At 44.1% G+C, this 71,791-nt stretch overlaps 1 protein-coding gene and 1 pseudogene across 2 annotated transcripts; both read left to right on the top strand.

Annotated features, from left to right (window-relative positions):
* Positions 1 to 15,377: 15,377 nt before the first annotated feature.
* Positions 15,378 to 18,319, top strand: LOC308631363 (zinc finger protein 367-like; the record flags this gene model as incomplete). Its single annotated transcript, XM_081262529.1, has 2 exons — positions 15,378 to 15,589; positions 18,097 to 18,319. 2 exons carry the CDS (start codon positions 15,378 to 15,380, stop codon positions 18,317 to 18,319), a joined length of 435 nt encoding a protein of 144 aa, XP_081118655.1.
* Positions 18,320 to 21,074: 2,755 nt separating this feature from the next.
* On the top strand, positions 21,075 to 70,948 carry LOC308631827 (nucleotide sugar transporter SLC35D2-like; annotated as a pseudogene). Its single transcript, XR_014024311.1, has 12 exons — positions 21,075 to 22,017; positions 32,429 to 32,462; positions 34,301 to 34,387; positions 40,452 to 40,519; positions 43,513 to 43,584; positions 44,334 to 44,402; positions 47,860 to 47,962; positions 49,117 to 49,209; positions 56,734 to 56,801; positions 68,156 to 68,234; positions 69,321 to 69,403; positions 70,370 to 70,948. The product of XR_014024311.1 is annotated as a nucleotide sugar transporter SLC35D2-like (transcript).
* Positions 70,949 to 71,791: the final 843 nt, after the last annotated feature.

The following is a 71,791-nucleotide window of genomic DNA, read 5'->3' as shown; positions in this document are numbered from 1 at the left end:
AACATAGTATGGCCCACCAGTCAGACGACACTCTGGGTAGTCACAGGCCAACTTGGAAGAAGGAGGTGCCTTTGTGGGTGTGGGTGTGAGTTTGTGGTTTGGTCTCATGTTCTGAGAATAGGTAGGAAAGGCGGTTTGTTTGGTTTGGAGTGGACTGTTTCTAGTAAGTCTTTTGACGAGGCGAGTGTTTCTATGTTTGTGTATCCCACTGTGTCCCTGGTTGTAGACATTAGAAAAGAGAATGCATCAATGGATGTGTCCTGTCTAGTAGAAAGCTTCCCAGCATTCATCCTGCCCCATTTATGAATGGACTGCGGCTTGCCTTATGGATGGGCAACACCTACTATCTTCCTCCCCCATGCCAGGCACTCCCTAAAGCGGTCCATGCACCTTGTATCCTTACTCTCCACCACAACCCCACGAGGCCAGCCCTGTCATGATTCCCACGTCACAGGCGAGGAAGGCAAGACCTGGGAGGGCGAGGCGGAGGGGCCAAGGTCAAGAAGGCTGCACCAAAGCTCATTTATCTGATTCCACAAACCTCGGTCCTCAGCTTGTCCTGATGATAAACTCCTGAGGGACACTTGTGAAACTCACCCATTGCCAGGCTCCACCTGGACTTGGGACCCTAGGATCTGTATGGCCTTGTCACCTGGCCACTTGGGGAAGCACTGACCTTTGCTGCTTGGGACGTGGCTGCAGGAGGGGTCTCAGGCCACACTGCCACCCTCAGTGGATCCTGGGAGCTGTTTCTTCCTACCCCTTGGATTTCCTCATGAGTCTTATCCCTCATTCACAGAACTTACCACAACCTGATGTTTTGTTGTATCACGATTGAGTCGTTGTCCTTTGGACCCCATAGAATGTAAGTCACCAGCAGATTTGACCCACCCCTGGAAATCACCTGGACTAATAGCTGTCCTCTCCATGTCCGTTCTTCTTTCCACAGAGAACCAGGGGGACACCCAGGCCAGGCTCCCTGCTTCTGTTCTTGCTCCTCCTTCCTCCGGCCTCCAGGCTGAGGCCCAAGGGATCCTCATGACACATATATCAATGCCTTACCCACTGTCTTTGCAGCAAGTCAGGTCAGCATGTCCTGCCTGCCCTCTCCTCTCCCTGTCCCTTGGCTCCAGGCAGCCAGGCAGGCCTCCCGGGTGTTTTCCTGTTACTCCAAGGGACCTTTAGTTCCCAGGACACCCTTCCTGGGGATGCCAGCACTGCTCAGCACACTCAGTGGCCACCCTCTGCCTGCTTCTTCTCTGGGCTTCCCAGGGCCCTTCCGGGGAGATCCCCCCACTTGCTGGCTGGGAGAGAGCGTGGGAGGGGTGTGCACCATGAGCCTGGGGAGGAGGGCATGAGAAGGTGCCCTGGGCAGGAGGGCAGGAGGCTGAACAGCCTCCTCGGTGGCGGGGCAGGAGAGAGGAGACTGTAGGGAGGTCCTCCCACATGGGAATCCGGCTGCTCCCTGGGTGGCCCAGCCAGCACAACCTCTGTGCAGTTGAAAGAAAGCTGCAGGGTGGAGGGAACCTTGCTCCCAGGGCCTCAGCCACGGGTTACACCACACATGGGCTAAAGTACACAGACTATTAGCAATCAAGGAAGGACCTCCCTGCAAGGGAAAGTGACACAGGGGTTACTTCTCTGTAAACATCTTGAGCAAAAGTACCCGTCTCTTTTAAGGGCTGTCTTTACTTCCTTTGAGAAGTTGCAAATGCACCCATGGAGCGAGCTGGTTCTCAGCTCCCACGTGGGGGAGGAGGGACCCACGTAAACACACTGGCTTCCAAACAGAAGAAAACCGAAACACCAGGAGGCTGTGCGGGCTGCTGCAGCAGGGTGTGCCCTGAAATGGATTCGGTGGGACAAGTAGGACCAATAGCGCCTGCCGTAGGAGAAGGCAGGGGGTTCTTTTTGGTGGTACTGTCCTAGCCCATTTGTTCTTAAGAGAAGAAAATATACTATTTGTATGTTGCATGCATTTAAGTCACAGAGGTGATCTGAAGAAAGGAGGGAGACAAGGAGAGACTCACGGGTTTTAGGAGCCTCCAACCCTACCCAGGTGTGTGACCAGAGCCCCTGGGGTCTGTCTTTTCACTAGAGCTGTGGCAAGCTGTCCCTCTGTGCCTGGGAGCCCGGTGGGAATGCTCTAGGGGGCAATGATTTCTAGGCTGTATGAATGACCGATAAACTTGAAAGCAACAGGAAGCCCAGCCTCCACAGCTAAGGGAATTTCTGGGCTTCTGTAGCTGGGAAGTTCCTAAAGGGACAGGGTTAAAGGTGACAGTAGTATGCACTGAGCCCTGAGCCCAGATCACACAGACTCACGCATCTGACCTCAGCGGACCTCAGGGGAGGTTCCAGCCTCCTCCATTGTGCAGAAGGAGAAGCCGAGGAGAAGGACCCAGTGCTGGGGACCACAGAACCGTGTGTTGCTCTGTGTCACCCTCACTTCTGATGCCTTTGGGGTTTGCTCTTCCTGCTTCTTGGGTCTGCCACCCTCAGCATCAGTCCTGGTCTCTCCCACTGGGCACCAGTTTCCTCCCTGCTTGGCCTCCTTGCCTGGGGACCAGGTGAGGGCAGCCTGCCCATGGCCCTGCGGAGCAGGCAGCAGGACCAGGCAGGAATGTGACGTGTGCCGGGCGCTGTGACAAGTGGGGATTCCGAGACAGTCGCTGGAGGGACACAGTCCAGAACTGGTAGATCCTCCCATTTTCCAGAAAAGTCAGAAATCTGGAATATATGTATCGGCTTTTGGAAATGCCACTCAGAGCTGACAAAATACATCATGGAGTCACCTGTGCCAACCCCTGCTTTCCAGAAGCCAGGGGAATGAGCCTGAGCTGCCCACCTATCCCCAGAGCAGACCAGGGCCTGAGGGCTCTGGCCAGTCTGAGACTCCATCAGCCCCTGGTGGAGGAGGGGCAGTGACTGACAGCCCCGAGGAGCCAAAGTCCTGTGTGGATGGAAAGTCCTCCAAGGAGAGTGATTGAGAACCCTCTAGGACTTCGGAAGAGCTGCTCCTGTCAGGCTCTAGCCAGGGAGACCACCTCAGCCGAGAGGAAACACGAATGTTACAGTTGCTTATTTTTTGCAACAGTGTCAAAGGAGAGATTAAGACTCTGGGCTGGTGGGAAGAGGAGTGACCCTCCTCCGTCTCCTCTGTTGAATGCACCCTGCTCAAAAATTAGGGGACCCCTGAGGTGGAGCCTTCTCCTTTCCCCCAGTGCCCCGAGTCTGTTTTGATGGGTTTTACTTCTGTTTGTTTCACTTACTGTGATAAGTACCTACTTCCTGGGACTTTGCCACCCAGAGACTTCGTTCCTTGTGTTCTGGGAAATTCTCTCTCTCTCTTTTTTAATCCTTTGATAATTTTCTTCCTTTAGAGTGAACAAAGTTTAGCTCTCAAATTTGGTGATGAATCTTCTAATTTTCTCAAATTTTCAAATCCCATTTTTTATGTCCTTCATTTAAAAAATTTCTTCAATTTTAATCTTTCTTTTATAAGGAAGTCTTAAAAATTCATGGTGTCATTTTTATGTGTCCCTTTTTATATGGTATTGTGATCTTACTTTATGCATGCAATTTCTCACTTAAAAGTGAGGTTTTTTTCTTTTCAAATTTTATTCTCTACATCATCCCCCCACCCCCTCTGTATGTGTGTCTCTGTCTTTTTTTTTTTTTTTTTTTTGGTACCGGGGTTTGACTCAGGGGTGTTTACCACTGAGCTACACCCCCTAGTCTTTTTTATTTTTTGGTAGCAGGGATGGAACCCAGGGGCACTTAACCATCGAGACACATCCCCAGCCATTTTGGGTATTTAACTTAGAAACAGGGTTTCCCTGAGTTGCTTAGGGAACTAAATTACAGAGGCTAGCTTTGAACTCATGAGCCTCCTGCTTTGGCCTCCTGAGCTGCTGGGATTACAGGTGTGCTCCTCCAAGTCTGGCTTTTATTTTTTTTTTATTTTGAGGCAGGGTCTTGCTAAGTTGCTTAAGGCCTCACTAAATTGCTGAGGCTGGCCTCAAACTTGTGATCCTCCTGCCTCATCTTCCCCAGTCTCTGGGGTTACAGGCCTGTGCCACTGGGCCCAGATGTCCTAACTTTGTCTTTCTTCATAAAGATGTTTCTCAATTCTCTATTAATATTGGAGTTCATTTATACTTAAGATCAAAAAACTGGAAAAGTGATTGGAAACTCTGTGTGCAAGACTTTTTGTCAGCTATTTTGCTGATAAACTTTCAAGTGTCATTACTGCAATTCATGTCTTTGGGGTTGATCAGGGTCTTATCCTGTTTTCTGCTCCTTTAACAGAATTTGGAGCAGTGGATAAGCGATAGGAGTCCATTTCTTCTCGTCCTGGAGCCCAAGGTCCCGGGGAGGACCTTCTCGCGGCCTCCCAGCATGGTGGAGGCTGGCTTTTACACACAGCCTGGTGGGCAGACTAACCCTGAGATGGTGAGATGGGGCATCAATACATCCATCCATAAAGGTCCTACCTCCCAACACCAGCACACTGGCGATTCAATTTCAACACGAGTTTTGGAGGAGACGTTCACACCACAGCAGTCGGTTTCCCCAGAGAGGAATTCTCCCATCTTCCACTGTGGGTGGGGGTGAGGAGGGCCCGGGAGCCTGGCTTTGAGAGCTCATGACTGCTGAGCTTCTGCTGCATTCTGGGGTCACCCTATCACCTACAGAGTGACCCCAACCCATCTTCCCTGGTTGAGGGAGGCGAGGTCCAGTGCCGGTGGACCACAGATCTGGAACTTCTTCTATAGGTTTGCAGTGTGCCCTCCTATTGGCAGTCCCCAGGACCCTCTGCCTGTTCCCAGAACTCCTGTCTGTTCCCGGGAGTTCCCCGGCTCTCTGCTGTGCCCAGCCTGCCGCCTGCCCAGTGTCTGCGTCTGTCTGGGGCCTGCTCAGGTAATGCCCTCTGGGTCTGATTTCACTTCCAGCTGACCTCTCTGTGCCTTTGATACCTTATCATCTCCTTATTGTCACTTTAATTGGGAACTTTACTGGGGGACATCTGACATATTAATTGACAAACGTGTTGATTTGTCATGATTTCCATGAATCCACATGTGCGTCTCTCCTCCACCCTCACCCCACAGCTGGGATGACCCCGTCTCCTCCTGGCTGACCCATACACTTCCAGGGACACAGCCTTTCATTTGGGGTTGAGAGGCAGAGGGAGGGAGCTCCGGCTCAGGGCAGAATCACTTAGGGGATGAAGCCGTGCCTGTGGGGTTCTGGAATATTGGATGCCACTCTGTGTCTAAGTAACGGAATATGCCAGATGTTGGTCAGTTAGCTAAGACTTTGCCAGATCTCCCAGTTTAAATTCTGCCATAGGAAGGAAGGGTCTAACAAGAAACAACTCTAGACACACACCCATCTGCAGGGCCACCATTGCTCTCTCCAAGCCTTTGCTCCAAAGCCTGTTCTCTGGCTCTGGTGGGGGAAAAGGTGGGTTGGAGGTGGGAGTGTGGAGATCGGAAAGCCCCACCCTTCCTTCTGGAAAAGGAGGACACGTGGGCAGCCATGGGGACCAGGGCTTGTGGCCCTCCCAGCCTGAGCCCAGCGTTGCGCTGACTGGTCTGGGAGCTGGGCCCGTTCCTCCCTAGATAGGGGAGGTTTCCATTTGCGGTCACCCCTCGGAAGAAAGTGATCAGGGGCTCAGTGCAGAAGCCATTGGCCCCTGGACTACTGGGGCTGAGTTTGAGTCTTGTAACTGGGTGCCCGTCAGATCGCGTGGGCGCTGTTTGGAGGACACTGTGCCAAGTGGCTCTCAGGAGGCCAGTGGGCATGGGGAAGGGACCAGAGGGAATGGACTCACTCTGGATACAGAATATTTTTTACAGTGGGCAAAAGAAGGGCAGGAGCATACGAAAAATTTTGTGTAAAGGGTTATTTAAACTTGTCCGTCTTCCTGGTACTCTGAACACAGCCGAAAGCGCTTGGAATTTGGCCCACACTGATCATATCATAGGTGACAGTGGAATCCGGGCCACCCGAAGTCAGTGAATTCCTAACAAGGCACAGCTGACTGTTGGAACTTGTCTCCAGAACTGTGACATTGCCAGCTGGGTAAGTCTTTGAATGCACCCTTCCCAACGTGCAAAGCATCTCCTTCCCACAGAGAGGCTCTGTTCACACTGGAGGCTGAAAATGCACCCCCTAAATCTTGAGGGTCTTGATGCGGGGACCTGAGGCAAGGTCTGAGCATCCTACCCTAGTTCCAGGCCAGCCCCAGGTTCTGTGGTCAAGGGATAAGGACAGAGCACAGGGCTGTGGGGGGGGGGCCCAGGCTGGGTGGGGGGAGAGGAGGGGTGTGTAGATGTGGGCAGAAAAGCGGCCCTGAAGAGAAACGTCCTTGTCACGTCCCCATCACGTCCACATCCTAAACCCCACACCTGTAAATGTGTTGGAAATAATCTCTGCAGTGCGACGAGGTTGAAGATCATCCTGGACCCAGGGTGTGACCTGAATTCAATGGCACCTCTTCTTACGAAGTCACCAATCCCATATTTATCTCCTGGAGGCTCCCTCTCCAAACACCATCATCTGGGAGTTAGGCCTCCAACATATGAACTGGGGGAGGGACAGGAACCCGGTTTAGTCTGCAGTGGAACCCACTACCTAGGTAGCCCAGCATAAGTCTGGCAAATTAGTGACCCGCCCTGGACAGAGCCCACTAAAGCAGGTGAGTCCACTGTTGACTGTAATTTGCCTGGAGAGAGAGATAAAGGGGACCAAAGAGAGACACCTTCACCTCAGGTTTAACCAGGCTCATCATAAAGCAGACCGGGCAGTCCAGCCGAGGAGGAGACAGTTAGGGCAGCTGCGCATCCGACCTGTGAAGTGGGTGGTGGGGCTGCTCGGGCCCCACCCCCTGCATCTTCTAACATGTTCCTGCCAAGAGAGATTCCCTGGCTGGTCACCTTGTGGCTTGGGGCTGATTTTTGTCACTGGACAGGGAATGAGAAGGTCCTCCAAAATGGAGAAGGGGATCTCAATTCAACCTTGGAAAGTCCTTGACTTACACCACAGAGAGAAATTTCAAGGCACCTCAAAGAGGCACAAAGACTTATTTAGGAAAGCAAGGGTTTTTTTTCAGGAGAGCAGCCTTGGGGCAGGGTCCACTCAAAGAGAGAAGGAGCACGGTGGGCCACAGTGTTCTGGTTCTTTCGGGATCTCTAGGGTGACATCTTCTAGTTAATAGCATTTGTAATATACCCATATAGAAGCCTCTAACAACATTTTCCCTTGGCTTTATTTAGCCTAAAGAAAATACATTGTGTAAGCTAGCAATGGACCTAGGTGCTAATTGACTGGACTCCCAAGAAGAGTCAAGACTTTAGATTTCAAGTCTGGAGGAAAACAGGCTTGGGGAGGAGAGGGGAGGGTGCCCATGAAGCTTCTCAGATGTAAAATCAAGTTTCTTTTTCCTTCCCTGTTAGTCTCTTTTCCATACGTGCCTTATTTCTTCTGTCTTAAGTCAGATTCCCCATCCCTCCTTTCCCCAAGTCGTAAGTTGGAATCCTAACCCTTAGTACCTTAGAGAAAGACTGTGGAGACAGAGTCTTGAAAGAGGCAATTAAGTCAATTAGGTCACGAGGGGGGCCCTAATCCAACATGACTGACATCCTTACAAGAAGACAGAATTAGAACCCAGGCACGTGCAGAGAACGACCCCGGGCAGCAGGCGGCCTCAGAACCAATCAGCCTCCATCCCTGACTTGCATACTCCAGGCCTGTGGGAGGACAGGCTTTCTTGCCTAGGTCATCTGCTCTGTGGGACTTTGTTATGTCACCTGTAAAGTGGATACCTTCCTCCCAGGCCAGCTCTGAGCAGAAGCCTTGCCCTGCAGAGGCCTGACGCCCAGTCCACACCCCCTCCCCCAGTCCTCCTCCTCACTTGGCAGGTCAGACTTCAGGGGAGGCCACTTGGAAGCAGCATGAGCTCTGTCACCACCAGGTCACGCTGAAGTCCCCGTTGGTGTCCTTCTAACTCTCAGCAACCTCTCTGAGTCTTGGCCATCCAGAAAACTGGAGGAAATGAATTCTTTCTGCACCTTAAGTGAACCAACATAAGTAAAAGTTTTAACAAGTCCACGGCCCAGCCCCCAGTGCGTTCTCCAATTCTGTTACAGGGGACATTGGCCATTTTCAGGTGCACACAGAGCAGCCTGTCCTACTGTGTGCAGATAAATCTTCTAACCACTCCTTTTCTGGAAGTGGGGCAGGCAATGTGACTGGTTCAGCTAGACTCTCCCTCAGGCCTTGGGTTCTTCAAGGAGTGACATAAAGAATTTGTGATGTGACAACAGAGACCAGAGGTGTGGCACCCAGGGCCAGTGTCCTGGTGGTGCTCATCCACGGCATGGAGCCCTTGGTGGTCCCCGGAGCAGCGAGCCCTGTGGGTGGGTTACTGTACTGGGGGCTGTAGCCCATCTCTGTTCCTGCCCATTCCCAGCCCTGGTCTTCTTGACCTCCCATTCATTCCACGTTGTGCCTTCCAATAATTTAGATCTTAAGTCTTTTCAGTAAATTCCTTCTCTGTTAGATTTGTTGGCCACCAAGCGCTGTGAGTGGTACATCTTTGTTTGTATCTCTTCTTCTTGTCAATTTCCTTGTTCTTTGTCCTCTCCTCTCACGGCCAGTTCTCAGCCAGAATCATATTGGAAAGTTTTCTACAAGTTATTTCACACTAAGGGGGGAAAGATTTGCATTCAGTAGCAACTTTTCCAAAGGCACTTGCCTTTAAAAACAAGAAAAGGGATAGGAAAACAGGCAGACTAAGTCATTAGCCTTTCATTGAACTGGCAATGGGAAAGTTATCCTTTGGGGCTCAATATGTGGGTACAGCGGGTCTGTCTTGCCTCTGGAATCCTGTTGATCCAGGCATTGCCTGGTCCCTCATGTCTGAGACCCACTTATCTGAGTGGACGCCTCCCATGTTGGCTCTTCTGTGGCCTAGGTGGAGAACTTAGCTGGTGTCCAGGTTTGCCATGTGTTTGGATTTTACTGGTTTAACCAGAAGGCTCTGGATTTCTTACTTGAATATCCATTCAGTTGCCTGGTTGACCAGTCCTGGCAGGTGAAGGTGACATGTTGGTCAAACAAGGAAGGGGGGGTAGGGAGAGGACAAAGGGATATCATTCCGAATGTCTTAAGTCTGTGTTCCATTTCCATGATGTGTGGCATGACCCAGGAAAGAACTTCTGGAAGGTCTGGTGGGTTGGGGTGAGCTGGGCTGGTGAACTGGTGTACATCGGAGATTCCAAATTCACATTCAAATGCAGATCTGGCCAATTCTTTTTCCCAGCCCATTACTACTGTCTCCCTACCCACAAATTATTTCCCCTGTGAAATTAGTTCTTAATTGATCCATGAGGGCTTGGATTCAGGAGAAAGAAAGGTAATCAAGGACAGAAGGTAGGAAAAGAGCAGGATCAAACAGTGGTCAGGAAAGGGACATTCTCCATTAATTCATAACTTCTAAGAAGGGCCTAAGCATGCCTAAGGACAAATTGTCACATGCAGCAGAGTCAGGACTGAAGTCTGGCCAATGGTACAATCCCCATGGCTAGGCTCCTTGTGACAATGCTGTGATGCTCCAGTCCGTGAAGCATGGGGACTGTGTTTGTCAGCTTTCTGTGATGGTCAGCCCCATTGCTTTGGGCCAATGGCAAGATAGCCACTCTGGGGAGAGTGAGTGGAGGAGAAAATCTGCTCACTTCACACCCAAGAAACAAGAGTGAGAGGAAGGGCTTCCACTGTCCCTTCAAGGTCACTTCCCCAGGGACCTTCAGTCCCACTTTTCAGTGGTTCTACCACCTCCCAAAAGACCCCTTGGGGACCACGCCTTTAATATATGGGCCTTGGAGGACATTCAAAATGCAAATGATCGTGGCCTGCCTGCCTGGGTCCGTCTGAGAGAAAAGATGGACGATTTGCTCTACTTGGAAAAGCGAGGGCACTCTGAGTTTCTGTTCACGGGACAAGAGCCTCCAAGAAGCAAAAGCAAAAGTCAGCCTCTTCCCAACAAATATGGTGACTCTCTTGTGCCTAAGGAGAGGGTTAGATGCCAAGGGAATAAAGGAGTCATCTTTGAGCATTCTCAAAGTAGAGTCAACGGGTTGTGCTTGAAAATCTTCCCAGGGCTTTGAAATGGACTCTGGATTCTGTGACATTTATGCAGGTCAAAGGCAATTCTAGCTTTGAGGCTGGGGGGCTCTTAGAGGCACTTTTCTATCACAGACCCATGTCCCTGACAGGAGCATTTCTGGACTTGCCATCTCTCATCCCCAAGCTCCTCCCTCTGTGCTCCCCAGGTCTGTCAGTCACAGACTGACAGATGGGTGTCCTGCAGAGTCACCTCCCCGTTCGGCTTCCACCGGCCCGACTTTGTCCTGCTCTGATATGTTCAGCGGCTCCTTGTGTAACTTCTCGCTCTACTTTATTCTCAGCTCAATCCATCTGGTCTATACCAGATTAATAATTTTTTAAGAATTCAAGCTTCCACATTATATACAAAGCATTAAGTCTGAGAGTCAATATCTTATTCAATCTGGGCCCTTCTTTTGTCTTTTAGGAAGGAGAGAAGAATTTCAACCAGCTGTGGTTTGAGAAGAAGTAGTATCCTGGAAGAAGGATAAAATTGGAAAAGTCGCCACTGGCGGGGTGTCTTGGTTCCACACAGATGTCCAAGGAAACTCAAACAATGCTACAACTCAGAAAACTAAGGCAATCCCCTGGAGACATATTGTAGCATGTTTTCTTCCTTCGATTCGTAAGCCATAGAACCACAATGATGTGTCTGATTGGCGTCAGAAGGACAGTCTGGTAGGCTTCTAACTAAAGGGTGGTATATTGTAGCAGAGGAGATGGAAAAGAAAAGCCAGGGTGGTGATCCCAAGATAGAAGCCGGATGAGGAGACTGTGTGCACTCAGGCCCACGCTCCAACACCAGCACCAACACACACACACCGAGTTACCCACGGGCACACACAGACATGCAGAACCCTTAGACACACCAACTCACACACACACACAGATTTCTAGAGCAATCATATCATGTCTGATTGCCTTGTTCTTTGGATTCCTGTTCTCTTTGTTTGGAGGTTGTCTCTTCCTTGGAGAAGTACAACAGACATGGGCCAGACACACAGACTGTCCCCTCAGTGGTCATTCTTTTTGATGTCCTCCTTTCTTTCTTTCTATGTTTTTTCTTTCACTTCTCCTTGTGGTCCAGTATCCTTAAGTGCAAGGTGATGCAAAAGTTCTTCACACCTTGGAGCACCCAGCCTTATGTAAGTCATCGCTTTCAATACTATTGGGAGATACCTTTACCCAAAGATACAAAAATTGCCAACATGGTAGTTCTCCCCCCCCATTTGGTTTTAGTTATATGGGTTCAACTGCCGTTCAAACATATTAAATGAAAAATTCCATACGTAAACAAGTCATATATCTTAACTTGCATGCCGTTCTGAGCAGCATAATGAAACATAGCACCAATCCACTCTGTTCTGCCCAGGGTGTGAATCATCCATCCGTTTGTCCAGTGTATCTGTGCTGTATATGCTACCCACCCATTCATTCCTCACTTCGTATCTGTTTAGATGATCACATCCACTATTGTGATATCAGTGTTGGGGTTTAAGTAAGCCTTATTCTCCTGTCCCCAAAGCACAAAAGTAGCGAACAAAGAGGCATCAGGCATAAAACATGAAAGGACAGATTAACTCTGATGCTGTGCAGCCATGATGCAGAGCATGTAGGAAAAAAATATGGTCTATGTAGGATCTAGTACTATCTGTGGATAGAGGCCAACACTGGGCATCTTGGAATATACGCTTAGCTGTTGTTGGATGAAATATTCTAAGATGTCTCTTAGGTCCATTTGAATTTATAGTATTATTTAGGTCAGAAGTGTCTATTTTATGCCTGGATGACTTGTCTATTGGTGAGAGGGATGTATTGCCGTCCTCTGTTATTATTGTTTTGGGGTTTATCTGAAACCTAATGTCAAGAGGTGTTAGATTGTTCCTTTTACCAGTATTTAGTGGCCTTTCTTGCTGCTTCTGATTTTCGCTTGAAATCACTTTGTTGAATATGACAATAGCTATTCCTGCTTGTTTTTGGAATCAATTTGCTTGGAATGTCTCTTTCTACTTATTTTCATGCTGTGGATGCCTGCCTACAAGTCTCTTACAAACAGCATGGTGTTTTTTTTTTAAGTATTTTTAGTTTTAGATAGATACATGCCTTTATTTATTTATTTTTATGAGCTGCTACGGATGGAACCCAGAGCCTCACATGTGCTAGGCAAGCATTCTACCACTGGGCTACAACCCCAGCCCCCTGGGTCTTTTTTTTTTAATCCACTCTGCCAGTCTCTGTCTTTCAGAGAGTTGAGACCATTTATATTCAATTATTATGGAGATATATTTATTGTTGCCTCCCATTTTGATTTGTTTCATATATTTAATTCAGTTTTAATTTTCTTTTGCTTAATTGCTCTTCTAATGAGCTTCATGTATTTGGGAATTCTCTAGTTTGTTTTTAAGTATTTCCTGTGGTAGTGGCTTAGTGGCTCATGATTTTTTTCAGTTTAGCCTTATCTTGGAATACTTTTATTTCCCTATAATTCTCAATGCTCACTTTGCTGGATATAGCAATCTTGGTAATTGTTTTCCATCGAGCTTAGGTTATTATCTCATTATGTGCCCTTCTGGATTTTATTTCTTTATATTTACTTATTTGCCTTTCTGGATTTTAGTGTCTGAGCTGAGAAGTTGGAAGTAAACCTTATTGTTTTATCTCTAAATGTGACCTGATGTTTTTTCTCTTGTGACTTAATATTCTATTCTTGTTTTTTCTGTTTGGAATTTTGATTATGATGTATCTTAGAGATTCTTTTTGATTTTATTTATTTGGGATTCTAGATGCCTCTTATATAGGGATGTCACTTTCATCCCTAGGGTTTAGAAAATTTCCTGCTATTATTTCACTGAAAAGGTTTCTAATGCCATTAGTCTGTGTCTACTCTCTCTTCAATTCCAGTGTCTCTTAATATTGTTCCCGAGTTCTTGTGTACTCTAATCATGGTCTTCCCATTTTCTTTTTCTTAACCACTTACTGAGTATTAAAGTTCATATACCCTGTCTTTGAGGTTTGAAGTCCTGTTTTCCTTTTTTTTTTTTTCTGATATCAGGGATTGAACCTAGGTATGCTTAAACACTGAGCTGAATCCCCAGCTCTTTTTTATTTTTATTTTGAGAAAGGTTTTCACTAAATTGCTGAGGCTGGCTTTGAACTTGTGGTCCTCCTGCCTTGGCCTCCCAAGTTGCTGGGATTACAGGCATGTGCCACTTCGCCTGGCTGATGTTCTGTTTTCTATGTAATCCAACTTTTTAAAAAATATACCTTTATTTCTTTGTTTATTTATTTTATTTATTTATTATGCAGTGCTGAGGATCGAACCCAGTGCCTCACACATGTAAGGCAAGTGCTCTACCACTGAGCCACAACCCCAGCACCATAATCCAACTTTTATGATACTTTCAAGTGAATTTTTAATTTTATTGTATCTTTCACTTCCGGGTGTTCTGATTATTTCTGTTCAGAATCTGTAGCTTTTTACTGAAATTGTATTTCATTTTCTATATGTGCTCTCTTAATTAATTCCTTAGGTCTTTTAATAATCAATTTTTTATAGTCTTTCTCTGGAATTTCATTCTTTCAATATCTGTGGGTTCCTTAGGGAATTGTAAATTTAAGGGGGAGACTGTTTACTCAAGTTTTCAGAGGTCTTAGACTGGCATGTTTTGATGGAGTCTTCTTCCATCAAGGATTCTTTGGTGAGTGGTTGTCCTGTGCTGTTGTTGTATATTAGCTTCAACATACAGGCTCAGTGTTATCCAAGTGTGAAGTTCAAGCTCCAGTGCCTCTCTATTTGCCACTGTAGAGCTGCTGATTTAGGTCATTCTTGGAGAGCTGCTCAACTCTGTGGATTCCTCTGAGCCTTCATATTGGAGGCTTTCTCTGTTTTGCTGTGGGAACAAATGTCCATGAGTGGAACCTTAGGTGCCTCCCTCCCCAGGTGGTTCCTGTGTGGGGTCTGCTTGTTGGTTTGGGATTTTTTTTCATCTCCCTTACTTTCAGTGTTGAAGTACTTTGGAAGTTTGAGCAGGGTTTGTGTGTGTGGAGCAAGGTCCACTGTCTCTTCTTCTTCTTCTTTTTTTTTTAAAGAAAGAGGAGAGGGAGAGAGAGAGAGAGAGAGAGAGAGAGAGAGAGAGAGAGAGAGAGAATTTTTTTAATATTTATTTTCAGTTCTTGGCAGACACAACATCTTTGTTTGTATGTGGTGCTGAGGATGGAACCCGGGCCGCACGCATGCCAGGCGAGCGTTCTACCACTTGAGCCACATCCCCAGCCCCGATCCACTGTCTCTTGAATGGGTTGTGGCTAAGCTCAGCAGCGGAGTCTATAGAGAAATTTTTTAAATTTATTTTTTATTTTTTTAATATTTATTTTTTAGTTGTAGTTGGACCCAGTACATTTATTTTATTTATTTATTTTTATGTGGTGCTGAGGATTGAATCCAGGGCCTCGCACATGCTAGGTGAGCAGTCTACCACTGAGCCACTTTTGACATAAATTTTTTAAAACATTATAAAGCTTTTTTTTGTTAATTGTGACCCATGCTGAAAATCTTGGAAATGACTGATTTTTAAATAAAGTATTCTTTACAGATGAAAACCTTAAAAGGCAATTAAAAATACCACATTTAGTTGTAGGGAGTAGAAAATCTTTAAAAGTAAGTGTAGAGCTTGCCTTTATGTTGGTTTTAAATTCTTTATTACGTGAAGAAAGCATATTTTCTTACATAATTTTTTAATCACAATTTTTAAAGATTTTTTTCTTATGCACATTTTTATGGTTATATTTGAAATTCAGCATGGTTCTACCCTATTGCTATAACTATAGTTTTACATAGTATACTAGTTTATGCACAATGATGACCTCAGGGTTACACATCCAATATCTATTTGACCAGTTTTTAAAATTTGCTTGTCACTAGCAAAGTTGAGGGAATGTTTTTATACTTATAGCTTTGAGCATCTCTTGAGATGTTTCCTGTGATAGACTCCAAGAATGGAATTCTCAGCTCTGAGGTGTTCAGTGTTTATGACTTGCATTTCTCGTGGGGCTTGGCACATGTACATGGCGATGACTAAGTTGTATCAGAGCTGTCTTCCTGTCCCCCCACTGGCATTGCTAAGACCATTCAGAGGCTTGTTTGGTTCTAGTCTGTTGAAGCTCACCGTCTTCATTTAATTAAAGGTAACCTTGCTTGGATACCAATGAGGTGGAACATTTTCAATTTGTCTGTTGGATATCCAGGTTCTAACAAGTGGTTCCGTTGGTGTTTTAAAGGCTGCCTGAGCAGATTCACTCATGCAAACCGCCACTGTCCAAAGCACCCTTATGCCAGACTGAAGCGAGAGGAGCCTACGGACACACTGAGCAAGCATCAGGCTGCAGACAACAAGGCTGCTGCCGAGTGGCTGGCAAAGTAAGGCATCCATGCTTAGTCCCTGGGAGTGGGCCTGTTGGGCTTGGGTCTGGGTTAGAGAATGTTCTTATTTCAAATGTTGCTTCTGTACATCTTATGAAATAACTTGAAATAGCTCCCAAAACAAACAGGCTTGGACCCATTTAATAGATGCTTATATAACACACTATTTTCCCTTTCAAAGCATCCATCACACATTTATTTATTGCCTACTTTCCCTGCTGGACTAGAAGGTCCATGAGGACAGGAATGTTTGTCTTGTCCCTGGGGTGTCCTTAGGGCCTACCACAGTTTATGGATGTTAATCAGTAGTTGAATGGATAAACTGCATGTTTTTTGAGGATAAATCATATAAGAATCAAATAGTGGAAACTGAAAATACAATTTGATTACTCAAATGCAGAGAAATTTTCTATTTAAATGTGATATCCCTGAGGCCCTTAAACTAAAATTTTCCATCACTTCCTCCCTTCCCTTATTAGTCCATTTTCTCTTACTATAACAAAATACCTGAGACTGGCTATTTTAAATGAAAGAGGTTTATTTAGTGGACATGTTAGAGGTTGAAAATTCAAGGTGAGGCAGCCCCATCTGTTTGTTCTTGGTGAGGGCTCCATGGCAGATGGAATCATAACAGTGGAAACACCTGTGGCCAGATAGGAAGCCAGAGAGATTCAGGAGCTAAGTTCTTTGTTTTTATAACAATCCACTCTCTTAGGGGACTAACTCAGGTCCTGCGAGAGAGCTATATTAATACCTTCTAAGGCAGCAAATCCATGGCCTAATTACCTTGTATTGGGTCTCAGCTCTTAAAACTTACTTCTTCTACCTCTCAACATCACCATACTGTCCCACACATGAAACCTTTTGGGGTATCTACCCAAACCATAGTACTCTTCTTTCTCCTGATTCTAATTTTTCCCAAGCCAGAAACTTACTGGTCTTCGGTGTGTGTCCTGTCAGTGACTCTGCCTCCTGGCTAGCTCAAGTTTAGCTACTTGAACTCTCACAATCCATTCTCTGTTCTGTTACCAGAGGGAGGTCTCTAAAATGCCAATATTACCCTCAGGCTAAAGCCTAAACCTCCAGGGGCATTTAAAGCCCTTTAGGACCTGGTTCCTGCTGACCTTTCTAAACTTCCTAGTCGTCCTTCAGGTCACACTGAAGTCACTGCATTTCCTATATACCTCTTAAAGGTATTACCAGTACTTTCCTAGATTGAGTAGTCTAGATTTTCTGAAATCTGGTAATTACTTTTTGTATGTGATTTTCAAACAGCTTTGTTGTTGTATAATTGACATATAATAAATTGTATATAATTGAAATGTTCAACTTGATACATCTTGACATATGTCTACACCTGAGACCATCACCAGAGTCCAGATGATGGACTTGAACATTACTTCCCAGTTTCCTCAAGCCCCTCTGTAACTCCCCCACCCTAGCCCCCAAACACTGACCTACTGTCACTTCTGGTTTGCATTTTCTAGAATTTTATACAAATGTAGTCAGCGTATGTCCTGTTCGTCTGGCTTCTGACTTATGTATTCTGAGATGGATCCACATTGAGTGTGTCAGCAGTTCATTCCTTTTGTTGCTGACTAGTAATCCATTGTGTGGATACATCTTAACATGTGTATTCATTGCCTGTTGACATTTTGGGTTGTTTCTAGCTGTTACAGATAAAGTTATTATGAACACTAATACACAAGACTTTATATGGATATTTTTGTATATAATGGTGCTGTCATTTAAATATCAATTTTCTCTTGTGAATATCAGTCATTCATATGGTTGAATAAGGGTAGTATTGTTAAGTTTTTGAAACTGTATGTTACAGATATTAATCCTTCTGTCATATTTTGGAAATTTAATATTTTACATAGTCAACTCTGTCAGAAGTGGCCATCCTTCTGCGGACTATTTTTTGGTACTTTTTTGGTACTGGGGATTGAACCCAGTACTCTTTAAGTTGCTGAGGCTGACCTCAAACTTTATCCTCCTGCTTCAGTCTCCCAAATTGCAGGGATTATAGGTGGGTGCTACTGCTCTCAGCTAGATAGGTTTCTAATGAGGTTTCTAATGACTTTCCCCCTAATATTTCTGTATTGCTCTAGTCCATTTCTCATGAGATTTAAGGCAGTTTTTTTTTCTGTTTTTTATCTCTAGTATTAGAACAAATCCAGGAACTTATACAGGCTAGGCAGGTGCTCTACCACTCAGCTGCCTCCCCAGCTCGAGAGCAGCTGTGGTTTAATGGAAAAAAACTCATGATTAGAGAATCCAGCATAAAATCTGGAACTGCCAGGTTTTGATTACAGAAGCATGAGCCAGAGTCATCACTTCTTTCTGAGTTATTTTCCCTTTGTAAATGGAAAGTATATATGTGAACTCACTTTAGAACTGGAACACAGAAAAGCAATACTGTGATAAAGAACTTTGTTTAACCAGAAGTAACTCTTGGGAATTTGTCAACCACAGAGCTGACGTGCCTGCTCTTTACCCAGGTACTGGGAGACAAGAGAGCAGCGCGCCCCCGCCCTGAAGGGCAAGCTGGCTCAGAAGGCTGACCAGGAGCAGCAGGACCCTCTGGAGTTCCTCCAGTCTGATGAGGAGGACGATGAGAAGAGTGGCGCCCAGCGCCGGCTGCAGGAGCAGCGGGAGCGCCTGCACGGGGCCCTGGCGCTCATGGAGCTGGCCAACCTGACGGGGGCACCGCTCCGCCAGTAGCCTGCACAGACTCTCCACTGTACAGAAGTACTGCCCATGTACTTACAAAGTAGATCCTTGGGCATAAGCTAAGCACCTTATATGCTTATCATAGGCTGCTATTCTGTAGAAATTCATGAAGAATGTCATTGCCCCAGAGTATGGGGTGAGAGAGAATTGCACTTTTTTTATATGGAAATGGATTGGATGTAAAGTTTAAAATATTTTGTAAATATGGACTGCATAGTACAGGGTAGAAAACTACATATTGTGGGAAGCTAGATTTTGCAAGTTTAATGCATTCATTGGAAGCAGTTCTCACAGGAAGCACTTTCTGAATAAGACACTTGTGAAAAAAACAGAATGGTACAAATAGCCAAAGAAGGTTGAAAGAGACTATTTATAAGATCATTTTTAACAATGTATATTAATATGTTTAACAATACTGTAAACACTGAAGCAAGAAAGTATGAAATATGTAAGATATATATTTTAAATTACAAAATAGCGTGTCCAATAAGGCTTGAGAAATGGGAAGCTGACTATTTGGGATGATGTTCTAAGTTATGGACTTGGAAGAAAACAGATATTTGAGGATCTTGGTAAGATGCACAGTAGTTCATAATTTTCAAAATTGGAGTAAAATCAGTCTTATTCTTATCTTTCTGGGGCTTTCTAACTCACTATAATGTTTAAGTTTGAGAAGCACTTGTCATTCCTAGCATGTTAACTGGGGAACTTTTGCACATTTCACATTTGCTGAAATTGAGTGATTAATCTTGCAAAGTCTAGGTAACATGGTAATTGGTAATTTTTTTTATATATACAATGGGCCCTGTAATGAGATTTGGCACTTGGAGTTTTATTAATAAAAGGGACATCTACAGGGTTGTTTTGTAGTGAAATGTTTTAGATCTTTTGTTAGCAAACACTAAATTTTAGTTGTACTGCTTTTTAGGATTATTAGCAAGTGGAAGCCTCCGTATTTATATTTTCAGTGCATAAAGCCACCTTCTTGCTTTACTTCAGAATAACATGCCAAGCTATTTTGTGTTCACTAAATTTAGCTATGAGTTAAACACTGCAGAAAATATTAGCTACTCAAATATGTAGGCTTCTGGACTAGTTTTAAACTGCAAGTGTGTTAACTTGTGTGGTGGGTTTTTTTCCAAATAGATGAAGTTATTAAACACCACTTTATGTACTGAAGCATGAACAGGAAAATCAAGAGCTGAGCAGTCCACCTCCTTTACATAGGCAAAAACCTCCATCGTTTCAGCTTTTGTTTTGGGCTGAACTAAATGACATGCATAGCATGGTAATTTACAGATTGCTTAATTGGAGTGAACCTCAAGAGTAGTAGAGGGAAAGATGGGCTCTTCAGCACCTTTTTTTTTCTTGAGTTGAAGTGCAGTTCACACCTTATCCAGAAGGTGGCTTCTTTATCCAAACATCCCAGTGTGTGGCCGTGCCCAGGTCACAGCCTTGGGAAGGGGAGGTCTGTAAATGTCTTGAGGAGGAGCGAAGTGTGAAAGAAAAATGATAGTTACCAATAATGTGTATGATGAGGACATACTTTAAAAATGTAATTCCTCTGTACAGTAAATTACAAATCTTTAGGGATTTTTTTTTTTGTAATAAGAGAATTTATATTTGTAATGGTCTAAGAATTTTGTTTGTAATCTGGTATATAGAATTTTAACTTGGAGCACTTACAAGCATGGTCAGAGACCATAGCATCTGAATTTTCTTGGTTTAGGTTTCAACATTTACTCTAGAATTTTTCCTTTCAAATATGATTTATATGAACTGTAAAGCAACACTCATTAGTCTTGAAATTTAAAATCTGATAAACTTATCTGAGAAGGAAAGGCAGTACAAATTTAAAAAATACAAATACTTGCCAACTCACAGATGGTAAAATTTAAGGGCTTCAAAAAAAGTTGGGGTTTTTATTTTTTTTGTTTCTCCAGTCAGCTTTTGTCAACCACAGTAGTTATATTCACAAACATTTTTTATTTGTATAATTGGAATAGTTTAAGAAATTATTACAGCTCTAGAAACAGTTCGGAGGTTTTTTTTTTTTTTTGATATAAGCTATATCCTTGGAAATACATTGGCATCTAAAATTTGAGGTGTGTTTAGACTGCTTTTTGTTTTAAAAATGTGGTTTACATTCAAACTTTTGAAGTGTTTTATGCTTCACGTGGCTAAGTTGTAGTTTGGCAGATTTAACAGCATATGAATACACATGCTGTAATTTTAAAAGATGCTTTGAATAAAATTTTATTTTAATTTAAAGCTTAAAGAGTATATGGTTATCCTTGAAGTTTTTATAATTTTTCCTCATAAATATAACCACAATATAAAAGTCTTAAAAACTAGAAACATGATCGACAACTCTACATTTTTCCATCGAAAGTGTTTGGGTGCATTTTATATTACATTCCAGTTCTGTCCCAGGCATCTTTTTTGCATAGCTGTAACAATTGTTCTGTCATTTATACAGTTAGGCTTCGAGAATTTAACTGAAAATTGTTAGGTTTCCTCTACCACTGAACTACACATCTCCAGTCCTTTTCTTTATCTTGAGATAGTCTCCCCAGGTTGCTGAGGCTGGCCTTGAACTTGCTACAGCCTCAGCCTCCAGAGTCGCTGGGATTACAGGCCTGTACCACGGCTTTGTGTGTGTGTTTGTGTGTGAGTGTGTGTGTGTGTGTGTGTGTGTGTGTGTTTCTGGGGATTGAACCCTAGGCCTTGTGCATGTGAGGCAAGCGCTCTACCAACTGAGCTGCTAATCTTTAGCATTTCCAAAAATCTAAACTTTCACAGGTTTTTAAAGTTAACTATTTAGAATGAAAACATGGGACACTCAAAGCTGGAACAGGTAGGCTGGCTAGCATGACCAGTTCTGGGTGGATTTCCTTCAGTTAACTAGAACCTCTGATGTGCAATCGCTTTCCTCTTGGGAAAGAAACAGCCCCAGGTGGGGACAGAACCCACCACAAAGTGCGTGCGCAGAGGCAGGAAGTGCGCTGAGCCTTCATCTCCCTTCTCCCTACCACCTGCCAAAGGCCCAAGTCGGTACCCACAAACACCTGCCCACCAGGCACTGAAGCACTGTTCGTGATGGCCCTGAACTGGAAACAAGTGTCCCACGGTGAATGGAACGACATGTGACCAGCCTTCCGGGTGGCGTCCACTTAGCCGACCTCTAGAAGGGCGTCCGTTTACGTGGGGCTCTAGAAAAGCCAGTGGCCGCACGGAATGGGAACGAAGTGGGGGCTTCCACGGCCCAGGCAGCGGGGGCGGCGCTGTGAGCCGCCCAAGCGGGGCCGGGTGCCTTCGGATGCACGCGAGTCACACGCCCCGCCGGTGCTGCAGGAAAGGCCCCGACGCCGGGGCTCACGGAGCGCTGTCCCCGCGCCGCCGGGGCCGGGCCGGGCTGGGCAGCGCGGGGGCTCCGCGGGCGGGCGAGGCCAGGCGCCCGGCTGGGCCTGGCGGGCGGGACGCGCCGCGGCTCCTCCTGTTCCTGCCGCGCCCTCCCCTTGGCGCCGCCGGCCGGGCGGGCCGAGCCGGGTCCGCGGGCCATGACGGCGGGCGGCCGGGCCGAGGGCGCGGCCGGCCTCGCGGGGCGCCCGGGTGCTGTCGGCGCTCTTCTACGGCGCCTGCTCCTTCCTCCTGGTGCTGGTCAACAAGGCGCTGCTGACCGCCTACGGGTGAGGCCGGCGGGTCCGCGAGGCGCCGCGGCGGGCGGGAGGGCGGGCGGGGGGACCCCGCGCAGGGACCGGCCTTCTCCGGCCCGAGGTCGCCGCCCAGCGGAGGGGCCCGCTCGCCGTCTCAGGACGGGCCCGCCCGGTGCTGCGGGAGCCCGGGAGCGGAGGCCCGCGCTGCCCACAGCCGCGAGCAGGTCTGCGGGAGCCGGGAGATCTGTCCCTGCCCCTGTCACCGTCCTGAGATGGGCGCCCAGTGCCGACCTCTCCTTCCCGCCAGCACGTTCCTGGAAACAGGGAAACCACCAGAAGTAGGCGTGATGTCGCTTTTTGGATTAGTGTGAAGTAAACCCGCAATCTGTGCTCCCTGAGCCCTTGGCGAGCACCGACGTCCCGCGTGACTCGGATGGCCGCGGCCGCTGTCCGAAAGGGCTGTGGACTTAAACCTCGGACCAGGGCCAGTCAGCAGTTCGCTCAGATGACTACCAAGGTTAATGACGTCCCGGGGCTTGGCCGGGCTTGTCACAAGTGGAGTCTGTAAACTATCCTGTGCTTTGCGAATTTAAGGTTTAAAAAAATGCGTAAAGAGACCTAAGAGCCCCTTGGGCTTTCTTGTTTTAAAGTTGGGAAAACCAAGGCCCCTGAGCTCCCAGGTTGTGCCTCTAACAGATATTTACTGAGCAATATCTCAATGTAAACAAGCAGCTTTGAGAATAAACCAGGCGATTTCAGACATGACCCCAGAGGTTGGTGCTGGGATGTCCCCAGCAGAGGGGGCAGCAAGTGCAGTGTGCAGAAGTGGCCATGAACTTGATCAGCTGCTGCGGGAGACAGGAGAAGGCCACCAGGGCCAGGAGTGAGGGACTGCCGCCAGGTCTGTTGAGTAATGTTAACGTGCACCTGCACCAGGCTCCGCACCAGGCCCGGGAGTGGAAGTGAACCTCAGGTGCAGGTGGCTAATCTCCCATGGAGCTGAGATCCCACTGGACCCACGATAAACTGTACCTTTCTAAGATGTCAGATGTGGCCAGGGTTCTGGAGAAGAAAATACTGCAGAAAGTCAGTTAGGGAGTGTGGGGGAATTTGTGGTTTTGAGTGTGTATGGAGGCTTCCTAGGTAGGTGTGATTGATGAAATCATTGGCCGCTAGGGCTCTAGAGGTGACCTTTAGCCTAGACCTCAGTGGAGTGAGGGAGCCACTCTGGGAGGTGGGGGAAGAACATCTGAGAGGGATGGTTAGGCAGACAGTGTAGGACGCTGCCTGTGTGAGATGGGAGGCCGGAGGAGTGTCAAGCAGAGCAGTCTTAGTCACTCAGGCTGCCACAATCACACCAGATATTGAGGGACCAGGGTGAAGAGGGAGATAGTGATAGTTTTAATTTTAGTCTAAATACAGGTGGGGGTTCCTTTAACCTTGGAAAGACATGGTATAATTTGTGTGATAAAAAGGGTTACAAGCTGCAGGGGGTGATCCCCTGATCCCCTGATCAGGGGAGGAGGCTGTTGCAGTGTCCTAGGTGAACGTCGGGGGGGACAGCTGACTGGAGGGGAGGGGTAGAGGTAGGGTACCTTTGGGTGACCCTGTGGCTGTCTTTTATTTTGGTGGTCTTGTGATACAGCCCTGGCCTAGTTGTAGACATTCTTTACCAGGCCTTGTGCTACTTAGCTTTCTGTTTCTGTGACAAAATACTTGAGACTAAATAATTTGGAGGAGGAAAGATTTATTTTGGCTCACAGTTTCAGTCCAGGGTCACCTGGCCATTGTTTCTGGGCCTGTGGTGAGCAGAGCATCATGGTGAGGAGCCTGTTGTGGACAAAGCTGCCCACCTCATGCTGACCAGGAAGCAGAGACTTTCCTTTATGACAGACCCTTTCCCCAAACCCATTGCATCTGACCCTGCAAATGGATGGATCCACAGATGGGCTCAGAGTCCTCCTGACCCACCAGGCACCTCTCAAAGGCCCCACCTCTGACCACTGCTGCACTGGGGACTGGGCCTCCAACACAAGAGCTTCTGGGGAACATTTCAGATCCACATCCCAACAGGCTGTGTGCTGCAGGTTGCTCCCTGGTGTCCACAGAAAACACCAACCCAGCCTCAAAGAAATTGAAACGAACCTAAACCTAGATCATTTCACACACAGAGTGCAAGCTAAGGAAGGATAAAAGAAATCTTCACACCTACAAGATTAAAACAAGAGAATGTTGTTGACAGGCTTCATTGAGAGTGGTCAGTACTTATGTCAAAGGAAGGCTGGGAATAAGTCCCCACCTGTGTCCTGGAGTGAGTGGGTGCTGATTGGCCAAGGGGTTAGTGCTTCTAGAAACACAGTTTCCTCTTATTGGAAGGAGGGGCCTGTAAACCCTGGTCAACGCTTTGAAGATGCAGGACAACATTCCACCAGAAAGAACCGTGATGAGACATCCATGCTGCAGCCTTTTCACACTTTAAAACATTGAGAGCTAGGGCTGGGACCCTTGCTCAGGGGTGGAGCATTTGCCCAGCATCGCTAAGACCGCAGGTTCCATTCCCAGCACTACAAAAAAATAAGCAAATAGAGTTTTTGCCCCAGGAAGGCGAGAGCCCTTGTAACCTTTGTAAGTAAACATTTTTCACATTTCTGTAATGCAATATGTCATACAGTGGGATAGCTCTGTTCAAACAACATAGTTCTCTTCTTTCAAAATGCGCGAGACACATGTTTTTGAGGGGAGGAAGGCTGTGGTGATTTGTTTCAACAATAAATGGTGGAAATCTGATCCGAGCATGAGCTATTTGAGGAGAGAATCTTGTGTGGAGGACAGAAAGAAGGACCTTTTGCTAGTTCCCTCATTCACAGGGTCGTGGGAATGTAGTTTCGGGGATTTCCCCCCCCCCCCTTCATTTTGGGCAGATTGATTCTGATTAGGGTACAGAACTGATGGGTGTCCCTAGTTATTAGTTTTAGTTCATTGTCATGCTAGATTTATCTGGCTGGAAAAAGTGGCTTTGGAAGGATGTGAACTATGAGAACCTGATGGGACTGGAGAAAAAGCAAGGTCACCTGAGAGTCCGTGGCCAGTGGTTATGCTCATGCTTCTTTGGTATCAGGTTCTTGAGGATCATGCAGGTGATTTATAATTGCAGTTGTGTTTTTTTCTCTATTTTTAATGCTATTGTCTGTGCCATGAGAGAATTCACTAATGATACTTACTAAAAAATATGGAACTTAATTGTACTCAGTCTGTTAGGTACGTGTCCCCCAGCAACTCATGTGTGAGACCTTGCAAGAAGGTTTAGAAGTGAGATAGCTGGGTTATGAATCCTTACCCCACCATGAATTAATCTGAGTGGTATACTGGGTGGTACTTGTAGGCAGGTAGGGGGTGGCTGGAGGAAGTGGGTCCCTGGGGGCTTGCCTTTGGGGTATATATTTTGTCAAATTGTTGAGCAGAGCTCTCTCTGCTTCCAGGTGCCACATTCCTCCTCCATACTCTTCCGCCATGATGTTCTGCTCCTGAGGAATGGAGTTGGCCATCAAGGGACTGAGACCTCTGAAACCACAAGTCCCCATCCATAAACTTTTCTTCTTCTAAAATTGTTCTTATTAGGCCTTTTAGTCACAGCAGTGGAAAAGCTGACTGAAACACAGTCTAACAAATATTTGCTCAGTATTTGCTGTGTTTACTTCATGATTCACCGCAGGGTTTTGATCCCCTTTAACACAGTGGCTTCCAAACCCGTTTGGGTGCCTGAATCACTTGGAGAGGTTTTTATAAAAGTTATTGAATGGGAGTCTCCAGGGCTATGTTAAAAAGCAAAAACCAACACCTGATTTTCTCTTAATTGGGTAAAAACCTGGTTCTTTCCCGGAGACGCTGCCCACTTCTGCCCACCCAGGAGAAGCTGGATCTCTGACACCTAGAGGGGGAGCCGCCATTGGAGGTGGATCCTCTTGGCTCCCCATGGCTCATGATCTGTTGAGACTGGATTTTCCACTGCCTTTTGTCCCCTCTGTGATAGCTCCTGAGTGCCTTCTGGTGACCCATCCCAGAGTCTTCTTCCTCTCCACCTGGACCCTGGTCAGCCTTCCCCAGACTTCAGAATCCATGTGCTGACCCATTCTGGCCTCATTCCCAGCACTTCCTGCAGCTGCTCCCAGAACTGTGCCTTCTCCAGGACATCTGCTGCAGGTGTGCCCTCCCTGACCCTGCTGTGCCTCCTCCTGCCTCATTTCTTGCCCTATCTGTCTCTCCTGGTGTCACTTCTCTGGTCCCTCTGGAAACTGCTCTTGGAGGGGCGAGGGAGCATCCCTTCTCTCTGTCCGTGGATGTCCTTGTCACCTACCCTCCTCCTTTAACGCTGGAGTGGCTCCGAGTGTCCTGGGTGGAAAGCCACATCTGTGTTGGCGGGTTCCACTTTAGATTGTGACCACAGCCCTTGATGGGACGTCCTGATGACCTGCAGATTGCTTTTCTTGTCTTAGAACGACTCTTTTATGCATCCTGATTCACGTTGAAACCCACCATGCGCCTCCCCTCCTCCCTTCTCCTCTGACACTTCATTGAGAAAATAGAAACTGGCAGATGAGACCCCTCTGTCTCCTTCCTGCTGAAGTGTGGCCTTGTCTTCCTGTGGGAGGAAGGTCGAGCCCCCTCCTCCACTCCTCCCTTTCTCCTCTGTGCTGGTGGCTCCCCTTCTACCAGCTTGAAAACGCTGCTCCTCGCATACACCTCCCCCTGACCCCACGCCTGCCTCGGGTCTCCCGGCCTTTCAGAGTCAGACTCTTGAAAGACTCGTGTGCACTCTGCCTCCACTTCATCCACTCCTACAAGAATTCAGTTCAAAAATTCCAGAGAGCTGGACGCAGTGGTATGTCCAGGTATTTGCCTTTTGTTATGAGAAGTTTCAAGCATACGGAGACATAGAAAGCAAAGTACAATGGACTCCCGCATGCATGGCCCTAGAGCAAAGTACTCCCTCCCCCGAGACCACTGAAGGCAGGTTGCAGGCCTGGGGACGTGTACTGTCCTCTCCCCTACCCGTGGACGCTCTACACTGTACCATTTTCACAAATACAACACTGTCCTAAAATAATCTAACACCTCATCTATAATCATCCTATTTGTCTCCAGATGTTTCCTTGGCTTTCTTTTTTTTTGGGGAGGGGTACCAGGGATTGAACTCAGGGGCGCTTGACCACTGAGCCACATCCCCAGCCGTTTTGTATTTTGTATTATATTTAGAGTCAGGGTCTCACTGAGTTACTAAGCACCTCGCCGTTGCTGAGGCTGGTTTTGAACTTGCGAAACTCCTGCCTCAGCCTCTCAAGCCGCTGGGATATCAGGCATGCACCACTGTACCCAGCTTGTTCTCATGGATTTTTAAAAACCACTTGAAACAAAAGGCTTATGCAAAGCATGCAGTTATGTCTTTTCAGTTTATTTTAATCTGAAAAGGTCTCTAACACCACCTCATTTTTCATATGGTCTTGGAAAAAAAACAGGTCAGTTGTTTGGTAAAATATCTCACATTATGGAACATGAATTATGTTTCGAAGTCTCGGTCCACTTACTTTTCTTTGATCCTTAGAAAGTTAAGTTGGAGGCTTGATTTCATTCCATGCAAACATTTTTGGCAGGAGGACTTCACAGCCTACCCTGTGGACTTCAGATCACATCCTATCAGAGATCAGTCCACCACTGTTCATGTGGGTTGTATTTGAAGGGTTATCTCAGTCGGGGATCTCAAGTGGACTTGTGAAATTTTCTTTTATTTTCCATCTTTTTTTAGAGGAAGAAAAGTTTATTTTGGCTCATGGTTTCAGAGATTTAGTCTGTGGTTGGTCAAGTCCGTACCTCTGGGCCCAAAGTGATGAAGAATGTCACAGCAGAAGGGCATAGTGAAGGAAAGCAGCTCAGGACATAGCAATGGAAAGCAGAGAGAGAGAGAGAGAGAGAGAGAGAGAGAGAGAGAGAGAGAGAGACAACCCTAGGGCACGCCCCCAGTGACCTACCTCCTCTACTCACTTCCCACTTGCCTACAGGTACCACCCAGTTAATCCATATCAATGCATTAGTCCATTGATTAGGTTACAACTCACAATCCAACCATTCTACCTCTGAACAATTCTTGCATTGCCTCACACAGAAGCTTTTGGGGATACCTCATACCTAAGTCGAAATATTCTGTCCTAGCCCCCAAAGGCATATGCCAATCTCACTATTCAAAATATATTTAATCCATTTCCAAGAATCCCTATAGTCTTAAGAGTTCCAGCATTACCTAAAAGTCTAAGTCCAAAATCTCCTTGAGGCTCAAGGCAAACTCTCAGTATGAGCTCCTCTAAAAATCAAAAGCAAGTTACATATATCCAATATGTGACAGAGTAAAAGTTTCCACTCCAATAAGGGAGCAATAAGGGCACAGAGAGGAAGGATGGAACCAAAACAAGACCCAACGCCTCCCCAGGCAGACACGTCCATGTCCGGTGTCTGGGGCACCTGGCACCATGATATTCTATCCCAAGGACTTGTGTAGTTCTGCCCCATGGCTTTGCTGGTTGCAGCCTGCATGGCCTCTCTCTTGGCTCATTTCTGCTCCATTCCTTCAGCTTTTCTCAGCAGACATGCTGATGTGCCATGTTATGGGCATCTCTTGATCTCGGGGGTCTCCACTGTGACTTTGACTTCCTCTTACTTCTTCAAGCATTGCTTGCTCAGGGGCGGCCTGAAGGGCCCTGACTGCCCTGCACTTTGCCTGGACTGATCTCTAACTTCGGCATCTTGCAATCCTGCAGAACCAGCACCACATGGTTGATGCGAAGGTCAGCTACCATCTCAAGAAGTAGTTAAGTCTCCTGGGACCATGGCTATAGATAGCAGCCTGTGTGCAAGCAGGTTCCCCAATGGTCTCTTCTCAATGGAATTTTTACTTTTACACTCTTGAGCCTGACATGTGTGTGATCTTGTCCATTCTTGAGATGCCCTCAAGCCACTTTTCCTATTATCTCTGGATAAAGTATTTAGTATCTCCCTAGTGGCTATAACGTCTTTAACAACCATAACTTCCCTAGCCCCAGAATTACTCTCACTTTTCTGGATAAACTGCAAGTTTTGTTTTTTTTTTAAGAGAGAGAAAGAGAGAGAGAGAGAGAGAGAGAGAGAGAGAGAGAATTTTTAATATGTATTTTTTTAGTTCTCGACGGACACAACATCTTTGTTGGTATGTGGTGCTGAGGATCGAACCCGGGCTGCACGCATGCCAGGCTAGCGCGCTACCGCTTGAGCCACATCCCCAGCCCGAACTGCAAGTTTTTCAAATCTTTCTGTTCTGCTTTCTGCTCTTAATTATTATCACAGTAAACTTATCTAAAAACTGCCAACACTATCCAGGCCACTACCTGACTGCTGTGCTGCCTTGAAATTTCTTCCACCAGATTAAGTAGTCTGTCACCTTTAAATTCAGCCTCACAGAAAGTCTCAGGACATGGGCAAAATGTTGACAATTTTTTTTTTGCCTGAATATGACATGAATGACCCCTAGTCCAATTCCAATAGAATCTTTCTCTTCTGATATCTCATGAGCTCAGTCGTTACTGTCCACAGCCCTATCAACACTCTGGTCTTTTGAGTTTACACCAGAATTGCCCATTTTTAAACTCCACTTACAACAATCTAAAACTTTTCCAGCTTGCATCTCTCAACTTTTCAAAATTGCTGTCACAAATTCCAAAAAGCTTCAAAAGCTCTGAACCACATGATCAGGTGAGTCACAGCAACTACCCTACTTCTCCATACCAATTTCCATTTTAATCATTTGTTGCTATTGTTGTTGCTGTGACCAAAAGACTTGCCAAGAACAGACTAGTTTATTTGGGGCTCCTAGTTTTAAAGGTCTCAGTCTGTAAATGGCTGACTCCATTGTTCTGGGCTTGAGATGAGGCAGAATATCATGATGGAAGGAAATGACAGAGGAAAGGATCTCAGGACATGGCCCCCAGGAGAGAGCTCATGTGTGAAATTTTACTTTAACTGCATTCAATGGAGAAATGAGAAATTGCAGTTCAATTCAAAGAACTGTTGATTTTCAAATATTTTTATCCCTCAGTGTTTGTAGGGGATTGATTCAGGACTCCCAAGCATACCTTATTCCCAGATGCTCAGGTCCTTACATAAAATGTGGCAGTATTTGCATATAACCTATGCATATCTTCCTGTATACTTTAAATCACCTCTAGATTACTTAGAATATCTAATACAATGTACATGCTGTGTAAATAGTTGTTATACTGTATCATTTAGGGAATAATGACAAGGAAAACAGTTTGTGCATATTTAGTGCAGATTCTTTTTTTTTCCTGAAAATATTTCATCCACAAAATATTTGATGGGGAAATCACAGGTATGGATTGTTGAGCACGCTTTCCTAGATTTTCTGAAATTTCTTGTGCTTTTAGACATGAAGATTCAATATGTATTTTTCCCTTCATGATAGGAAGACTAACTTCTCATTTACCTTTGAATTATCTTCTCTCTTACTGAGTTCTTTGCACTAGGCCCAGCAGTTAGCCCTGGCTGGCCATGTCCGCCTGTCTCCCCTGCCTGCTAACTTTGCAGAGTATGTCTTTTTCCCAGGCCTGCGGGAGCTGTTGTTTCCAGCAGTGGCTGTCGGGTTCCTGGTGTTGTGTAGGTGTTTCTTCACGTGGCAGTCTGGCTGATTGGTCCTTACCTGGATTCCTGAGGTCTCAGTCCCTCTTTTCATCTCCTTTGGCTGTTTTATGTTTCAGGGTTGTGCTCTTGCTTATTTATTCTTACTAAGGGGTCTATAGCCTGGGGGGACTAGGAAGCGTCCTCATCCCCAGGTTGAGTTTTGTCCCTGCTAGGCTTTTTGTCCATCTTCTCAGTTTTGTTGTTTTTACTGTTTTACCGCCTGCTACCCTTGCTTTGTGCTGCAGGCTTGTCCTCTGGGATGCTAGGAAGTGTCCTGGAGGATGTTCCTGGGACACAGGCACAGGCAGAGGGAGAAGCTGGGTGGTGGCCTAGTCACAGGAAGGCCTGATCTCAGGGGCTCTGCACTGGGATGGCTCTGCAGGGTTGTCTGGAATTGGGGTGAGGCCCCGGCCTTTGGATCCCTGCATAGACTGTGAAAGAACAATCAAGACTTGCCATCTGAGAAAATGCCTGCTTATTGAGGAACAGCTCTGCATATTTATAGAGCCAGGGGTGGTCTGACAGTTGGCATGGGGTGCTTTTTGATTGGTGGGTAAGGATCAGGTGAGCCAGCAGGGCTAGTCTGATTGGTGGGTAAGGATCATGTGAGCCAGCAGGGCTCACCATTGGATGACAGGATCATGTGAGCCAGCAGGGCTCACCATTGGATGGCTCTTCTTGGATGGGGAAGTTAGTCTTTGGAGCTGGGGTGACTCCCAACAGACTGGCCGTTGGAGCACAGGTTGCTTGGGGGTGGGAGGGGTGGGGTGCTTTTGACAGGAGCTTTCTTCACCATCCAAGGAATGAGTGCTTCTGTCTGGAAGGGGATCCTGGTGGCACTACCAACTTCTGCTGGAGTTCACTTTATTCTCACGGTGGTTCTGTTCAGCCATTCCTTCCATTTTCTCTGATGGGGTAGATTAGTGCACTGCTCTTTACTGACCCTGCCTGATTCAGGTGTGTTTTCTCTTTGAACAGATTGAGGACCAAGTGTTTTGGGGAGATCTTAGCTTTCTTAGTGCTCTGAAAGAATGTCTGGGAGCCAGAGAAAGTGGATGGGCCAGTTCAGGTAGTGAGCTGCCCTTTAAGTATGGAGTGAGGTAGGGACCAGGCTCAACCCCAAAATGTCACACGATCTCATTTATTATAAATGAATACTGACAGCTAGTGGAGTCACACCTACAACTTTGTTCTTTTTCAAGATGGAAAAAGATTGTCTTTGCTGTTTGCCTGTCTATTCAGTTTCAGGATCAACCTGTCAGTTTCCTGTTGGTGTTTTGACTGAGGTTGCATTGATTCTATAGACCAGTTGTTAGGTAACGGACCTCACTATGATGTTGAGTTTCCAACCTGTGACCTTTACTTAAATCTTTAGTTTTTTTTTTTTTAAATATCATCTTACTGCTTCTCTCTGTAGAGGTCTTCTTGTAATCAGTGCCCTTTCTAAAGTTATTTTTATTAATTTGAATAATTTATCATCAGACTATTCTAGATTTTCTACATAAACAGTAATATCAGCCGTTTTATATACAAGGGTAAAAGAAATTTTCCAAGTTGAACAATGATCAGTTAATAAAGGAAAGAAAAATGAACAAATGAGAAGTGAGTAAATCTGGTATTGTTTCCATTGTCTAAGCTTTTTTAGTAATTCTTGTCACTATGTTTTCTATATTGTCTTCACATTTTTCTGATGCTAAACTGATTTATTATTCTGTGTTTCTTGTAGTTTCCCATCACCAATTGTTCTTGGAATTGGTCAGGTAAGTGAAAAAAATAAATCGGCCTCTTAACAGGTCATTGGTGTACATGACGATATTTTAAGTGCTTTTGCTTAAGATTATGGTTTAACAATTTATATAGCTGGGTGAAGCCAGAGGATCATGGGATTATTGGTGAGACTATATGAAATATTGACACAAATTTTCTTTTTTTCCCCTACAGCATTGGTTCTTATATATGTGGTCCCTGCATCAGTGTCATGTAGGAAACTTTAAAAGAAAATCCTTTTTTTTTTTTTTTTTTGTACCAGGGATTGAACCCAGGGGGACATAACCACTGAGCTACATCCCCAGCCCTTTTTTTTTTAAAGAGAGAGAGAGGGAGGGAGGGAGGGAGAGAGAGTAAGTTGTAGAAAAAAAGCACTTTAAAAAAAGATCAGTGAGTATGTAGTAGAGCCTTGGATAATCCCCAAATTAAAAAAAAAATCCAATGTTTTTTAGCCCATTAGTTTATGCTCAAGTATATATGCCTTTCTGATTTGTAGCTTGTTATGGGAAGAGACCATTAGACCTGGGGAAAAAAAAAAACACATGTGTGGGCCTGAGGGTGCACGCCCGTAATCCCAGCTTTTGGGGAGGATTACAAGTTAGAGGCCAGCTGGGGCAATTTAGCAAGATCCCATCTCAAAATGAAAAATAAGAAGGGCTGGGATGGAACTCAGCAAGCTCAGGGCCCTGGTTCAACCTCCAGGACCACCACCAAAAAAAAAGTCTGAATTGCATATTTAACTATTAATTTCTTCAAGAAATATGAAGTGAAACAAAAATATGAAGACTAATTATAATTCAGAGTGTGTGTGTGAGTTACACAAATCTATGAAAGTATTATTTATAAACTTCTTAGGATCAAGATTTTGGGGCTGGGGTTGTGCCTCAGTGGCAGAGCTCTTGCCTTGCACATGTGAGGCACTGGGTTTGATCCTTGGGACCAACTAAAAATAAATAAATAAAATAAAGGTATAGTTTCCATCTACAACAACAAAAAATTTTTTAAAAAAACCTTTGAATTACAGTCATGTTGAAGCATTTCTTAAATTTTTGCAACCTAGTATAAATAAAATGGAATAAGTTTTAAAATTTGCACAGAAAAATGATAATAAAAGTTTTATAAATTTTTTTCTTTTATCTCAAAATAACAGTGTGGAAGGTTTACAATTACATGTGTTCCATATTTACAGGATGTGAATGAGATATTTTTGCTATGCCAACTAGCCTGGGGAGACAAAGAAACCCATTAAATTTTTTTCCTGTTCCTGTTCATTTCTTCTAAGTTTTTCTTCTGTATTATAGAAAAAATAGGATTTTTTTAAAAAGTAGTGTTTAAGTGTGTAACTCTCCTAAATTTTTTTTTCCTCTCTCCCCTGAACTGGCCTGTATTGGGGGAAGGTGCATGTGCATAGATATGGGAAATGTGGTCCAGGATCAATGTGTGGCCTCACCAGCTGTGGTCAGTGTCAGGGATAACATACCCTTTCTCCACTGTCACTGTTCCTGGATCTCTGAGAGAGAGTGTGTGTGAGTGTGTGTGTGTGTGTGTGTGTGTGTGTGTGTGAGAGAGAGAGAGAGAGAGAGAGAGAGAGAGAGAGAGAGAGAGACTCCTCCATGTGGGACATTTTGCTGTAGTCTGGTGGAATCTGTCTAGTAGCAAGACAAGCAGTTTTAGCATTCTGTGAAATGGTTATTTATTTACTTATTCTTCCTGGAACCTGGAGAGTGATTTTTTTGTGGGTTTTTTTTTTGTATGTTTTCTTCTGATAATGTCATTGTACCTCAAGCAGTCTTTCCAAGAGTTTTGCTAAAGTTTCTCTTCTTTCCTTTAGATGGCAGCCACCATAATGATACTGTATATGTCCAAGCTAAATAAAATAATTAATTTCCCTGATTTTGACAAGAAAATTTCTGTAAAGGTAGGTGATGGAAGCAGTAATGGAAGATGTGAAAATAATTTAGAATTATAAATTGACCTGAGAGAGCAGCCTGGTTCTATGCACCCTGTTTAGACCAGGTGGAAAGGTCTTAATAAAGATATGCACCCTGCAGTTGTCCATTTAGGTAATGCAGTAATGGTTAAAGTATGTGTTTAGCACCTAACATTAATACTATGTGTCTTCTGAAACAACCAAATTCTAAACCAGGAATTGGCAAACTGTTTTGGTTATGGGCTGGATCATTTCTATTGCAACTGCAGGCAGCTCTAGATGATATGCAAATGAGTCGGTGCAGTGGTGTTCCAATAAAACTTTATTTATACATACAAGAGGCTGGACTTGGCCCTTGGTTCTAGTCTACTGTTCCCTGTTCTCAGTTGTAGACCCTGTTGATAGAAACTATGAGTGGAATGGAGAATACAGCTGGATAAATGTTGAAAAAAAAAAGGAGATTTTTTTTTCCATGTGGAATTAGAATCATGAGGTCCACCATTTCTTCTGGGATTATGAAATAAACACACTTTAATTGAACAGTTGCAGAGTGCCAGACATTAGGTGGGCAATTAGTTCCACAGGCAATTAATTCCATATGTCAGGTGACATTAAATGAGGATGACGGCATTTGGCTTTGAGGAGAAATAATCAGATAGCAGCCCCTTGAGGGTGGATGGCATGTGGTTAGTTTACTCCTGTGTCTCTAAGGTCTGAGACAAGCCGGCATCCTTGATACCGGGTTAGTCACCAGATAGCACATGATTATGACAGCGGTGATCAGGGGTTTCTGCAAAAGGAGAAAAATAAAATGTTAAGGCACAGGATATAGATCAGCCTAACCAGTATGAATGAAACTAGAGTGTCGTTGGCTTGCTTGTACTTATTCTATGATGCAGTATAAAGCTTAAACATTTTCAGAATTAAAAGTTGTTTTCATACATGTACGATACATAGAGAATAAGTCATCATGCTTGAATAGATAATTGAGTGAATAATTACCCTTGAGAATGATTACTTAACTCATGAAGTGGAACTGCAAATTACCCACTATTCTGAATGTTATAAGTAATAACTGTGTGAGTGTGTGAGTGTGTGTGTGTGTGTGTGTTTGTAAGTGTGTGTGTGTGTTGTTAGGGAGGGAGCCAGGGCCTTTAGCATGCCACGCAAAAGCTTACCACTGAGACACATCCCCAGGCACATAATAACTTGCTTTCTTTGTAAAATTTTATACATTCCCTAAATCCTATAGTCTAATTTTACCTGTTTTTGCCCTTTATGTAAAGGGAATCAAACTCTCTATATTTTTTAGTATCTTACTTTTTTTCACTTGATATTGTGATTAGATTTATCCATGCTGTATCTTCTATTTTCATTTACTTATCTTTTCTATTGTTTGTGATAATTTGAGCTATTTCCAGTTTAGGGGCTAGGAAAAACAAAAAGTATTTCTCTGAACATGCTTCGGGTCGAAACTCAGTAAACATGTGTTAGTCAGCTAATGCTACTAAAACAAAATGCCACAGACTGGGTGGCTTAAACAGCAGAAATGTATTTTCTCACCAGGAAATCCAAGAAGAAGATGCTGGCAGGGTTAATTTCTGGTTCAGTCTCACTTTTTAGCTTGCAGAGAGCTGCCTTCTCTCTCAGCCTTATGTGGCCTTTCCTCTGTGTGTGGGTGCCCACAGTTGCTGTCTATTCATTTGTTATTAGGACACTAGTCCTATTGGATAAAAGCCCCACCCATATGACCTTGATCATCTCTTTCATGGCCCTATTTCCAGTACTGTCACTTTGGAGGGGACAGCAGGTTCTGGTCATAAGAGCACGTATGCACCAGTTTCTCTGTGTGTACATCAAGGAGTGCAATTGCTGGCTCCTCCTGGTGTCTTTAAATTTGGCCGATGGGGTCAGACTGCTTTCCAGAGAGGCACCAGCTCACACCCTGATGAGCAGGCATAAGAGTCCCTGTTGCCAATCTTTGGTTGGCTAATTGTTTTAGATTTTGCTGATCTGGTGGGATTTAATTTGCACGTCCCTGTTCTCTGAGGAGGCTGAGCACCTTTTCATTGTTCAGTGGCCACTGAGTGTCCTCTTTGGTGAAGGGCTCTGCGAGCCTTTTGTCCATTTTCCTCTTGAGCTTGTTTTTTTCTGGTTGGTGTATGTGTTTCAAAAACTATTGAGGAGAATTCTCTTAGTTGTGTACGATACTCTAGGGTGCATTTTTGCTCTCTGTGCCTTATATCTTTATTTTGTTAATCATGCATCTTAATGAAGAGGAGTTGTTAATTTTAATGCTGTTCAGTTTCATCAGTCTTTTTGATTAATCATTAATTTTCTTACTTAGGAAATCTTTCCCTACCCTCATCAGAATCACAAGGTTCTTTTTTGTTGTTGTTGTTGTTGTTGTTGTTGTTGTTGTTTTAGATAAGAGGCATGTGGTTTTTCAGAGTTAGGTTTTTAATGCATTTGGGACTGGTTTTTGCATATGGTGAAGGTCCAGTTCCATCCCCCACCTGTGGATACTCAGTTTTCACAGATTATTGAAAAATGTGCCCTCTCTGTTGTGTCATTTGTATCACAGCACCATTGATCACATGGGAATGGGTCTGTTTCTGGACCGCCTTTGCTCTTTCCGTTGTCTGTGTTTTCTGCACCATCATCACACTTTCTTAATTACTGTAGCTTTTGGAAAGTGTTGATATCCAGGAGAGCAAGGCTTCCCGTCCTGTTCTTGGCCCTTTGCATTTCTAGATGATATAGGAAACACACACATCTTTAAAAATATATTATTTGGCAAGTTAGAGGTACATACTATATAATAACTTTTCTATACTGTTTTGGAATTGAAAATTGTGGAATATTAATCATGATTTATTGTAGCTTCCTTTGGGTTTTTATGTAAACAACAAAAATTATAGTTTTATTTCAACCTTCTAATTTTTATTTCTTTTACTTGTTTTACTATATAGTATTTGTTGATAGGAATGGTAACAATGGGCTTCTTTGATCTCAAAGGGAAAGCTTTTACTAGTTCATCAATAAGTGGGGTTTTTGGTAGATACTTTCCACTTATTTTGACTTTATAACTTAGTGACTCAAACAATAGTCATTGTATTATCTCTCATAGTAATTAAAGAGTTTCAGAAAGGCTCAATTGGGCAGTTCTGGTTTAGGGCTCCCATATAGTGGTAAACAGACAGTGGCTAGAACTGAATTAATTAAGGAATTGGTTAGTGCAGCTGGAGGCTGGTCATTCAATCTCTCTTACTGTTATCTCCTAGTTTCACCTTATGGTCACCAGTGTAGGCTAGTTGGGCTTCCTTACAAGATGGTGGGCAAGGGGTTAAGAATGTTTATCTGGAGGCCACAGCCTTTAAGGGTGACAGTTCTGGCAAGCAAGACCCCAACTGCATTGCCTTTTATGATCTTTTCTCATAGGTCACATATCATCTGTATTAGTCATAACAGTTACACCCAAATTTAAGAAGGGACATAAGCTCTACCTCTGGATGGAAGGGATTCCACTGCAACTATAAATCAATTTGAGCAGGATTGACATCTTTAAAGTATTGAATCTGGCTCACATTTTGAGGGGAAGAGAGGGGACATGGGGATAAAAAATATGGTGGGATGATATGGACATCATTACCCTAAGTACATGTATGAAGACCCGAATGGTGTGACTCTACTTCATATACAACCAGAGACATGAAAAATTGTGCTCTCTCTATATAATATGAATTGTAAGTATTCTGCTGTCATATATAACAAATTAGAATAATAAAAAAGAAAGTTCTGTCAAATAGCTTTCAACTATTAAAAATGTAATTATTTTTATATGAGGAAAAAAAAGAAGAGCCCATGGGATGGGAGAGACTGTCCTGTCACCTGTGAGAGTGTGGACTTGACTCTTCTCTTGGCTTTTCTGTCAGGGTTTTTAGAATTGTTTTCATTTTTTTTTTTAAATTTTGAGTCTATATCACTAGCTGCTTAAAATTTTAAATTGGTAAATCTTCCTGGTGAATAAAAGTGTTTAATAATATGAAGTGGGTAGAACTTTTCTGTTCCTGCTCTTTTAGTGTAGTTACCTTGGAATTTCCAATATATTTTTATCTCCTCTTTTTTAAAAAATAAATATCTATTTATATCTACCCATATATTTACTGCTTCCTTTTCTATTCTTTGTGCATCTCACACTTTGCTTTTTCTTACTGGTCAGAGTGCTTCCTGTAGAATTTACGTTAGTGATGATCTGCTGCTGTGGATTACCATGGTTTTCATTGGTCTGTGTTAAATGGGTTAAGTTTGGCCTGAAGCTGCTTCTGTATATATTTTAAGTTTGGCCTAAAGATTTCTTTGTACATAGTGACCTATAAACTAACTTGGTGTGTAAGTGGACTGTAACCTCTCTTGTAATAAGGAGCTGAGTCTCAACCAATTACAAGTGGACAAAGGTTCAGAGCATCCAAATAGGACAGCTGGGAGCTGTAACCAGTTGAACTGTAACCAACTGGCCTGTTGCTGGGCCTCACTTCCATCTTCCACATGGGGCCTGCGCCACGGTGGGGCCCGGCATTCTGAACCGTCTTTGGTCTAGATGGCTTCCCAATTCTAAAATTGAAAGAAAGCCGATTAAAAGCTACAAAACTAGATTTGTTATAATTCTTTTAACATCTGGAGAAGTCTAAATTTCACCTTTGGTTTTGAAAGGGGAAGAATTCCAGCATGGCTCAACAGTGGAGATAGAATTCTGCCGCCCTCTGGCTGACCTTGTGTCTCTGGGTTCTGTTTTTCCTTTTATCTTTGGCCAAGGGGTTCCTCTCTGTCTTTCCAGCTCTTTTATGAAGATTTTTAAATTATTTAATCTAACATTTTAAAAAAATTGTTCTCAGCCAGGAATTTTAGCATAAATAATCTAACTTACTGTTACCAGAACCTAGAAGTCAGAATTGTTTTTATATTGAATTATAAATGGAAATGAGATTCACGGGTCCTTTTCGATACCCAGATCCTCTAGGTTGTGATCCTGCCAGCTTTGTTCTTGTTGAGTAATTTGGAGGCTGTTAGCCAGAATTTTAACTAGTAAAGGGGAACTTTCTAGATCCATGATCCCATCTTCCTTATATTCTCTTTCTTGGTCAAATCTGCTCATAAAACTTTATAACTATTTTTGGTAGATGGCAGTATTGCAAAACCTTTCAAAGTATATCTTATCTGAGTGGCGTGCTTAAGGTCCTATTAGCAGAAAAAGCAATGTTGGCCTCACCTTGATAGCTGTGGACTATTAGATCAGTTAATAAGTGCTGAGTTATCAAAGGATCTTATGAAAGGATACTTTCTTTTCCGGGTTCAAGACTAGATCTTACATTCTGAGGGTTTCTCCTATATTTGATATAGTATGTCTCTTGACAATTGGAAAATAGCTCAAGAGCTCAGTGCGTGGTGAACCCAATTCAAATACAGAAGTTACCCTGTTTGACCTTAGTAGATGTTTAATCACTGTAGACCTTTAAAACAGGTAAAGTAACTCCAAAGTAATGTGGCCAGCATGCACCTTGAAAGGGTCACTAACCTGGTGACCTTTCAGTAAGAGACAGGAGGCTTTGCCTTGGTCCAGAGGAGTAAATATACGCACAGATAGAATCGGCACACCTTATCTCTGGCCTTTGCTAACCACAAAGTACAGATAGCCATCTTCAACTCACCAGTCCAACCTGGGTCTCCCTGTAAGAGAGTTCCTTGTTCACATCCTTTAGGTAAATATTCTGTTAAAATGGGCAAGGTCAAGGGTTCAGTTTCTTTACCTTGTGCCCCCTGGCCCGCCCCTGGATAACGATGTCACTGCTCTCCTATCTACTGAGAAACACACAGAGAAACCCCTCACAATATTTTAGATTCTGGAAAACCCACCATTGAGCAGACAAAGGAACCCACATGATTTGCCTGCTGTTCAAAATGAGTGTTACCATTTTTATATGCAGAGGAAGGCATACTGTTGGATTTCTAACCAAATTTTCTTTCTGTCTTGCTTTCTATATTTCATTTGAAGCTGTTCCCTTTTCCTCTCCTCTACGTCGGAAACCACCTCAGTGGATTATCAGACACAAGTAAATTAAGGTACGGAGAGGGAGACGGGTGGCGGGGTGCTGACTAACCCATCTTCTTCCAGTGGTTGCAAAACTAAGTTTGATTTTGCAGGAAGCCCTGGTTCCCTTGGGCCACATAGAGAAGGCAATTCTACTTAGTAATTTAAGAAAGGAAGCTATAGTTTTGAGTTGAATTGGCCAATGTTTTTGGGAATGTTTTTTTTTTAATATTTATTTTTTAGTTTTTTTTTTTTTAGGTGGACACAGTATCTTTATTTTATTTTTATGTGGTGCTGAGGATTGAACCCAGTGCCTCGCGCATGCTAGGCGAGCACGCTACCACTTGAGCCACAACCCCAGCCCCTTTGGGAATGTTAAAAAGCTTATATTCATACATTTACATTTCAGTGTAGAACATGAGCTCTGTAGACATCAAGCTAAAGAAGCCCTGATTTATCTGGGTAGATTTGTTTATGTGAATATGGTTGTATATAATTTTTGGTTTCATATAAAAGCAGGAACGTTTTGTTGGGTTTGATCGGGGAATAAACAACAGACACATTCAGCTGTGCACCGTCTGCTTCTCACATTCCCACTGCATTGATTTCAGTATCCCTTGATTACTTTTGCTGAAAAATCCAATGTAAAAGCCTCACAAGGCGGTGCACACCTGTAATCCCAGCAGCTCAGGGGCAGGAGGATGGTGAGTTCAAAGCCAGCCTCAGCATTTTTTTTTTAAAAAGAGAGAGAGAGAGAGAGAGAGAGAATTTTTTTTAATATTTATTTTTTAGTTCTCGGCAGACACAACATCTTTGTTTGTATGTGGTGCTGAGGATCGAACCCGGGCCGCACGCTTGTCAGGCAAGTGCGCTACTGCTTGAGCCACATCCCCAGCCCAAGCCTCAGCAATTTAGCAAGGCCCTAAGCAATTTAGCAAGACTCTGTCTCAAAAAAAATAAAAAAGAAAAAGAAAGAGTTGGGGATGTGGCTCAGTGGTTAAGCGCCCCTGGGTTCAATCCTGGGTACCAAAACAAAAACAAAACAAAAAAAGCACTGCAAAAAAACTAAAAATGAGGGCTGGGAAAGACAAAGCCATCTGTTAACCAGAAAATGTGGTGTGACCTGTGTAGTCTCGTTGAACACACATGAAGGAAGACCCAAGGACGAGAAGAGAGGTCTGTGCAAAGGGTGTCAGAAACAGAGGGGCATTTGTGCAGGAGGGTGGGAGGAAGGTGGGAGGAGGCCGAAGGAGGCCACCGGTGGTGGTGCTGCTTCACCCCCAGGTGGAGCAGCCCCTGTGAAGGTCTCTGGGGATTCGAGCTTCCTTCTGGGGACAGAGCAGTCACCTTGCCCTAATTGCCTCACATCTTAGCTTCCTGTGCTCCAGTCTCTGGTTGCTGATGATTTGCAAAAGTCTATCCTTTTCCTTCCTTTCTTCCTTCCTTCCTTCCTTCCTTCCTTCCTTCCTTCCTTCCTTCCTTCTTTCTTGTTTCTTTTTTTTGGTACCAGGGATTGAACTCAGGGGCACTCAACCACTGAGCCACATCCGCAGCCCTTTTTGTATTTTATTTAGAGATAGGGTCTCACTGAGTTACTTAGGCCACACTAATTTGCTGAGGCTGGCTTTGAATTTATGATCCTCCTATCTCAGCCTCCCAAGCTGATGGGATTATAGGCATTGCCACCGTGCCCTGCCCTCTTTTATTTTTTATTTTCAGACAGGGTCTCATTGAGTTGCTTAGAGCCTTGCTAAGTTGCTGAGGCTGGCTTTGAACTCGCAATCCTCCTGCCTCAGCCTCCTGAGCTGCAAAAGTTACATTTTAAGGGCAGAGATCAGTTGCATTAAGTATATTCACAGTGTTGTGCAGTTGCAGCTGCGATCTGTTCCCAGAACGTTTTCATCATCCCATGATGAAACTCTGTTGATTAAACTGTAATTCCTTCTTTCCCTCATCCCCTACCTCCTGGTTATCTCTGTTCTACTTTCTGTCTCTCTGAATTTGCTGTCCTTCACTGGGATCACACAATATCTGTCCTTTTCTGGTGGGCTTATTCACATAGAGTGACGTTTCCAAGGTTCATCCATGTGGTAGCACATATCGGAATTTCATTCCTTTTGAAGACTGAATAATCCTCCACTGCATATACATCTGTGTCATTTCAGCATCCATTTGTGAAAGCTTTTGATTTTGACGAGGTCCAATGTAGCTATTTTTTTTCTTTTTTCTGTTATCAATTTATCGATGTGTTCTTTTGTTGATTGTAATTTTAATGTTGTATTTGAGAAGATTTTGCTTGACCCCAGGTCATAAAGATCTGCTATGCTTTCTTCTAAGAGTCTTATAGTTTTAGTTCCTATATTCAGGCCCTTGTAATTTTGAAGTAATTTTTAGTGTATGGTGTGAGGTAGGACTCGGATTTCGTTCTTTTGCACGTGGCTGTGTGTTTGTCCCAGCCAACCTTTCAGACCTTTGTGGAAAGCACTGTTCTTTCCTTTTCTGTTGTATTATCTAGGTACAATTTCCACTGTATTGAAAATTGGTTGGCCGCAGCTATAGAGATTTGTTTCTTGACCCTTATTTCTGGTTCATTGATAACATATGTAAACCAGTAGGAAGCAGATTGTGTGACCTTGAACGCAGTGCTGACGGCTGGGTCATCACAGCCTAGTGGTGAGTTTTGAAATGGGAAAGTGCCTTGTTCCTGTTCCACTTCCGGGGTCCCTTGAGCTTCCATGTGAATTTTGGAATCTGCTTGTCCGTTTCTCCAAAGGAAAAGGAAAAGGAAGCCAGTTGAGACCTTCTTAGGATCTGTGTTGAGTCTGCATGTGAAAGGGGCATGAAATTCTTTCATCTGTTTGCTTTTATTACTTAGCATGATTTATTAAAGGTCGACAGGAGAATTCAGGTTGATATATTTAAGTTGAAAAATGAATGGGCTTAATTAAAAGTCGAAAACCTGTTTAAAGCAACAAGGAGAACCAGCCCTGGGAGTCTGACGCCTGCCTGCCCCTCTTCCCAACAGCCTGCCCATGTTCACGGTGCTCAGGAAGTTCACCATTCCGCTCACCCTGCTCCTGGAGACCATCGTCCTCAGGTGGGTGACTTCTGTTCCCCCCCCTCCCGCTCCTCCCCTGTGTTCCCTGTCCCCTGCAGTATTTTTACCTGGCAGATTCTAGCCATCCAGCCCTCTTTCCAAGTGGCTGACTTAAGTCTTTCATTTTACATTAGACAAATAACACATGTTCATGGTAGAAAATTATAAAGGGAAAATCGATCACCCTCACACAGTTGGAGGTCCGGGGAGGCAGAGGGAATAGAGAGGGAAGGTGGTCCGTGGAGGACAGGGGGCGGGATATCAGGGAAAGCAGTTCTGATGCAGTGACTGTGACAGAACATCAGAGTGAATTCATTTTTTAACGTCGGTGTAAAAGTTTCTCATGAGGATATTCAAGCTGGCATTCAAAAGGGCAATTTTTAATTTTGTTGTGAAGGTTATCTGAATGAAATTTAGTGGATGGCTCAGTGTGTTAAGCCTTAGTATTGAATTTTATCTTGACCTTCCAATGCTCCATCCAAGTCCCTGCAAACCGGACCTAGCAGCAGGCTCGCCCCTATTTTGTCCCAGCAGCTCCCTTGTGACCAGAGATACCAGTTTATGATTAAATTAAGAAAACGGTCTAAGAAATAATTTTGGTCTGAATTATAAACACTTTAGAACTTTTTCTACATGAAGCATTGTCAGATTTGGGGGGTAAATCGCCTAATACCTCGGTTCAGTTTGTTTCAAAAACAGAATCCACATTTACCCCGCCCCCTCCTCTCCTGCTTATTCATTTTCCACAGGAAACAGTACTCGTTGGGCATCGTGGCCAGTGTCTTTGCCATCATCCTGGGGGCTTTCATAGCAGCTGGGTAAGACTCTCTCTTTGTGCCTCTGACAATAGACCCAGCCCCTCCTGAGTTTTTCATTTTCCACCTGGCTGCAGTTGAATTCACGAGCTGGAGGCAAAGCTGTTGAGGTCAGTGGAATCCCCATGCCGTCCTGCGAGTGTTCCTGTGAGTGCCCGATGGGCTCCCTCAGTGGCCAGAATATTTCTGAGCATGAATACAGCAAGCATCGCCGGACATTAGCATTAGTACAGCCATTTTCTCTTTCACAGAAAAGTAGTAACTACTTAATTTTATTACCAAATGTCTTCAATTGAAAAATTTTACTTGCACTGTGCTTAGGTATTTGATGAAAAATGACAGATTTGGGTTGGGGGTGGTGTAGCTCAGTGGTCGAGCGTGTGCTTAGCCTGCATGAGGCCCTGGATTCAATTTCCAGCATCAGAAAATCCCAGAACAGATTTATGAAGCCCTTGAGTGTTGTTTTATATCCTTAGAGGTATCTAAGGGAGAGAGCTGTCATGAAGTGTTTTGGGCTGTGGGCCAACACTGTTGGAGTATGACGACCCCAGGGGTAGAATGCTGTCATTAAACGTGTTGTATGTTTGGGACACAAGCCAATGGTTTCAGGAGTCTAAGTTTGCATTTGCAAGTGTATAGAATACTCAGATTCCTGTCTTTTTTGGAGGGGGGGTGTGGGCCCTGGGGATTGAACTCAGGAGCACCTGACCACTGAACCCCCTCCCCAGCCCTCTTTTGTATTTTATTTAGAGACAGGGTCTCACTGAGTTGCTTAGCACCTTGCTTTTGCTGAAGCTGGCTTTGAACTCTTGATCCTCCTGCCTCAGCTTCCCGAGTCACTGGGATTACAGGTGTGTGCCTGGCTTCCTGTCTTTTATAGTATGGTGCCTAATGTATGCCTGCAGTTAAATTTCCTGGGTTCTAAGCTGTTTCTCATTTCTCTGGGCATCAGTTTCCTCATGTGCAAAGTAAAGTAAAGCTTTTGTCCAGAAGTTCCAAGTGTCACCTCCTCCTCCTACATTTTTTTTTCAAAGCAAGTCACATGGCCAGAAAAAATTGAAGTAGAATCATCTTCAGATGACTCTAAATGACAGCAATGAATCTGCTCTGATTATATAGCAAGTAAATCACTCACACTTCTGTGCACTTAGTACTGGCCTAAATGACTGATAGGTAAGACACCTGAGACCAGGTCACCCTGCCGGGTGTGGGAACATGGCTGTTGGGAACCCCTGGCCCCCCAACATGGGGAGGCTGAGGACTCTGGGAATTTCCTTCAGCCTCTCCAGACCTCTTCTCCCCATGCCTCTAGACTCCTGACTTTTCCTCCTTATCCAGCTGTTAACAGAAACACTTTAGACAAATTTAGCAGAGTGTATTGGAGCAAAGGAACAGTCTGGAAATTCTGTAACTCTCAGAGCCAGCGTAGACTCAGAGAGCTCCGTCCAACAGTGCACCAGGCAGCCTTATGGACGGAAAATGGAAGTGAGGCACAGAGGCAGCTGGACTGAGCCTTCGCCTTATCCGAGCATGGTCTCAAGAGTTGACTGCCTGCAACTGACTCAAGCCTGGTGATGGGCTGAGACTCAGCTGTGTGTTGTCAAAGTTCGGCTTTCAGTCAGTTAGTCTAGGTACTAAGCTAGGTTGTGGTGCATCGTGTGAGGACTCTCCCTTGGAGACGTCCTCAAGCCAAAGTCAGGTTAGTTTCTTTGTGCAGTGCTGGGGATGGACCCCGGGGACGCATTCGCACTAAGCAGGTGCTCCACCATTGAGCTGCACCCCAGCCTCCGTTTGTTTTAACACAACTCTGCTGTGTTGTGGAGCGCAGACGCTTCTCCATGATGAGTCAGGCGTGAGTGGGCAAGAGATGTAAAGACCCTTACTTTGAGGAAAATCCCCTTATTGTGATGGAACTGGAGAATTCTGATGTATGATAATAACCTGAAAGCAATTTGCATTCCCACAAAGATATTTGTAGGTGGTAATACCAGTGGAAGTCTCAAGCAAAAATATGATTTAATTGGCATGCAGATTTTGATGCAGTTTTGGCCTCTCTATTGTGTTCCCTTTGGTTGGAGATGATCTTATTTCGATGTTGCGGGGGAGTCCAAATATGCCACCACACAATATGCCACCTTGGGATAAAGGTTATTTTGAGCTAAAGGCAACTGAGAATCAACGGAGGCCTCAGAGTCAGGCATAAATGTCTTTGTGGAGGTGGCCCCTTCTGCACTGGAGAGAGGAGGAGGGCAGTTCTTCTCACTGAAGAGAGAGCCCCCGGGCAGCACCGAAATGAATCCACACCTTAAACCCCAACAACCTTTCTCCTCCGTTATTTCCCTTGCATATTTCCTAGTCACTTCCCACAATTTATTTGTCCCTTGATGTCCAACCCTATATCCTTTGTTAAAATGTCATGTGAGTCCCCCTGTCAAGCTGTTTCTTTGGGTTTTACTTTTCTGTGAACTCCCGTGCATGTAAAATTCGAATAAGGTTTGTGTTCCTTTTTTCCTGTTGATCTGTCTTTTGTCAATTAGTCAGACCCAGCTGGCTGTGGTGGCCACACCTCTAGGAGACTGAGGCAGGAGGATTGCTTGAGGCTAGGAGTGGGAGGGTAGCTGGGCAACTTAGTGAAATCCTGTCAATCCATTCATCCATCTGTCCATCCATACATACATATGTTAATTCACACATTCATATATTCATTCATTCACAGGCCCCCAGGTACTGAACCTAACAGGATAGAGGGAAAGTTTATCTTCCCTGGAAGTTGATAGTTGTGAATTCTGACATGGGTCTGGTATTGTCTATAAGGATGAAGTGCAAGTGTGTGAATCCCATCATATATCAATTACTGTTCTCTAACATCTATGTCATATCCCCCAAACATTTTTATATTGGCATTATTTTTTTTAAAAAAGATTGTTTCAAAAACCACAGGAATAGGATGGCTTGGTAAGAGTTTTATAGACCCTGGGGGTGTCTGCCTTGCCCTTTAGATGGACAGGGCACTGTTTGGCAGCAGATGGAGGTATCATGTCCTCATAGGGCCCTCTTACCCAGTCACTCCCCTGCTGTCCCACAAGGGCTGCACCCTGGGGATGGCCCTGTTCACAGCAATAAGCAAAGCCATTGGTGGGTCTCCCCTTAGGAGAGTCAGGGTTCCCCAGTTATCACGCTGACTTCCAGATAGCAAGACAGGGCTTGCAGGGGGATGGGTACAGTCCCTGGGTCGTAAGCTCTGTGTAATTAAGTTGAAGCCACCCGATTGGCTGGTTTTCTTTTTGTCTGGAGGCAAAATTAACCTTTCTCCAGCAGAGAAGGGAAAATATGCCGTATAAGTGTTGCTAGGTTGTTACTGGCATTGGATGTGGATTTGATTAGGAAAAGCAGGCAGGCTTTGAGGCCAAGGGAGGAGGAGTTCCTGAATCACCCCCCTTGTCTTTTGTTCTCCTACCAGGTCTGACCTTGCTTTTAACCTGGAAGGCTACGTCATTGTATTCCTAAATGATATCTTCACTGCAGCAAATGGAGTGTATACCAAGCAGAAAATGGACCCAAAGGTACAGGCTCTTCCCTCCTGTGGCTTTAGGCTTTATCATCTGCCCCCAAGAAGATGTGAAAAATGGAAATGGATTTCTACAGTTGGCACATAGTTTATGTAATACGATTGATCAATCACTCATTTTATCCTAATTATCTTATCTGTGTATGTTCTTGTTACTCTTAGTCTTGGAAAATTTGGGGTGAAAATTAGATAGGAGGGGAGAAGTTGTCACAGTCCCAATGTACAGACAACAGCAGAGCACATCATGGCTCCGTCAGCTCGGTCATCAGTGACCACGGCAAAGTCCGGGGCGGGACACTTGTTTGGAGAGTGTGGAGTCTGCAGGTGGGACCTACCCCGGCTCTCCCTGGCCATGGTGACTTTGAACCTCAGCTTCTCCAACCTCAGGTTCCTCACCCATGACATGAGTAGCCTGGAAAGGATCCCTGGTGCATCCTCCAGCAGGACCTGCCTCCTCTGATCCCCAGGGGCCAGCCGGGAGCTCTCTGGCCTGGGTCTGCTGCAGTGGAGGCCCCAGCTGTTCCAGGAAGCTGTGGAGGATGAGCCGGCCATATGGCTCTTTGTTCCTGGTTCTTTGTGTAGAAGGAGGGAGTTCTCCCTAACAAGCCTTTTTTTTTTTTTTTTTTAATCTCTATGGCCATTTGTTTCTTTTATTGGTGGCGGTTTTACAAAAACATGTTTGTTGCCTTTTGAAAAACCACAATAGGTTAGCCTTGTTTGGGGGAGAGATGGTGTGGCCTCTTCTGTGGAAGTGAATACATCAGGGCTCTTCTTCAGTGCAGACAGTGCAGATGTTTTAAAGGAGTTGTTTATGTGAACAGTTTTCATCTCCTTTACTGTGTTCCAGATTTCTTTAAAACAAAAAGAAAAGCTCACATAGTCAGAATGTCCAAGGGGGTGGAAACTTGGCCTCCTTTTCATTTCATCCATTTTGTCTGTAGCTTTTGGTGTAAAATAAATATTTATTCTGAAACCAAAATACAATTGAAATGAAGCATTTTCTGTTGGGAATTTGTTATAAAATATTCCAGTAGAGAGTCGGTGAGAATACATGTTCTAACGTTGTGTAGATTCGTAGTTGAATAAATAGCTCCAGGAAATTTAATGCTTGTATTCTGAAATTCAGTGGGGTTTTCTTTGTTTTTGTAGGAACTAGGGAAATATGGGGTGCTTTTCTATAATGCCTGCTTCATGATCATTCCAACTCTTATTATTAGTGTCTCCACCGGAGACCTTCAGCAGGTAAGTGGATAAAATGGTCAATACAACTTTCCTTAGCCATCTTTTAAAATTTCAATATTTAACATTTGGTACTCACTGAAATAAAATGCATACATGCATATCTTATATATAGTATATAGGATCACACACACACACACACACACACACACACACACACACACATCTCAGATCCCTATGTATATAGAATTACCAGGAAGGTACATAAAATGTTATGTCTGGGAGCTGGGCATGGTGTCATGTACCCTGGTCCCAGACACTCTGGAGGCTGAGGTGGGAAGAATAGTTCAAGACCAGCCTGGGCAACAGAATGAGACTCCATTTCAAAAAGAAAATCAAAAGCTGTTTGAGGGCTGTGGTTGTAGCTCAGTGGTAGGCACTGGGTTCCATCCTCAGCACCACATTAAAAAAGAAAAAGGTGTTTGATGTGCCTGGTATTTAACACCCTTAGACACACGGAGGCAGCAGGATCTTGTTGACAAGAACTCAGGACTTGCAAATTTTTGGAAAACAACAATCAAAATCTCGGAGTCCGAGTCCCACTGTCCTTCTTTGTTGATGTGAGGACCCTGGGAAAATTACTTCCTTGGGAAAGAAATTTTGATAGTTTAAAAATGGGTTTCTTTGTTATTTTTAATTATAGACATTTTGAAACATTTGCAAAGTAGGGAGAATAATTCCATGAACTGTCCTCTCTCAGTCCCCAGCTTCTTGGCATTTAGCTGTGCTGATTTTATCTGTTCCCATCCAGCCTCACCTCTTCCAGCTTCTGCAGTATTTTAAAAGAGACCCCAGACATCGTACCATTTTTACATCTAAACATTCCAGGGTCTACCTTTGACTGTTGAAAAGGTATTGTTCTTTCTGAATTTGCCCTGCTTAACTTAGCCAATGCTTATTCATGAAAGACAGATAAGATGGTCAATTAGGCCCAATATTTCTGTCTACTCTCAAATGTAAAGCTTCCCGAGTACCAACTGCGACACCACGAATGGAAAATTCCACACCTGAATTGTTTGTGGTGGGTCACAGTAAAAATGTAGGCACACTAAAAATAATGAATAAAATTACCTTCAGGCTACATGTGATCATGGTATATATAAAACACATGTGAATTTCATGTTCAGACCTGGGTTCCATTCCCAAGATGTCTTATTATTTTTTTCACCCATTACATATTTAAAAAAAAAAATCTGAAGCACTTCTGGTCCCAAGCATTGCAGATGAGGTATACTCAGCCAGCCTTAAGGTATCAGGCCCAGTGGGAGGGAGAGGAGGACAGGTCTGCCAGGGAATGGCCACTCCCATGTTAAGGTTCATCACGACGGCTTCCAGGGATACACGCCCCGACTCCTCTAAGTTGAAAGCCCCACAGCTTCTATGATTTTTTTTTTGTACTAGGGAATGAACCCAGGGTTGTTTAACCACTGAGCCACATCCCAGCCTTTTTATAGTTTATTTGGAAACAGGGTCTTGTTGAGTTGCTCAGGACCTCGCCGAGTTGCTGAGACTGGCTCTGAACCTGTGATCCTCGTGCCTCAGCCTCCCAGGCCTGCTGCTGGGATTACAGGCGTGCACCACCGTGCTTGGGCAGCTTCTATGAATTTTGCCTGTATTGAGAGGTGATGTTTAAGTTCATGTAGGAAATGAGGGGTGAGGGGAAAAATCCCATCAGGTTGCCTCTGCTCACTGTCCCCCTTCTGGCCAGGTGTTAACCCTCCCTTTGCTGGACTGGGTGGCTGGTTCAGAGGGCTTCTGAGAGGACAGTTCTTCTGTTGTAACAACGAGCACAGTCATTGAAGTTGATTGTATTTGCAGCCCTTTCAGGCTCTGAAGGATTTTGGGCTGCAGGACTTCTGGGGTAGATGGCCAGGCTGATTGCTCTTCCTTCAGCTACACAGTTCTTCCCCCAGAAGCTGGAAGCTACAGAAGGGCCCAGTAGCCAAATCCCCAGGGGTGAACAGCCATGTCCATGTATTTATATCAAAACCTGCCAACAGGCATCAGTTTTGATCAAGAGCTCTCTGTTTCAGGTTAGTAGGGACACTGTGTGAACCCGGGACTCACTGTGAGTTCAGTGTTGGAAGACGGAGCGAGCTCCTCCCCCCAGCACCTCTCCAGCAGACGCAATGTCTGAAAACACAATATTTATTTTTTACCCGTCATTAGTCCATTTTAAACCAAGTTGGTGTCAGCGACCTTACACAAAATTATGAGTCTCAACAAAGTGGCCCTAGTGGTGTGTCTATTTCATTATTATAGAATAGAATTGAGTTTTTCTGTTGAATCACTGGAATGTATCTGTTCTGGAATTCTGGTATCTTGTAGCTGTTTCAGAGATACATTTAATTCTAGGAATAAAAATGTACACACTTGAGTTGGGGATATGGCTCAGTGGTAAAAGCTTGCCTGGGTTTGATCCTTTGCATGGGAAAAAAAAAGTTTAGAAATTCTTACACACTCCTAGAATGCCTACTTGGGACTGAGAGCATATTTTCCTGTAGGAGCACTATGATGAGTGACAAAAGAAATATTAGGAACTTATGGGTAAAACGGCCTGGGAATACAGCTTATAATACCACTTCTGTAGGGACATGAATTCCCACATCCAAATCATTGACTTCTAAACTTGTAACCTGGGGTTTTCAGAAGCTGCCACAGGCTTGCTATGATTATGCGCCATTCTCCTATTTTCTTGTGTGATAGTTAATATTTATTGAGGAACTGTTATATCAGTGTGTTTCAAAGCATCGTTCATGAACTATCTCATGACATTCCTAGAACCATCCTGGGGAGAGAAAGTACTGCTGTCAACCCCATTTTATAGCAAGGAATTTAGGGCTTAGTGTTTAAGAAACTTCCAAGAACCGCAGGCGATAGATCCAGGCCCTCTGGCCCTAGAAACACATTCTTTGCTGTATGTAATGGCAGTTATTTTGTTTGGATAGATAAACTGTTCATGTTTCTTTCCTTCACATGTAAAAACTATAATAACCCTTATATCTTATAGAGTGCAAGAGGCCTAACATTCAAATAGTCTTTGTCTTTTATTTGTCATTAAATTCGGGTCATTAATTGATTTTGAGATGAGGTCTTGCTGTGTTGCCCAGACTGGTCTCAAACTCCTGGGCTCAAATGACCCTCCTGCTTCATCTTCCCGAGAAGCTGGGACTTCAGGTGTGGGCCTCCGCAGCTGGCTAGTCCCCGTCTAAATGTGGTTTGATTTTTGTCCTTGGCAATAATGTAAAATGAGGCTCATTCAGGAGGAGCCATACTTCATTTTATGTTTTGTTCTTCTGTGCGAGCGCTGGTGTGGTATGAACCTCTGTCCAGATGCCACGGCTGCCAGTCAGCCACACACGTGATCACACACACAGATCGGGGTTTGCTCAGATGATATCACCCAACTGTGGGCTACATGTAAGCGCAGGTAGGCCAGGCTAAGCTCTGATTTTCAGTAGGTTAGTGTATTAGTGCATTTTTGCCTTATGACATATTCAACTGATGGTGGGTTGGTTGGAAAGTAACCATATGGGTAAGTCAAGGAGCATCTGAAATTTGTTAAATTCTGACATTTGGGAAGAATATTCTCCTTCTATTCTTTCGTGTGTTGGAAAACCCCAGTATTGACCCCATCTTTCCTCTTCCCTTTGACAGACTCTGAAGATTTCAAACAGAACTTCCCTTACCTACCTTAGTGCTTAGTTTTTACTAAAATTCCAAATGGATCAAAGAGTTCAATTTATAAGCTTACTATTAATAAAAATTATAAGAGAAATGGAAGACATTTATAACCAGAAGAGAAGCTCAATGGTAGAGTGCTTGCCTCTATCCTTAGAATTACATAAAAATAAATAATAAAAATAAAGGCATTGTGTTAATCTACAACTAAAATCGAGGGGGGGGTTCTCTAAAATGACAAATATTTTTAAACTTTTAATTCATGTACAAAGTTAAAGTAAAAAATGTGACTATATTTTAATTTAAAAATATCTGATAAGATATTTTATTTAATTTTAAAATATCTGATAAGAGATGCTGGAAGATGCAGGATATGTACTATAATCAGGATGCAAAAACATGAGCAACTTTGTAGAAGAGAGTGGTGAGTGCTCTTTGTTTGTTGAATCAGGTAAAGCTTGGGAATTTGTGAGCATCTGGGAGCCTACAATAGAAAGCTCCGGCTTCTTGGCCACATCTGGGTTAACTGTACTGAAAGCTGAAGGATGGGCTAGAACAAAGGTTCACTCTTCTTTTTAATGATAGGAAAAATTGGTTGAGTCATTTTTCCTGGTGGACTGGGAGCAGGAAAGAGGGAGAAGGAGAGGTAGTGGCAAAACTTGCTGGTGACTCACCACCCTGGCAATTCAGTCAGGACTCTGGATTTACATCCTTGGCAGATCTTTTAACAGCACCTTGGTTTTACCTCTGAACAATGAGGTCGGAGATGACAGCTCCTCTTGTTGACATATCAGGCCCTTGGAAAATACTCAGTGGGTGAACTTTGCTTAGCCATGAATCCCTGCAGTAGGTCCCAAGTACATCTAGTGTATTGTAGTTGATGAATGAGGGTGAAAAGATAGGACTTGTTTTTCCCATTTAAAAAACCCCCAAGTGCACCATGAAGAAGATGGTTCCTCCTGAATGAGCCTCACTTTCACATTATTGCAAAGTACAAAAATCAAACCACATTAAGACAGGGACTAGCCGGGTACAGAGGCCCACACTTGAAGTCCCAGCTTCTCAGGAGGCTGAAGCAGGAGGGTCATTTGAGCCCAGGAGTCTGAGACCAGTCTGGGTAACACAGAAAGACCTCATCTCAAAATTAATTAATGACTCGAATTTAATGAAAAATAAAAGACAAAGACTATTTGAATATGTTAGGCCTCTTGCACTCTATAAGATATAAGGGTTATTATAGTTTTTACATGTGAAGGAAATACTCCAACATACTTGGACTGCAACAGTAAGTCTAAAGGAAGAACTACTTTATTATTACTCACCTTTAATTATTTCCTGTTTTATTATGCTAGATTATTAAAATGCCACTAGTACAGCATTATTATTATGATGATGTTATTTTTGTGTACTGGGCATTGAACCCAGGGCTTCATGGGTGCTAGACACGTGTTGTACCATGGACCTACTTTCCCAGTCCTTTATTTACTTACTTTTGTGATGCCGGAGATCAAACTCAGGGCTTCAGTCGGGCCTGGTGGTGCACACCTTTAGTCCTAGCAGCTCGGGAGGATTGCAAGTTCAAAGCCAGCCTCAGCAACTTAGGTACTAAAACAACTTAGTGAGACCCTGTCTCAAAATAAAATTCAAAAAGTGCTGGGGTGTTGCTCAGTGGTTAAGGCTCATGGGTTTAATCCCTGTTACCAAAACAAAAACAACAACCCAAAACCCCCAGGGCCTCATGCATGCTAGGCAAGCACCCTACCAGTGAGCCGCAACCCCAGCCCCTTATTTTTATTTTCTTTTGAGACAGGATCTTGTTAAGTTGCCCAGGCTGGCCTTGAATTTATTATCCTCCTGCCTTAGCCTCCCAAGTAGCTGGGATTAAAGGCATGTGCCTCCCTGCCCAGTCAGCCTCGTTATAACTAAAGAAGCAATACTGGGGCTGGGGCTGGGGCTCAGTGGTGGAGCACTTGCTTAGCAAGTATGAGGCATTGGGTTTGATTCTCACCATCACATATAAATAAGTAAATAAAGGTCCATCAGCAACTAATAAAAAATATATTTTTTAAAAAAAGAAACAAAGCTAAAATTTGTAAAAACTAAATTGGGTGAAGAGTCAATGTACCCAGCGCTTCACCCATGCTAAGCACGAACTTTACCACTGAGCTACACCCAGGCTCCCAAAGTACGCATTAAAAAGTTTTGTTTTTTAATGATGGAAACTTTGAAGCACATATAGATGCGTAGAGAATAATAAACAAACCCCATGTGCCCATCCCCTGTTTCAACAATTATCAACGTTTAATGTCTATCTTTTCTTTTTGTTTTTATTAAAACATCTTTATGGTGCATTATAATTGAACACGATCGAGATTCCTTGTTGTGTATTCCTACAGGCACACAGTACAACAATGTAACTTGGCTAATTCTCTCCCCAGTATTTTCTCTCTCCTTTATTCCCTCCTTCCTCTAGTTCCCTTCCTCCATTCTACTGGTCTCTCTTCTTTTTTTTATGAGATCCCTCCTTTTCTACCCTTTTTCTACCTAGCTTCCACATAGGACCCTTGACTTTCTGAGTTTTTGTGTATCTTTTTGTTAGGAGATGGGGCAGAGTATTACTAATGAGTCAGTGTCAGCAAAGTGTGCAAGGCTGTATGAATTGGAGGAGAGAATTCCCTTTTAATTGTTTAAAAATTTGAATAACAATTTGTTTTTTTTAAGAGAGAGTGAGAGAGGAGAGAGAGTGAGAGAGAGAGAGAGAGAATTTTTTTTAATATTTATTTTTTAGTTCTCGGCGGACACAACATCTTTGTTGGTATGTGGTGCTGAGGATCGAACCCGGGCCGCACGCATGCGAGGCGAGCGCGCTACCGCTTGAGCCACATCCCCAGCCCCTTGAATAACAATTTGAAAACCTATTTAAATAGTTTTAAATGATTCAGTTGCTAAAACTTGGCTAGCAAAGTATTGCTTAGTAGAAAGAGAATAGAACTTTGATCTAAGCATGTTATTGAGCACATTGCTTAAGTGGTCTTGAGTCGCCTTAAAATCAGTTTTGAGCCGGATGCAGTGGCGCATCTCAGTGTCGTGGGAGGCTGATGCAGGAGGATCACAAGTTCAAAGCCAGCCTCAGCAAATTTGGGAAGTCCTGAGCAACTTAGCAAGACCCTGCCTCAAAATAAAAATGAAAGGGGCTGAGAATGTGGCTCAGTGGTTAAGTGCTCCTGAGTTCAATACCTGCTATCAAAAAAAAGGAGGAGGAGGAGGAAGGGGAGGGGGAGGGGAAGGAGATGGGGGGAGGGGGAGAAGGAGGGGGAGAGGGGGGAAGGAGAGGGGGATGGGGAAGAAACAAATCAGTTTTGGATGCAGGCAAGAGAAAAATTATAAATAAAATACTCCTTTTTATTGTTACCTGTCATTTCTACATGGTTTGTTTAAACTTGTCTATCATATTCTTCACCCTCCATTATTTGATTGCTATGTAAATAGCAAATACTAGCTCATTTGTCCATGATGTAAATTCTTGAAAACAGTCTGTGAACTTGAACTTTCCTTGCCAATGTTACTGATTTTTTTGAGCTTGTCACCTGTGGAGTTCAACTTCATTTCATCTTCACATCAGCCTGTGCAGGAAGGTCCCCGCCCCGCCCCCCATTTCCCATTTTGTGCGATGAACCTGAGATTCGGGGAGGAAAGTAAATTTGTCCATTGTCACATAACTTGTGTGACCTAGGACTTTTAAAATTGGATTTTGTTTTTGGAAAGATGGTTTTTGTACCCAGACTCACAGATTTGAACTGCAGTGTCATTAATCTAATCACTCTTTTCTTTTCTTTTTAATAATAGGCTACTGAGTTCAACCAGTGGAAGAATGTCCTGTTTGTCCTGCAGTTTCTTCTTTCCTGTTTTTTGGGGTAAGAAACCATAGATAAGAAGAAGGAAACTTGGAAAATTCCTTTGCATGAGTAGTAAAATAAATTATTAGTAAATAATTCAAATAGTGCAAAAGAATAAACAGGAAACATCAGCTGTACCCCTTCTTTCCCTCTCTATCACTGCAGTTTTCCTCTTGACAAGTTGAATATCGTCTCTCCTGATCTGTCCAAGTCCCTTTGTCCAGGTTTATCTACGTTTCTCCAGAAAGTCCATTCTGCTCCCCATTTCCACAGGCTTTGCATTTGCAGATTCAATGAAAAGTGCATAGGAAATACTCGGAAAGAATTGAGTCTATACTGAGCCTGACCAACTTTTAATTTTTGTCATTATTTTCTAGGCAATTCAGTTTAATACGTATCTACATTGAGTTTGCATTGTCTTAGGCAAACTTAGACCTAGAGATATTTTAAAGTACAGAAGGATGGGCACAGGTTTTATGACAACGTTGCACCATTTTCCGTAAGGGACTTAGCACCTGCGGATATTGGTGTCCACGGGAGTCCTGGAACCAATACACTCCGGATATGAGGGATCCTACAGAAAAGGGGTTGACCTTGATCCAGGACAGTGAGAGCTCAGCCCAAGAGGTCAGAAGCAAGCACAAAACTGTTTTGACTTTGAAAGTGATGCTAATATCACATTCTACTCCAAAACATGACATTGCCTATTGATTTTTGAAAGTTCATCTGAAAAGAAAAGTCAGCTGACATCTCGAGTTCAGTGCCAGGTTTTGGTCTTTGTCACCATGACCTTAGTTGCCCAAGATTCATTCCTCACATAAATATATAGCAATGACAACCTTTTACCCTAGTGCTGTACTTGCAGTATTCAGGGAAGTTTCTGAGGAGAGATGTCCAGGCTGCAGGGTCGTTCAATAATTAGGGTTTTGTTATTGAAATATCTTTATCTGTTGAGAGCTCTTGTGCCCTTTTTGATCTTCTAAAAACTTGGACAATTCCTTTGCATGAGTAGTAAAATAAATTATTAGTAAATAATTCAAATAGTGCAAAAGAATAAACAGGAAACATCAGCTGTACCCCTTCTTTCCCTTTCTAGCACTGCAGTTTTCCTCTTGAGAGAAGTAAGCCAGGCTCCACTAGTACGCAGGAATCCAAGTCTTAACCCATATTGAAAGGGTCTTTCAATTACTGTCTCAGGGATTACTCATCAAAAGATTTTTTCCTATGGGAAAAAGATGAATATACTCCTTTTCGTTATGTGTAAATGGACTAAGACAATTCATGATTTCTTTGATCAGCATTTTAATTCTCAAACTTGACTGTAACTACCTCTAGTATAGTTGTATGAGAAGCGTTCATGTGTATCTTCCAATCATTAATTCTCTCTTTTTTTTAAAGAAAGAGTGAGAGAGGGAACACAACATCTTTGTTTTGTATGTGGTGCTGAGGATCGAACCCGGGCCACACGCATGCCAGGCGAGCGCGCTACCGCTTGAGCCACATCCCTAGCCCAATTAATTCTCTCTTTAACTGTGTCTAATTTAATGTTTATCCTGTTATTGAAATTTTTAAGTATCTTATATTCTATTTATACAAGTGCCACAGATTTTTTTCTAACTTATCTATTTATTCCTAACATTCTTTCACTAGTATTTGTGATTATACCTTTTATTTCTTGAGTGTTACACACATAGTTATTTTATATTCTGTGTTTGATGATTCCAATATCTGGAGTTCTGGGTTGGGTCTTCTCCTCCCCATTTTTTAATTAGTGCGTGATAGTTGTACATACTGATGGGATTTGTTCTTGCTTATCTGTTCATGTACACACAACACAATATTACTATATAACAATATAATTTGGCCAATATCACCTCCCAGCATTTCCCCTCCCTCACCACCTCCTGCCCCTTATTCTCTTTCCTCTTTGATTTCCATGAGGCCTACTCCCCATCTTTCTTTTTTTTTCCTCTCTATCTTCTGCATATGAGAGAAAACATGACCCTTAACCTTCTGAGTTTGACTTATAATGGTCTCTAGTCCTACCCATGTTCCTGCAAATGACATACTTTTGTTTTTCTTTATGGCTGAATAAAACTCCATTGTGTATACCACTCATCCACTGATGGGCACCTAAGTTGGATCCATAGTTTGACTATTGTGAATTGTGCTGCTTTGAACATGGTTATGCATGTCTCGCTATAGTATGCTGACTTTAATTCTTCAGGATAAATACTGAGGAGTGGTATAGCTGGCTCATATGGTAGATCCATGCCTAGACTTTTGAGTAACCTCCATACCAATTTCCATAGTGGTTGTACTAATTTATAGTATCACCAACTTCTTTATATACTCTCCAATATTTCTTATTATTTATAGTTTTGATGACTGCTATTTTGACTGGTATGAGATGAAATTTCAGTGCAGTTTTTAGATTTGTGTCTCCCTAATTGCTAATGATGTTGAACACTTTTTCATATATTTGTTGGCCATTTGTATTTCCTATTTTGATAGGTGACTATTAAATTTGCCCATTTATTTGATTTTTTTGGTGTAAATTTTCTTTATATATTCTAGATATTAATCTTCTGTCAGAAGAGTAGCTAGCAAAGATTTTCTCCCATTCTGTAGATTCTCTCTTCACATTTTTAATTGTTTTCTTTGCTGTGCAGAAGCTTTTTAATTTGATGCCATCCCATTTATTAACTTGGCATTATTTCCTGAGTTTTAGGGGTCCCATTGAGAAATTTGTTGCCTGTGCCTATATGTTGGAATGTTGATCCTATATTTTATTCTAGGAGTTGCATAGTTTCTGATATAAATTCTAGGTCTTTGATTCATTTTGAGCTGACTTTTCTGTAGGGTGAGAAATAATGGTCTAGTTTCATTCATCTCCATGGGGATAACCAGTTTTCCCAGTGCCATTTGTTAGAAAGGCTGTCTGTTCTCCAGTGTATGTTTTTGCCACCTTTGTCAAGGATCAGATGAATGTAGGTGTCTGGATTTATCTCTTAGCTTCTATTCTGCACCATTATTCTCTGTCTGTTTTTAGGCCAGTACCATGTAGTTTTTGTTACCGTAGCTCTGTAGTATAATTTCAAGTCAGGGATTGTGATGCCTCCAGCATTGCTTTTTTGGTTTAGAATGGCTTTGGCTATTTTGGGTCTTTTATTCTTCCAAATGAGATTTAGGACTATTTTTTTTCCTAGTTCTGTAAAGAATGTCATAGGTATTTTGATGAGGAATTGTATTGAATTTGCATATTGCCTGTGGTGATACGGCCATGTTAATAATATTAATTCTGCCTATCCACAAACATGGGAGGGCTTTCCATCTTCTTGTGTCTTCTTCAATTTATTTTTTTTTGTGTGTTTTATAGTTTTCATTGTAGAGGTCTTTCACCTCCTTGGTTAGATTTACTCCTAGGTTTTTTTTTTTTTTTGAGACTATTATAAATGGAATTGTTTTCCTGGTTTCTTTCTTTCTCAGCAGATTCATTGCTGGTGTTTAGGAAAGCTATTGATTTTTGTATGTTGATTTTGTAACCTGCTACTTTGCCAAAATTGTTTGTTATTTCTAGCAGTCTTTTGGTGTAGTTCTTTGGGTATTCTAAATATACTTTCCCTTTTAAAATCTCTTTTATTCCCTTGTCTTGCCTAACTGCTGGGGCTAGAATTTCTAGCACTATGTTAAGTAGGAGTGGTAACAGGGGACATCCTTGTCTTGACCTGATTTTGAGGAAATGCTATCAGTTTTCTCCCATTTACTAGGAGGTCTGCTGTGGGTCTTCTGTATGTCGTCTTTATGATGTTATGTAGGGTCCTTTTATCCCTAGTTTCTTCAGTGTTTTTATTATGAATGGGTTTCAAATTTTGTCAAAGGCCTTTTCTGCAACTATTGAGATTACTAAGTGATCCTTGTCCTGAATTCTGTTAATGTGATGAGTTATATTTATTGACGTGTGTATGTTAAACCATCCTTGCATCTATGGAATAAAACTAACCGAGCCGTGGCATATACTTTTAATATGTTGTTGAACTCAATTTGCTAACATATTATTAAGAATTTTTGCATCCAAGCCCCTCAGGGATACTGGTCTATAGTTTTTCTTTCCTTGATGTGACCTTGTCTGGTTTTGTGTGAGTGTGATACTGGCTTCACAGAATAAATTTCCAATATCTTCAGTTCTTAGGAAACTAAGTATGAGTTTTCGTCTTAGGTAACTGTCATTGTGGTTTGCTCTCCTGTGTTTGGTGACCTGCAATTGTGAGCATATTGCTTTATCTTAATCAGTCCTGTGTCCTGAAATTGGGAACTTTAGAAACTTTCCTACAGGGACAAGCTGATTTTGCTTCTTCTGGTAGCCAGGGGTTGCCTTGGACTTGTCTGAGTCCACCATGTTTGAGGGCCTGGCTCTGTGGCCCTCCCCACCTGGCTTTGGACCTGGTGTCAGGTCCCAGATGGAGCTGTTGCACCATGGTCCCCACCTTAAGGTCGCCATCTTGTTCCTACTGTCTGCTTCACAATGAGGTGACTCTTTCAAGACCAACAATGTCTTAATGAACGTGTCCTTTCCAGACATGGCTTTTCTGTACTGCGAAGGTCCTTAGGTACTCAGCCATTGCTGGAGGCATCAGTTGGATTAAATATTTGTAGATGTCTCTGTTGTTGATGGAGAACATTTAACCCAGAGAGGAAAACAAAAAAGCCACATTTGTGAGCCATCATTTGTCAAGCCATCTCCCTCTCTGTTTTTCCTCTTTTAAAACAAAACAAAACAAAACAAAACAAACAGACAAACCAAAAAAACCCGAGTCATACACATCAACTCAGCCCAGCTTCTTCCCCCGGCTGAGGATTCAGTCTTTCTCATTTCATCATAAACGTGATAAGAATCTGCTTTTGTTGTCTGCCTGGCCCTTTACCATCCAATCACAGCATGTTAATCAGCTTTTTGTTGCTGGGACCAAAATACCCAACGAGGACAACTTAGAGGAGGAGAAATGTACTTTGGTCTCAGAGGTTCAGTCCATGGGGGTGCATTGCTCAGGACCCAGGGTGAAGTAGAACATCATGGCGGAGGTGGTGGAGGAGGACCTCTGCTCAGTTCATGGCAGCAAGGAAGCTGGGTGGGGGGAAGCTGACCCCTCCAGGTCATGCCCCTGTGACCCACCTCCTCCAGCCACACCTCACCTGCCTACAGTGACCACTCAGTCCAGTCAGACTGGGGGGCTGATGAGGTTCCAGTTCTCACAATCCAATCATCTCACCTCTGAAAATCCTGCGTTAACTCGGGAGCTTTCAGGGACACCTCAGATCCAAACCCTAACACAGGGCATGAAGCAATCAAGAGGTAAACCCTCTGAAGTCAGCCACCTCAGTGGTAATGTGGTGGCAGCCCCTGCTATGAGCTGTCAATCAAGGGCTTGTCCCTCAGGGGCTAGACTCTGGGCCCGAGACCATGCGTTTCCTCCCCGTTTACTACAGGGCTTCTTAGAAAACAAGTAGACTCTGGTCAACTTATGATCAGTCGTCAATATCCATGAAATGTCACCAAGGTAAAGGTATTGTGAATAAGTCAGGGAACATGATAAAATCATCAACAATTTAGCTTCCTCCCAACCCTAAGGATAAAAACTAAGGAGAAGCCAGTTTTTGAAGTGGGTCTTAAGGGGACACTCAAATCCTGGTGCCATCCCACACTTAAGGACGTGAATTGTGGACTCAGATGACCTGAGTTTGAACTCTAGCTTTACCACTTATTATGAGCTGAGGGTTCTTGGGCAAGTTATATATAAACTCCCCGAGCCTCAGAGAACAATGAGCTAAAGTAACTGATTTATAGGAATGAAGTTATATGAATTGAGTGGTTTAATAGTATAGAGAACATGCTAAACACATAGAATATGTGCAATAAGAAATGCTGGGTTTTTTTTTTTTTGTACTGGGATTGAGCCCAGGGAGCTTAACTACTGAGACGCATCCCCAGCCCTTTATATATTTTATTTAGAGAGAGGGTCTTGCTGAGTTGCTTAGGGCCTCACTAAGTTGCTAAAGCTGGCTTTGAGCTTGCGATTCTCCTGCCTCAGCCTCCTGAGCTAGATCATCTGTTCTTGGAGGCAGCCTGTTGAGCCTGGTGTCCTCTGCAGCCAGGCAGATTTGGCTCTCCCTATATACAGCCCGTGGTTTCAAACGTTTTTCTTCTTTTATGTACACTTTACCTCTCGTGGTTACCTTTTAACTCTGGAAGTGCTGTGGAAGGAAGCTTTGATTCTGGCCTGGTGGATTTTTCAGAATCCTACTTCCTTGCAGATTCTCAAAGGACACCCCCGTGGGCTGAAGTATCTGCATTTCCAAAGCCCTGGAAGCCACTGCAAGCTTTGACCACATCCTTGTGTTTGGGGACTGGCCCTGGGCATAGGCAGTCCTTTCTTTCCTGATGGATGCTCATCGGGCATCTCAGGGTTAGTCACAGGCATGTCCAGTGCGGGACTCCCTGAGATCCGGGCTCAGTGTCTGGGTTCATCTCACTGCTTCCAAGTGTGCATGTCAAACTTGCCTTCCTCAATAACCAAACCTCTGTTCTCAGTTGAGAATATAATTAAGAAATTATTACACTCTTTAAAAAAGTATGCTAAGAATTGCTGAAATGGTAGAAGGATGGATGTTTGACTTCCTTTCGATTTGTGGTAGGGGACTCAGTATTAGGAAACAGCACTCTATGTGATCAGGCAGAGGACTCAGTATTAAGAAACAGCACTCTATGTGATCAGGCAGAGGACTCAGTATTAGGAAACAGAACTCTGTGCCACCAGGGGTTTGTAAGTATAGCATATGGAGTTACCTGGAGTGAAGCTACTTCAGGAAGGTGAACTGGATTATAGGAGGCAAGATGGTTTAGAGCTAAGGTAAAATACAGAACGGGATTTAGGTCGACAGACTAGATGTTTGAGAAACTAGCTCCGCAGGTCTTTTTAATCTTGCTGAGAAATTACAGCTTCCAGTTCCTTTCTTCCAGTGGCTGGCACTGTCCCCTGGGCCCCAAGAGGATTATCCTAATTGGTTTCTGCCCCAGAGGCAGGCCCTTTGATTCTATTGAAGCAGTAATGGATTCCTTAATTGAAACCCCAAAGTATCAAATTTTGCCTATTCACAGCCCCCCAAATGCCCTATTTCTGTATTTTCAACTCATTCTTCTGAAGAGGTAGGAACAGGAGAAAGTTGGATCCTGCTGGTTTCCTGGTCAGGGGGCTAACGGAACCCGTCCTGGGTGTGAATGTTTCCATCTCATGTCTGAGAAGATGTCAGTGGAAGATTTGAGCTTCAGAAAGATGCTTCATGTGTACCCCATGACCTTGTGCATCTGGCAGGTGACAAGGTCCTGAGCTGGATACAGCTCTTCCCAGAGGCGAGGAAGCCGGGATTACTTGAAATTCTTTGAAATCTAGAATTAAAACAGAAAATGTGCCTCGGTCCTGGGTGGAAAAAAACAGACTCACACTGAGCTCCTCCCACTGTCCCCTCACCACACAGGTCACGCCTGTGACCTCTTAGGGTGTGGGAGTAAGCCATCGATTCTGCAGTGGACGCCAGCCGGTGTCCCCTGATTGACTTCAGTTCTGACAAGTTGAAGACTCCGTCCCCAAGATCTCTCCCATTTCTGAACCGGTGGCAAGCCCAGGCCTTCCAACTGGCTAAAATTGGGGTTCTCACCACCCCCTCCTTGAGTTTGAGGAATTTGCTAGAATGTCTCCCAGAATTCAGGGAAACTCTGCCGACTGACCAGCTTATTTTAAAGGATGCAAATAAACAGCTGGACAGACTAGATGGACACACAGGGGAGGTCTGGAAGGGCCCCCAGTGCAGGAGCTCCCCCCATTGCTGTGCAGCTGGGGTGTGGCCAGGTGGGCGAGTCTGTTCTTGATCTCCTTCTGTGAGCCTCCATGAGCTCTGCTGGGCAGAAGCCCTGTGATTCCTGTCCTTTTGGATTCTTACCGTGACTTCAGTTGTGGACATCCGTAACCCTGTAGAAATGGGCCTGGGCAGAGGGCAGAATCCAGTGCTGATAGGGCAGCTAGGAAACCCAGCAAGGTGCAGGCTCCTCTTGGCCTCTGTGCAGCCCGCCTTCCTCCTGGACATGGGGCAGGGCCTTGGTGGCCATCTCCAGGACAGGAAAGTGTGGGGGAGATTAGAGTACATGGCCTGCCCTGAGAAGACAGAGTCTAGTGCCCATGGCCAACGCTGAGGAGGGAGCTCTGCACCCGAAACCTTGGATGAAAACATAGGTGTTTTATCCAAGGTTGGTAGGAGGCATATAGAAGTGATCTTCTATTATCTGAACATTTGCGTGGAATTTCTGTGTGTGCTGGTGCATGAAAGGTAACCAGTAACAGTAAGCGAGGTCATGTGAGTTGTTTGTGACTGGCGTGGTCGGGCCAGATTAACCTCGGGTAAATCAGTTATTTTTCAGGTCACTTTTGGGTTTCCACCTGGGCACCCTATTACTGGGGGCCCCATAAGCCACAACACTCAGCTGGCAGTTATTACCAGAAAAACTGTGCATAATAATGTGCCATTATATTTCAAAGGTACACAGATAATATTATGTTTTAAAGTGGAAAAAAATTAGAATTCAGCAGTGTTTTAAAATATCTTTGCATTTTGTTAATCTAAAAATCAACACTGCTGACATGGAGGTTGATGTTTTTGATGTTACAAGTGGTGTGGTTTCTTTTGTGTGGAGTTAACAGAGTCTCTTTTAGTTCGAAGCTTTGGTCTTATCCAACGTGCAGTGCAAGTACTTACTTGCATATAGAAATAGACGGTTTCTTTAAAAATAATTTCTACGTTCTACTTTGATCCTAGTGGTGTAGAGCCTCCCTCTCTGGGGACATCTAGTGGCCATGGTGTGAAATGCAGCCTGTCTGGCTGGAAGCCTTCTGTCACTAAGACAGCTGTCAGAGAGGGTTCCTCTAGCCACCCACACTCCTGGTACTGGGATCTTAGATCCCATCCACAGGTTCTGATTGCACGCCGAGTTGCTTTCATTGAGGTGCAGTTGGTCTCCTGTGTCGCATGATTGGAACTTTAGAATTGGGATTTTAAAGCCAAGATAAAAACAAGGGCATTCATGATTTTCCTTGGTTGAAGGCTGTGTTCAAGTTTCAGAAGGCTGCAGGAAGCAGCCGGCCTGTCCTCTCTGACTGGACATGTCTTATTTTTCTGGACTCTGAGTCCCTCCAGGGCTGATGCTGTGGATTAGCTTCTTCAAGGCCAAGGTGCATCTGCACTCGGTGACGCCACATTGACTTTTTAAATCTTTTCATTTTAGGCTTGCGTAGGATTATTGCAGTTCTCTAAACTAATGTTGAATTCATTGAATTGTAACAATTCTAAAACATAGGTTTTTCCGAATCTTCCAAGTTTATCGTCTAAATACACTGCTCGTAAAGTTAGTAATTTTTCTACAACGGTAAAGACATCAGCTTCCATTATTTGATTCGCGGTTTATTGACTCAAGCTTAACTGATTTACATCTACTAAACATTTTACTGTGAATTCGTTCCATTCACAACTTAGTGAACCCCCAACCATTTTAAACGTTTTAAACTGCATTTACAATTGTGATCTGCTGGGTTTTTCCTGACTACCCCAACCCCTGGGGCTGGCTGTCAGAGCTAATAGGTTTCTTTATGCACTTAGGCAGCTCTTTGAAATCTAATAAAGCAAACTTGGAAATGTGGCCAATCAGTTTTTCATTATTGTCCTGCTGGGGACAGAACCCAGGGACTGGGGTGTGCCGGGCAAGCTGTGCTCTTCCCAACGAGCTACATCCCCAGTCTGTCCGTCAGTTTTTAAAGCGAACATTCAAATTCTGTGTACAGGTTTACTCAGACTCTTATTCCTTTCAAATTAAAACTGCAAGTCTCATATCAGTTACACATTTCAAATTAAAACCACAGAGGTCTCGAACTTGCCCACTTGTTCTAATTACCTAATAACCATCGTACACATTCCTCTGAAGGTCACAGACTTCAGGTTTGTGGTTTACTCCTCCTGTAAACTTTGATGGGCTTTAGCTCTAATATTTTTCCCTCTACCATTCCTAGTAGAAAACACACTCAGGTCAAGCGGGGTTCCAGCGTTGAAGGTCTGTGACGCTGATTCTGTTGGTAACAAGCAGCAGGCTGAGCCCGGCACTTGAGACTGGCAGGAAGAACTTACCTGCCCCAGGTGCATCAGCTCTTTCTTGGAATCAAACTTACTTTGCTTTGTTAGTAGGGGACCCAAGCTCATACCTTTCACCTGGGGTTTATCTTTACAACCCCACGCATCTTATGCATTCCATGTACATTTCAAATTTCACTTGGCCAATTTTCTTTTTTGGGTACCGAGTATTGAACTCAGGGGCACTTGACCACTGAGCCACATCCCAGCCCTATTTTTTTTTTAAGAGACAGGGTCTCATTGAGTTGCTTAGTGCCTCAAAGTTGCTGAGGCTGGCTTTGAACTCACAGTTCTTCTGTCTCAGCCTCCCGAGCCAATGGGATTACAGGCATGTGCCACCACACCTGGCCACTCAGCCAGTTTCAATATTAATCTCTTCAACATTTAACCATGTGATGTGGGTGAGTGGAATTTTGCACCCCACTTAGGTCCTGGCTAATTTCCTTCAGTACCTGATAAGAATCAACTCACTTCTTTACCTCTGACTGGATTCGACCTTTTTATCCTGTGTATATATGTTTTCCTGTCTGGCACTTAGTCACAATTCTGCAGTCATTTTACTGACAAGTAAGTGCCAGTACTTACTGGCAGTGGTAAGTGCTTGAATTAACTTTGGTAAGAGGGTACAGGAATACCATGGCAGGTGGAATCTATTAATTCCAATTTTCTTTGCCTAAAGCCAGCACTCGATCAGCTGGTTTTCACTTCTAACACCCACATCCTCAATGTGGCTGCACACATGAGAATCACCTGCGGAACCTTTCTATCACCTCAAGCCAGTGGAATGGGAGCCTCTGCTGGGCATTGCGGTGTGTGTGCAAAGAGCAGCAGGTGATTCTGAATCCACTGGAGGGTCCACACCACTGGGGTAACGTAGCCGCTAAGTGAAAGATTCAGGTGGTTTTTAAAAATCTCCTTTCCATGTTGTGGAAAGACTATTGGAAAATGCGTGGAGAACATGAGAACAACCCCAGGTTAGGAGTGTGGCTGAGGCTCAGCTGGGCCATTTTCCTGGGATACGGATATCTTTGGTGGAGGTGTCTTAGGGCATGGGTTGTATGACCTTGGTACTTGTCCTTCCCTTCTCTGCCTGTGGCCCCCAGCACGCGCAGGCACAAGCTTAGCTGTTGCTTTCTTTGACTCAGGTTCCTCCTGATGTACTCCACGGTTCTGTGCAGCTATTACAACTCAGCCCTGACCACGGCGGTGGTTGGTGCCATCAAGGTGAGTGGAGGGGCCTTTCGGTGAACAGCTGTGGGGGGTGGGGTGGGGGTGGGGAGCGGGGCTAAGTCCAAACCATACATGGAAGCTGAGCTTGGTTTTGCTGCTGTCGAGGGCTAGTGAGAAGGGCTCCTTGTGCCATTTGCATCTGGGTCTGGGTGACCCCACCTCACTCCCTCTGATCCCCTAATGCATCCAACAGAGGGAGGACTTGCTAATTTAGAAAGGAAAACAAATTATTAATTGTAAGTTGGGGGTGAGTGGGGAGGGGGCGACTGGGGCAGTGAAGGAGAAGGTGGAGGAACAAATACAAACCCCTGTGATCACCTGTGAGCTACAGTGTAGTTTTCTGGAAGGACTGGCTACTAAGAAGGGGACCCTGGGAAGGACGATTTTCAGCCAGGTCTGTGCTCAGTTGTAGTTGTGGATCAGTGTGTGTGTGTGTGTGTGTGTGTGTGTGTGTGTGTGTGTATGTGCGCACGCATTTGAACACACACAGGAATGAACAGGGCTGGAGTTTCTGAATTCCCTTCTGCAGGTTCTTGGTTTTCTATTCACTCAACTTCCTGGAGTGAGGGGCAGTAGACCTGTCTGTCAGCTGCCCAAGGCCTCCTACATACAGTGGACAGAGTGCTGCTTGGAATTTATTAGATGCCTCTACTCTGTTCAATTTTAGGTTCAATATGACTAAAATTCATCACTCAAAAGATGGGATCTGGCAAGCTGATTACAATTCAACTCTTCAGACAGGGGCAGAGAATAATGCAGTTTTCTGTTATTATATCATATTTTACTTCCTTTCTTTTTTTGTATTTTTTTAGTTGTAGGTGGACACAATACCTTTATTTTATTTTATTTTATGTGGTGCTGAGAATCGAACCCAGTGCCTCACGTGTGCCAGGCAGGTGCTCTATTTCTTTATAAAACCACCTGTGATGCTTTTTAATTCACTTATTGGATATTCATGAAAAATTACTCTCTTCAAAACTCTATGAAAAGTAGACTGCCTAGCTTCAGATTTTTCCTGTTCTATGTATCCCCCCCACCCCATCCTTCACATGGAATGACAGATTCTCTCTCCTCTTGCAGAACGTGTCTGTCGCCTACATTGGAATGTTAGTTGGTGGAGACTACATTTTCTCCCTATTAAACTTTATAGGGTTAAATATTTGGTGAGTGATATTTTCAAATGAACTTATTTCAATAAAATCACATTTTTAAAGATTGACATGTAATAAGCAAAAGAGCCAAGAGAGATGTTACATTTTAAGCCAGCAAGTATTACAACATTACAGTTTCTAGACTAGTTTTACTTGAATCATTCAGTTTCTCTCTGGTTTTTCTCCTCCTCCTCCTCCTCCTCCTCCTCCTCCTCCTCCTCCTCCTCCTCCTCCTCCTCCTCCTTCTTCTTCTTCTCTCTCTCTCTCTCTCTCTCTCTCTCTCTCTCTCTCTCTCTCTCTCTCTCCCTCTCCCCCTCCCTCTCTCTCTCCCTCCCTCCCTCTCTCTCCCCTGCTGATCAGACCCAGAACCTCCTTCACGGCAGACAAATGCTCTAGCACTGAGCTATACCCCCCATCCCCAATTCCTCTATTTTTATGATGTAATCCCTTGTGTGGATTCACGGGGACATATGTCATAAAAATTCACCTGGCCAGGATCTGAATTTGATTCATGTATCTTCCTCAAAGAGACGTCCCCTAAGTTACCTGTCTTCCTCCTGCCCAGTGGCTTCATGAACTTTTGCCTTCAAAGTGTTATACTTCAAAAGATGCTGTGAGAATTTACTAACTGCCTTTTGAAAGGTATTTTTGGGCCAGGTACGGGGGCTGTTGGCTTAGGATAATGGAACATAGGGAAATTTAGTTTATTTATTAAAAAAAAAAAACATTTATTTTGTTTCTGATGTTCTCTGTCAGATCAGACCCCCGACCCCCCACTCCCTGCTACCAAAGATTTGTAAATAAGAGGAGAAATTCTCATCAAGGAATCCACAAACTCAAGGAAGCCCCCCCTCGCTCCCCAGATCTGAGAAAAGTCCTCCAAATTAAGATCACTCTGTTTATAAGAGTGTCAGCGACCGCTGGTGCAGCACCATGGAATTCCCGGCTTTCAGTATTCACTGTTTTATACTCCTCCAGCATGGCAGGTGGCCTGAGGTACTCCTTCTTGACACTCAGCGGCCAGTTGAAACCTAAACAGCCGGTGGATGAAGAAAGCACCCCCCTGGATTTGAAGCCTTAGAGTCTGGGGCAGGATGCAGACTGGGGGCAGGGGGAGGGCATTCCTAGCAGGGCAGCGAGACCAGAAGTTTCCTGCGGGGGACGTCCACTCGTGGTCAAAGAGCACCCACAGGAACATCTGTAAAATGCAAAGACGGCTACCTCAACGCACTGCGCCTTGAGCCCTGGGGCTCTGCACAGAACCTGAGCCGCTGGCAGCGGGGCTCTTCAGACCGGCCAGTGAGACTTGTGCAGGGACACAGCGCTCCCCTTCCCTGCCCTGGGCTCTTGGAGGGCGGGGGGGCAACACTCAGTGGTGACTTTCCTGACCAGCACCTTTGCCTTAATTTCAAGGGTCAGTGAGACCTTTTTTTTCCCTCTTAGTTTAAGCAAATCTACTTTAATAAAACTACCCAGTGAACTGCCAGGAAAATCGTTAGCTTTGATTGAAGCTATGCTGGGGTCCTTTCCATCTTATCAAAATAAAATAAAAAGCCATTTCTATGTATGTGTCCTGCTGTGATGTTATTGTAGACAGAAAACGGTCGCTTTCTCACCACGTAGAAGACTCTATCTTGAAAGGGACAATGGGGGCCTCCTTTTAGGATGCACATTTGGGAAAATGACAGAGTAACTCAGTGGAGAAACAGCCTCAGGGTCTGACCCGTCAGTATGGAAGTGCTTTTCTGCCTGCTTCTTCACATCCCCCTCCAGGTTTGTTCAAGGGACTTTGAAATTCGGACTAGGTAGGCTTTAAGCAAAGGGGTCTCTCCTCCCAGGCTCCCTACCACCCAGACGGCTGGAGTATGGGAAGGCACCTGAATGGATAATGTCACCTTTACCCTCTCCATCAGGAAACGGGCTGTCCCCATCGTAGTGATGCAGGTGTGGGGACAGGAGACTTTCTCCCTCCCTCTCTAAAGGTTTATGTTGTTGCCTCAAATGATCCGGAAATAGAGCAACAGGAGAAAGGCATGCACACTTACTAATGCTCATGTGTGTGGCAGCCCCACAGGGCATGGACCTCAAGGGCCAGGTGGTTCAAGTTCAGTCCCCCCCTCACGGGGAGAGGGAAGTGGAGTGTAGCAGTTGGAGGGTAGTAGACTCTTAGGGGAGGTGATCCAGCCAGTCCACTTCTGGGCATTTGGCCATGAAAGCATAATCCTTGAAAGCAAGGTCTCGATGAGGTGTCCCTACAGCCGGGCTCACAGCAGTATTACAAGAGCCAAAACATGGAAGCAAACCAAGTGTCCATCAACAGGCGAATGGCTGTGCAGAATGCAGTCTGCAGGTACGGTCCATTCCATCTTGAAGAGGAAGGGAATTCTGACAGGTGCTCCC

This window comes from Spermophilus citellus (genome assembly GCF_964194105.1).
Source record: "Spermophilus citellus genome assembly, chromosome: 12".
Classification (NCBI taxonomy): Eukaryota; Metazoa; Chordata; class Mammalia; order Rodentia; family Sciuridae; genus Spermophilus; species Spermophilus citellus.
The sequence above is the reverse complement of the archived record's forward strand: the minus strand, read 5'-3'. Positions and strand labels throughout refer to the sequence as shown.